Raw genomic sequence first — 62,188 nt, forward strand, 5'->3', positions numbered from 1 at the left:
ACTAATAAGCAACACGCGCTTCAGGTGTTGAAGAGGAGGTCGATAAGCGCCTCAAAAACAAACCTTTTTAAGTGATAACAATGAAAACCTTGCAGATCCGGTGTCCCTTACAACTCGGTTTAGGGGGGGAACCGAATCTGCAAGGAAAAATCTTTAATTTATTTTTCTTTAAGGGGCAATCAGAGGAGATGAGCGAGAGAGCAGCATAGGGTGCTCTGCCTCCATGTCGTCTCTGACGGAGCTGGACGAGGGTCTTTTCAGAGTATAATAAACAAACATTATGAAATATGAATTCAGCTTTTTGCTGTCAGCCATGAAAGCCAGTAAGATGTTCCCCATTCAGAGGATGTTGGGGCTCTCTGTGCTGGTGCCAAGAGGGGGTTTGAGGTTGGAACAAGGCCAAGCTGCCTCTAGTGATAAGATTCAGAGATATTAAAGACCCAATCCCTCTCCTTACAGCCCCTGTTGGAGTCAGGACAGGCTGGGAAGGTTTTGATGAAGGGGAAGAATCACACATTAACTTAAAGACATTGCAGAAAAAAAAGCTGTTACCAATGTAGATCCTGGACTTCCTGCCAAATGTGTAATGACTATAATTTGTTCTAATCTTGAGAAATTGGCAAAGGTATCGCAAATCAATTAGTTCACTGTTGAAATCACAAAGGACTGTAAATATCCTCCTTTACTGTACAAAGTAAATATTTACTGTGTTCTCTAGTCCCAGTTGGGATGAGTGGGATTAACATGTGTGATAAGAACAATCACAGAGGACGGCCCAACATTTAAAGCAGATTAAAACTGTCTGTGCAGACACTGTAGTACTCTACACAGCACAGGTGTCAGTGCTTTCTGCCATTACATGGTTCAATCAAAACATATACGTGGCTTTCAAACATTAATTCTCCATCTTTGTCCAACCTGAACAGACAATACAGAGGGATTGTCACGCTTTCGGTAGAAAAGGATCCAATCGCAGACAGAAGGCTTGGTTACAAGAACTTTCTCTGAGTTTATTCCCAGCAAGGCACAGGTATCATACAGGCACGATCCGACAGAGACTGAATGGGCACACTGAGCTTAAGAAGCCACAAACCAATCAACACACATTAGCAACAGGTGTGTTCACAAACTCAGGGGATATCAGCAAACCAAAGAAAAGCAGGAAGTAGCAGGGTGGAGTCGAAAGTACATTGCAATCCAAAACAAACAGAAAACACCACCAACTGACCTACAAAATGTAAATAAATAATAAAAAACACATGTTGCTGAAAAAACAGGAACTTAAATATCAGGATCCCTTACAGTACCCCCCCTCCTACGGACGCCTCCTGGCGTCATAACCGGGGAAACTGGATGTTTCTCTAGAAAGTCTTTAATGAGCGAACGGTCAAGAATGTCACGACCTGGAACCCAGCACCTCTCTTCTGGACCGTAGCCCTCCCAGTCCACAAGGAACTGGAGGCCGCGGCCCCGGCAACGAACATCTAAGAGCTGGTGAACAGTGAAGGTCTCTGAGCCATCAATGATTCGTGGTGGAGGAGGGGGCTTGGGGGCGGGGCAGAGCTGGCTCAAGACAAAGGGCTTAACCCTGAAAACATGGAAGGTGGGATGGATGCGGCGGAGGTTGGGGGGGAGCTTTAGACGGACAGCAGCGGGGCCAATAATTCTCTCAATGGGGTAAGGACCAATGAAGCGGGGTGCGAGTTTCCGAGACTCCACCCTGAGTGGAATGTCCCGGGTCGACAGCCAGACACGCTGTCCCACACGCTAGGGAGGAGCCTCAGAGCGACGGCGGTCTGCCTGACTCTTCATCTTGACCGAGGCACTCTGCAGAGCTGTCCGTGTGCTTCTCCATGTCTGCCGGGAACGGCGGACGAAGGCCTGGCCTGAAGGCACGCTGACCTCTACCTCCTGAGCAGGGAATCGGGGGGGCTGGTAGCCGAGACAGCATTCAAAAGGGGAGAGGCCTGAGGAGGCAGTTGGGAGGGAATTAATTGAATACTCAACCCAAGGTAGCTGGGAGCTCCAGGAGAACGGTCTCTCAGCTGCCATGCAACGCAAAGTTGCCTCAAGTTGTTGGTTTGCCCGCTCCGTCTGGCCATTGCTTTGAGGATTGTACCCTGAGGACAAACTGACAGAAGCACCAATGAGAGTGCAGAAGGCCTTCCAGAAGTGAGACGTGAACTGTGGGCCTCTGTCGGAAACTACATCCACAGGCAATCCATGGTACTTGAACACATGCAGCTTGACTAAGCTTGCAGTCTTCTTGCAGAGGGGATCTTGGGTAATGGAACAAGATGTACTGATTTGGAAAATCGATCAACAACTGTGAGAATAGTGGTGTTACCATCAGACGGTGGGAGGCCAGTAACGAAATCCAGAGCAATGTGAGACCACGGTCTCTTGGGGATGGGTAGGGGCTGCAACAGGCCGGAAGAGGGTTGCGTGGAGTTCTTACTCCGTGCACAGACAGAACAGGCTGAGACAAAGGCACGAACATCACCTCCAATGGTAGGCCACCAAAATCTCCGGCGGATGAAGGCTTGGGTGCGCCTAGCTCCAGGATGGCAGGAGAGCCGGGAAGAATGACCCAACTGCAAGACCTGGGAACGGAGGGGCACAGGGACAAACAGGCGGTTGACAGGGCACTGACTGGGAGCAGCATTGTCCGGGTGGGCGGAACGCACCAGAGACTCTATGTCCCACTGGACTGCCCCAACAATACGGTGACCAGGAAGGATATTCCTCGGTTCCTCTGGGCAACTTGAGGCAGGGAAGATGCGGGAGAGGGCATCTGGTTTGCCATTCTTTGATCCGGGACGGAAAGACAGGGTGAAGTTGAATCGGGAAAATAAAAGGCACCAGCGGGCTTGGCGGGAATTCAGACGTTTTGCTCTGCGAATGTATTCAAGGTTCTTATGGTCAGTCCAAACCAAAAAAGGAACACTAGACCCCTCTAGCCAATGGCGCCACTCCTCTAGAGCCAACTTAACAGCCAGCAATTCTCGATTGCCAACGTCATAGTTGTGCTCCGATGGAGTGAGTCGATGGGAGAAAAAGGCACAAGGGTGTACCTTCCAATCCTTGGCTGAACGCTGGGAAAGAATGGCTCCAACACCCACATCTGACGCGTCCACTTCCACGATGAACTGGCGGTTGGGGTCAGGCTGTGTCAGGATGGGGGCAGAGGTAAACCGCCTCTTGAGATCTTGAAAAGCTCTCTCCGCAGCAGGTGACCAGACAAACTGAACTGATGTCGAGGTAAGGGCAGTGAGAGGGGCAGCCAACCCGCTGTAGTTTCTGATAAACCGCAGATAGAAATTAGCAAATCCCAGAAAGCGTTGCATCTCACGGCGGGTTGTCGGTTGGGGCCAGTCAACGACTGCTCTCACCTTCTGTTAATCCATCTCAATGGCCCCGGCAGAGATAACAAACCCCAGGAAGGGGGAAACAGAGCTGCGGTGGAACTCACATTTCTCTGCCTTAACATAGAGTTGATTCTCCAGGAGGCACTGGAGAACCTGGCGGACATGACGAACATGGTCAGTAGGGGAGCGAGAAAAAATCAAAATGTCATCTATATAGACAAAAACAAACTTATTTAACATGTCTCTGAGGATGTCATTAACTAGTGCCTGGAAAGCAGCCGGGGCATTGGTGAGGCCAAATGGCATGACGAGGTACTCATAATGACCGGTTGGGGTATTGAACGCGGTCTTCCATTCATCCCCCTCGCGAATCCGAACCAGGTGGTAAGCACTCCGGAGGTCCAGTTTGGAGAATATTGTTGACCCATGGAGTAGCTCGAATGCGGACGATATGAGGGGAAGAGGGTACCGGTCCTTGACAGTGATGTCATTGAGACCACGATAATCAATACAGGGGCGAAGGGAGCCATCCTTCTTAGCTAACCCTTAGTCAATGACCCCTGAATATACTTCTCCATGGACCCATATTCAGGTCGGGAGAGGGAGTAGAGGCGGCCCCTGGGTGGTGCCTTACCCGGCAGGAGGTTGATACCACAATCATAGCGGCGATGAGGGGGAAGGGCAACGGCGCGGGATTTACTAAACACGGCCTTGAGGTCCATGTACACAGAGGGAATGGCAGACAAATCAGGGAATTCACCAGGGGAATCAACCACGGCAGGGACGGGGACATGAGCTTGGCAAAGGCAGAGTGACAAACAGGAAGGGCTCCAGCCCAGAACCTTGTTGCTGACCCGGTCAATGTGAGGGATATGTTTCCTCAACCAGGGACGACCAAGGACTAAGGGAGCATGAGGGGACTCAATAATGTGGAGCTGGATCTGTTCACGATGGTTGCCAGAAACTAGAAGAGACACAGGAGCAGACACATGGGTTATATCAGCAAGCTTCCTACCGTTCAATGCATTGGCCACTAGGGGTGAATCTAAAGGAAGAATCTGCAGTCCCAATTGAAAAGCTAGTCTAGTGTCAATAAAATTCTCATCAGCCCCAGAGTCAATGAGAACGGTGAGTGGTTGCTGCTGACCAGCCCACTCTATTGTAGCTGGAAGCAGGATCGAGGAGGACTTGAAAAGGGTAGAGCTCACCAGTACTCCTCGTTTCACTGATGAGCACCTCCTTTTGATGGACAAGAGACGGAGAAGTGGCCAGACTGACCACAATACAGGCACAAATTGCCATTGAGTCTCCGCTGCTTCGCTGTTGCTGTGAGGTGATAGCGGTTAATCTGCATTGGCTCTGGAGGTGTGGATGAGGTGGATGGCAGGGCTGGCCAGGCCAGATGAGGAGCTGCTCCTTCACCTGGTGCTCCACCAAGGCTTCTGGGAGATCTCCACTTGCGGCGCTGCTGCAGTCGGGAGTCAACGCGGATGGCCAGGTCAACCAGAGCATCCAAGCTGGCGGGGGGTTCCTGGGTAATCACTTCATCCGTTATGGTCTCTGAGAGACCATTGAGAAAAACGTCGAACTGAGCGTCTGTATTCCATCCACTAGAAGAAGCCAGAGTCCGGAAATCTATGGCATAGTCCGACACAGAGCGGTTTCCCTGGCGGATATGCAGCATCGCCCGTGCCGCCTCTCTGCCATGCTTGGAACGATCAAACACCTTCTTCATCTCTTCAGAGAATGTGGAGAAGAGGTTGCAGAAGGTCTCCCTGGCTGACCAGACAGCTGTGCCCCACTCTCTAGCTCGGCCGGACAACTGGGTAATGACATACACCACTCTTGCTTGGTCGGTAGGGAAAGCTGACGGTTGTAGTTGGAAGATTAGTTTGCATTGGGCTAAGAAAGAACGACAGGTACCTGGCTCCCCTGAATAGTGTTCGGGAGGGGGCAGACGGGGCTCTGAGAACTGAAGGGTTGGGCCGTGGTACGACGGGGTCCAGGGGAGCTGCTGCTGGAGGGGCCCTTGAGACTTGGAGTTGTTGAACCTGGGCTGCGAGCCTGCGAGATCAGTGAGCCCATTTGAGATGGCCGTTACTGTTCTCCAAATCTCCTCCAGTTGCTGCTGTTGTCTCCCCAGAGTGACACCATGGTGTTCGAGGACTGTCTTCCACTGACTGATTTCTGCTGGATCCATACTGGTCGGATCGTACTGTCAGGCTTTCGGTAGAAAAGGATCCAATCGCAGACAGAAGGCTTGGTTACAAGAACTTTCTCTGAGTTTATTCCCAGCAAGGCACAGAGGCCTGTTTCAGGTAGCTGGTTTAACATACTCTGAGTTTAATCCTGCGCTCTGAGTTGGTTGACTCAGAGTTCAGGGTTGAAAAGCAACTCTGGGTTTTCGGTTTCAGAACAGGCGATCAGCGTTGGCTTAATCAACTCGGAGTGTGTTCACGCTGGGTTGGGGGCGTGCCTGTTGACTATAAAGAGCCATCATCAATGGATCTCTGATAACATGATCAAACATGGACCAAAAGCGGAGATCCACTTACTTTTCCCCACGGAATTGGAAATTCTAATGAACGCGTATGCCGAGCAGTTACCCCTTTAAACAAAAAAAAAACAATACCGCCGCGGCAGCGAGAGCGCGAGAGATTGCTTGGCAGGAAATAGCTGAACAAGTCAATGCCTGTGTAAAATAAATTAGTAAAATAAAATAAGAGGATAGTTTAATATCTTCCACTCATTCAATATGTAAATTGTGTGTATGTGTGTGTGTCAATTTACGCAACCCCAAATTGCCCCAAGAGGACTTGGCAGCAAATGAAGATGAAGTACAAAAATATAGTTCAAAAATGTAAACTAATGTTTAATTGAAATCAAATCAATTGTGCTGTTTTGCCTGCTCTGCCTAATTTAAAAGCTATTTTCAACATGTGATGGGTCTATATTTAAGCAGTAAATGTACATTTCCCAGCCACCCCAACACTGCCAATAGTTAATAGGATTTAGATATATTAGAAGGCTACACCTAGGCAAAATGCATTACATATATATATATATGTCTTCAAAATAGCGATTACTGAATTTTAGGGTAACATTTTCCTCCATGTTAGCAAATCGAAAAAAAGCAGAGGCCCGGAAGACTGGAGGGGGTCCACCTCTGCAGCCCTCACAGAGGCTGAGGGGATGGCCCTCAGCGAACAGAGTATGCGTCCTGTGGCTGAGGGCATCCCTGGGGGGAGCTCCTCTGACCCCCCCACCCTCCAGGATAGAAATGCCTTTATAAGAGGTTGGTTATTCAAAATAATTAAATATGTACACGCAACACAGCACGTTACAAATTAGATGGGGCAATATTCTGGCTCAAGTAATAATTTCACTGTCTAATCATCTTCTTCCAGTTACTGATGGCGTCATCGCCCTAGGCTACTTGAACCAGATGCCCTCACCAACCTTCATGCAATTGTAACAATTCAAAAGATGCAAAAGGATGCTTTGGAGATCCAAATTTTGCAACATAAGTTAAAGGTGGGTGAGGTGGAAACTGGGATACTGTTCCCTGCTCTAAAAACATACCCAATATGAATGACTTTGTGCTTTCAGGAAATAAAGAAATCCTCATAAAAAGTAGATTGTCTTTATTAGAACATCGGGCTGTGGTGGGACAAGTTATTTTGTTGAACAGTTTACTCAAAGGGTTTTACTTCAGTGAACATTGCAGACGATTATGCTGAGCTGCGTGTAGAGAAGAACAGCATGTGGTTAAAAGCAGTACCAGGGACTTTTCTGCCTTGCATTCTTAAAATGAGTTTCTTGACTTGCAGCAGTTATAGGTCCGTGGTTAGTCAGCTACTCTGATAGTGGGAAAGCCACAACGTTAAAGTGACTGTAGTACAGAGCGGGTGGGATGCACGGGGCAGATCATTCTACTTATGCGTTAATTGCGTCAAAAAACTTAAACTTAAACTTCAAGCATGCCCCCGGTGCGTTTGACAGTTAACATGGGGGCTGAGAAGGTGGTCTAAATAAATGATGGATTGCGCTTAAAAACGATAGCGCTCGTGAAGAAAATTATCAGGAAAATAAAGTAGCCTATATCCAACCGGGGTCTTAATAATCGTTCCTCACGGAGATTCCTTCTGAGGATCGAAGCCTCTAAGTACACTGGCTCTCGTAGAAAAGGACATGCCATTTCTAACACTTACTTCTGTCGGAGAGCTGCCTTCAGCCTTATAGACAACAAACTCAGAGTAGGTCTAACCACCTCCCGAGCAGGTTAGACCCACGGCGTATGTTGCCCCAGCAACTAACTCTCGGTTGCGCTGAACCTGCTACCTGAAACGGAAAATCCAGAGTTTCCACTAACTCAGAGCGAACAAACTCGGGGTTGCCTCAAAACCAGCTACCTGAAACAGGCCTCAGGTATCATACAGGCACGATCCGACAGAGACTGAATGGGCACACTGAGCTTAAGTAGCCACAAACCAATCAACACACATTAGCAACAGGTGTGTTCACAAACTCAGGGGATATCAGCAAACCAAAGAAAAGCAGGAAGTAGCAGGGTGGAGTCGAAAGTACAGGTGCTGGTCAAATTATTAGAATATCATGAAAAAGTTGATTTATTTCAGTAATTATATTCAGAACGTGAAACTTACATATTATATCAATTCATTACACACAGAGTGATATATTTGAAATGTTTATTTCTTTTAATTTGGATGATTAGTACTGACAATTACTGAAAATCCCAAATTCAGTATCTCAGAAAATTAGAATATTAGTTACGACTAGTACAAAAAATGATTTTTTAGAAATGTGGGCCAACTGAAAAGTATGAACATGGAAAGTTTCAGCATGTATGGCAATCAATACTTAGTTGCAGCTCCTTTTGCCTGAATTGCTGCAGCAATACGGCGTGGCATGGAGTCGACCAGTCTGTTGCACTCCTCAGGTGTTATGAGAGCCCAGGTTGCTTTAATAGTGGCCTTCAGCTCTTCAGCATTGTTGGGTCTGGCATCTCGCATCTTCCGCTTCACAATACCCCATAGGTTTTCTATGGGGTTAAGGTAGGTGAGTTTGCAGGCCAATCAAGAAGAGGGATACCATGGTCCTTAAACCAGGTACTGGTAGATTTGGCACTGTGTGCAGGTGCCAAGTCATGTTGGAAAATGAAATCGTCACCTCCATAAAGTTGGTCCGCGGCAGGCAGCATAAAGTGTTCTAAAACTTCCTGGTAGACTGCTGCATTGACCCTGGACCTCAGGAAACACAGTGGACCAACAGCAGCAGATGACATGGCACCCCAGACCATTACTGACTGTGGAAATTTTACACTGGACTTCAGGCAACGTGGATTCTGTGCCTCTCCTGTCTTCCTCAAGACTCTGGGACCTTGATTTCCAAAGGAGATACAAAATTTACTTTCATCTGAAAACATAACTTTGGACCACTCAGCAGCAGTCCAGTCCATTTTGTCTTGAGCCCAGGCGAGACGCTTTTGACGTTGTCTCTTATTCAAGAGTGGCTTTACACGAGGAATGCGACAGCTGAAGCCCATATCTTGCATACGTCGGTGTGTGGTGCTTCTTGAAGCACTGACTCCAGCTACAGTCCACTCTTTGTGGATCTCCCCCACATTTTTGAATCGGTTTTGTTTGACAATCCTCTCCAGGGCGCGTTTATCCCTCTTGCTTGTACACTCTTTTCTACCACATCTTTTTCTTCCCTTCGCCTTTTCACCATATTCTAATTTTCTGAGATGTTGAATTTAGGGTTTTCATTGGTTGTCAGCTATAATCATCTTCTTTTTGGCAAAAAACACTTATAATGTATCAGTCTGTTTGGAATGAATGTATACATTCTACAGGTTTGACTTTCTAAATGGAATTAATGAAATAAATCAACTTTTTCATGATATTCTAATAATATGACCAGCACCTGTACATTGCAATCCAAAACAAACAGAAAACACCACCAACTGACCTACAAAATGTAAATAAATAATAAAAAACACATGTTGCTGAAAAAACAGGAACTTAAATATCAGGATCCCTTACAGGGATTGGTAAGGTTCATCCATCACTAACATTCAATACCTGCCTGATATTTCCATTTTAGATTATTGAGCTGCATGTTGAATTGCCTTTGGTTATGCTGGGTTGGCATGTGACATACTTTACCTGCGTGCAATTTTACCCGTCACTCAGATAAGAGATAAGAATACTCAGGGCTGTTGCGGACCCCCCAATGAGTTCAACATCTTATTTATTTTGCATGAAAAGCTATAATTAATTCATGCAGCAGTAGGCAAAACCTACGTTTCTTGGCCACAGTAGCATCTTGTTGAATCAGGGTCCGGCATATTAACTGTTAAACAGCCACTAGAAGAAGAGGTGGAGGGATATGGTCCAAGTACAAAGTCCTGGATCGGCATAGGGATTTTCAACGCTGTGTTGGTGTCTGTGGGTTAACATCCAAACAACCAAGGAGTATTAGTCAACTTACATGTTAATGTTACTGCTCCTGACCCCTAAGTGGTGCTTAAACAACTCCAAAAGATATGATGCCTTGAATCCACCCCTCTTATCAGATACTCCTACTCCTGAACCCGACCCTCTCCACCCTAATGACATTTAAAAAACAAACCAGCCATCCTTACTCTTACTCTAACCAGTTAAAACTCTAGAACGGAAGTTAACCATCCAAGATTAACGGAAGCATCTAAAACTCTTATTACCTTAATGGGTGAGGTCTGAGACGTCTGAAAGGGGGCCATCAAGTTTGAGCTGCACGCACCCTCAGGTGGAAATGCGGCAATAGTGAGTGAGGTCTGAGGTCTCGTAGTGACGGGAACACAAGGGAGGTCTGCAGTCTCATAGTGGCGTGGTGCCGCCGTTAAACGAGTCCCGGCTCCGGACCGTAGGCCACTACAGAACCAGGGGTCCTACTGCTCTCCTCAGAGCCGCCCAGTGGCCGGGCTGCTCCTTAATGACTCTGCTCCAGGGGAAAGAGGGAAGGCCGCGGCGACAGAGGCGGTCAGAAACATAAAAGATGTCCTCTCTATCATGCCAGGTGAGACTTTGAAAAACACAAACTGGGGGAAAGACCGTTAGGGTTAAGGACGTCCAAGTCAAAAGGCACTAGGTTTGATTCCCAATGTCTGCAGTGTATCTGTAGGCCTTTTCTCCTCTTCTTCAAATTAACTGTCAATTGCTTTGGATAAAAAGCTGCCTGTCTCTAATCCCCAAGTACCTAAACAAAAGGCTCTTTAGCAGCGGTGCAATACTAGAACCGGGGGTCGGGGGGATGGGAGATCTCTCTCTCTCTCTCTCTCTCTCTCTCTCTCTCTCTCTCTCTCTCTCTCTCTCTCTCTCTCTCTCTCTCTCTCTCTCTCTCTCTCTCTCTCTCTCTCTCTCTCTCTCTCTCTCTCTCTCTCTCTCTCTCTCTCTCTCTCTCTCTCTCTCTCTCTCTCTCTCTCTCTCTCTCTCTCTCTCTCTCTCTCTCTCTCTCTCTCTCTCTCTCTCTCTCTCTCTCTCTCTCTCTCTCTCTCTCTCTCAGACAGATCGACTCTCAGCAGTGCACTGAACTGAATCCTGTTCCAAAGGACTGACAGAGGGAGGGAGAGATGCCTATAGGTATCCTAGAGTGATGAAATAGCCCTTACCTGCTCATGAATGGATCTGAATTCTAATTGATGGATCCATCCATTCATACAGCCATGCAAATACACACACACACACACACACACACACACACACACACACACACACACACACACACACACACACACACACACACACACACACACACGCATCTCATATGCTAGCCCTCCACCATGATTGGTTAGGATCCACCTGCATGGTTGATAATCCATCTCTTCCCTTCCTCATCTCTTATCTAGATACATGCAGAGCCGAGCCCAGGGAGAGGCGCCTGCGACCTCATATTCTGCCCACATGGCAAATGATCTAGATTAGATGGTGGTTGCAAAGCCCTCAGTCATCAATCGATCGCGCCATTGATCCCCTAAGTCCCATGACCCAGTGGCTGCTCAGTATGCAACACACACATATATGTATGTGCAGGTTCTGTGAGCGTGCACGCACAGACACACACACACACACATAGCAACTTGTTCACATGCAGACCAAAACATTTACAGTTTTTTTCAATTGCTTGAACACTATAGACACATGCTTAGACCAAAGTAACACAACTTGAAGTTTTTGTTTCTATACCTTAAACACATGTAACCATTCCTTAAACAAAAGCGCTGCTTTGTACTTTAGTTGCAATTGTGCAACACACATGCTCCTTTCTGCAACACACTTGCTCCTGCACACTACACACTATTTCATACATAAGACACTTAATTCAAAAATGACATCTCATTGTACCATTGGGAAAACACATCTATTCAAAATCCTAAACACATTGGTTCATTGAAAATACTTACATACACACCAGAAAAAACTTTCTTCCGAAACTGACCACCAATCAGCCAGCTACAAAAAGGCCTCAGTTCAGCCATTTTGAGAACTTTGCCAGCATGGATGCACGAAGAGCAAGAGGCAGAGGTAGAGAAGGAAGAGGAGGATAGAGACATAGAGGTGGACGTGGTGGAAGAGCCCGTGCACGGAACATTATTTCCAATGACATAAAAGCAACTTTGGTCTTATGACAAATGTACTTATTGTAAGTCGCTTTGAATAAAAGCGTCTGCTAAATGCCCTAAATGTAAATGTAAATGGTGGACCATGTCATAAACCAAGGTCTGACTATAAGGGAAGCTGGGCAGAGAGTCCACCCTTATCTAAGCGTTTCACAGTTTCATCCATAATAAGGACATTTAGACTGGAAAACAGGTATGTCTTCAACTCTCTACTTTCTACTCTACTCAGACTGTATCTAGAGTATTTGCAGTACAGTACCATATCACATGTACTATTGCAGGGTGGCTAATGCTCCTTTTTGAACGAAAGTGGTCGTTTTGTGACATACTGTGATTACCTACATTGAGGTGTTTCAGTACTTTCTATGGTATATACAGTAAAGTACAGTATATACAGTACTGTAAAAAAGAAGCAAACCAATACAGCAACATTTCGTGGTTGCTTTTTTCTATAGAATGACTAGAAGACCTTCTGGGGGCGGAGACCAACGCCTGTTCACCCAACAGCAGGAACTTGCCATTGTGGACCTGGTCAGAGCAAACAATGCAATCCGTTTCAACCAGTTACAGCAACAAATACTTGCAGATAGAGAAGTATTCAATAACATAGAGCGAGAAAGCATTTCCACTATCAGACGCATCTTGGTAAAGCACCAAATTACCATGAAGCAATTGTAAAGGGTCCTATTTGAGAGGAACAGTGTCAGGGTCAAAGGACTTCGACGTGAATATGTACAGGTAAGTGTTACAGTCCTTTACATTTACAATACAGTTTTGGTGTCATCCAGTTACAGCTGAATATGTGCTATTGTATCAGTAGCACATAGATACATTCAGAGAAGAACCAGGTACCTGTTTGATGGGGTGGGGGTTCTTCTGTATGTGTAGTACTGTAGTTGAGTGTTTTGAGTAATGCCATCCAAAATATGTATTGCATGTATTTTGTTTTGTTACAGAACATCTTGGAGATGTATGGAGCTGCACAGCCTCATGAATTTATTTACATTGATGAGGCTGGATTCAACCTCAGCAAAACAAAACGATGGGGTCGTAACATAATTGGCCAAAGGGCAATTGTGCAAGTCCCGGGGTAGCGCGGGCGAAATATCTCATTGTGTGCTGCCATAAGCCTTCAAGGGCTATTGCACCATCAAGCAAAACTAGGTCCCTTCAATACCGAACATATAATAACATTTCTGGATGCACTTCACGATGCAGCTGTACAGGACAGACCAGAGCAGCCCATGTTTGTTGTTGTCTGGCATAATGTTAGTTTCCATCGGGCTGCTCTGGGCCCCGTTTCCCGAAAGCGTCGTTAGCCTAAGTGGATCGTGAAGTGCGTCGAAAGGGCATCGTAGAGTTTTCACCGCGTTTCCCGAAAGCATCGTGGGGAACGAACGTCTTGAAAACGCTCGTAGCTAACGAGTACTCCAGGGGTGCTCGTAGGTACTCGTAGGACTCTAATGCCCCTTTCACACCGCCGCAAAATCGGGGCCGGTTCCGGGCCAGTTCGGAGCTAGGGCCAGGGCTTTGGTTTCACACCGCCAAAGAACCGGCTCCGGCCCCTAAAAACCGGTTCAACTCTGGCCCCACTTTAGAGCTGGGCTAGAACTAGAACCGCTTTTACGCCGGGGGCAGGGGGCGGAGTTATCCGTACCTTCATAAACAGGAAGACCAACGAAGACCGGCATTTTTTAAAACACCGAAGTAAACAATGGACGTGAATCCGTGTATGGTTCTTTTTTGTTTTTTTCTGATTTTGTTTTAAATCGGAATATTCAAAGAACGAACCATACACGGATTGAATCGAAGACGAAATTGTTGTTGTTGTGTTTGAAACTGGCGCAAGGGTTCTTCTGCGCGCCTATTGTGTGGTGGTTCAACGCGTCAACGCGCCAACGCAGCTAGATGAGTCCATGTCCATGCAAGTGAACGGAGCGTTCCCTCTTCGTCATAACTATCAAACCAAACATCCTTCACATTCACCGAGCGAACATTATGAAAGTAAAATGCACATTTCTCGCTAAAAATGTTTCCATAAACGCATTTGATGGCGTAACTATGTTACTATTTCCACCCAGAATAAAGAAAGATGTCGGCCGTATGCTTCTGTCCAAGCTCACTAGCCGAGACGTTTGCAGTGACGTCATGACGTTGCTCACGCCGGCTCCATGGCTGGCTCTGGCCGGTGTGAAACCAACCGGTTCTTAACTGGGGTAAGGCTGGAACCAGTTTGGAACTGGCCCTAGCACCAGCCCGGAACTGGCTCTCGGTTCTTTTTGGTGTGAAAGCGGCATCAGAGAATCGTCAGCTATAGCCTCAGTGGCGACACCATCGGACATTCCGTCTATTGGATGCGTTTTAGTAAAACGCATTGCGCCTTTATGTTCTTAGTTTGGTAATTAATAAAGATTATTAATTAATTTATTAATAAAGATGTTAAAATGGCCAAAATAAAACGGGACAGTCCAGAAAATGTTTGCGCAGGCAGGGCACTCAAAATGTGTGAGAGAAAGTGGGGGGATTTGTGCAGACTGACATAGGCTACTCATAAAACGTAGCATAAAATAATGTAAAAAATAAAATACAATTAAAAAAATTAAAAATAAAGAAATGAAATAAATTATAAAAAACAAGCAAAGGAACAGGCAAAAGGCTGGGATATGGTGGGGATTGGTCACGTTGACGGGAATGTTTAGTGACATGTGGGAGGGTGGAGGGGGTTAAAAAAAAGTCTCAATCACTCTTCGACGCGCATGAAAACCAGCCGCGTAGTTATGAGGGAGGCCGTCCTCACACCGATCTTCCTCGTCGTCATCGTCCTCAGCGTCCTCCGGTTCAAGCAATGCCACCCCAGCCTTAGCTGCAATGTTGTGCAACATAGCCGTCACACATATCACGGCGCATGACTTGGCCGGCGAAAACTGGAGCCCTCCGCCTGACTTGTGAAGGCATCTAAAGCGCAACTTCCACCTCCCGATCGTGCGCTCAACGATGCACCGGGCCAGACGGTGGGCTTCGTTGTATTCCTCATCAATACATACCTTACCCTATTTCCGGAGGGGCTTTTATAGCCAATCAAATTATCAATCAAGGAAACCCTTATGCGGAATCAGATTAAGTCGGCTCTCTTTGCTGCGCAAAGCATGTTTCAGAAATCAGCCCATTAAGATAAATGTAGTTGTCACACAAGCTATTTTTAATTTTTTGTCATATGGAATTATTTCAGGGGGGAAAATGCCGTGAAACGCACAGTGCATTCAGGATTAGGACTGATATATGTCGGTTTAAGCCTAATCAATTGTGTTTTAATGTCTTTAGCATTCATATAATTGCAGTCTATTTTTTTCGTAGGCTACTCTGCTGTTGTCCTTGATGGGGATATATTTTAACCCTTTTTAACACAATTTTCCTGCGACATTCCTGCGTCTCCCCCTCCTACAGAGCCCATTTAAGCACCGTGTCAGTAGACAGTTACAATCCTACGACGTCGTGAGTGCAGCGAATGCGCGTTCACGTTAAGAGGAGTTTCGGGAAACGCTCCAAAGAAATTATCGATGGATCGCAAGATCCATCGGGAGAATGATCGTACGAGCGAAGATCCATCGTTATCGGGAAACGGGGCCCTGGTCCACAAGGGGTTCACCAACCATCATCAATTTGAAGTCCTATACTTGCCCCCTTACACACCATTTCTAAACCCCATAGAAGATTTCTTTTCGGCTTGGAGATGGCACGTATATGACCGCCAACCACATGCTTGCATGCCTCTTCTGCAGGCAATGGAACAGGCCTGCGGAGACATCGACTTAGGGTCAATCCATGGATGGATTCGGCACACAAGGCAATATTTTCCCCGATGCTTAGCGGGAGAAAACATTGCTTGTGATGTTGATGAGATCCTATGGCCAGACCCCGACAGACGGCAGTCTGTTAGTCTCTTAGTATTTGATATTTTGGTTGTGGTGAAAACGTGCCCTCTGTGGAAGTGAATAAAAACAGTGAACATGAAAGACTGCAATGTTTTACATAAAGTAGGCCAGTGTGTTGCTGCTGATCTGAAAGTGTATTAATATGATGCAAGTGTGTATCATTTTGTCATCAGATTGCGATTTTTACAAAGAATTGTTAGGTTTCGATAGCCGAGTTTCAATTTGACACAGATGTGAACTGTTTATTTCCCAGTGTTGTGTCTTATTTGCTTGTGTGTCGAGTTTTGACACAATGAGCCAAATTTTGCAAAAAGTGTTCAAGCAATTGAAAAAAAACTAAATATCCACACCACTCTGGTCAAACAGTCTACTAGAGTGTCAGTGGAATTCTCTCTGCATTAAAGGTGTTCTAGGTAGAATCGAAAAAATATTATTTGAGTGTTAGATGTTATTACCAACCTTCTGATTACTGAGTGAAATATGCGGTATCGTTTGAGTAGACTGTGGCTGATTCTGTTCGGGCTCATTGAGACTGCAGACTGTTATAGGCCTATAGTATTATTTACCTTCATATTAGTAGAGATCAGGCGTTTGATCATTTACAGCAACTGTTGATCTGCTTCAAATCCAGTTAGATAAAACCCAGAATAAAGGATCCACTGCTCATTGGGCTGGAGTCGTGTTTTGCCCCTTTGGTTTAGAGTTTATTAGAACAGAAAGGAGTGGATATCCAATTTGTCACAATACAAAGCCCTTAATGCCCACGCACCTTTGGAAGGATTGCAGTTTATGTCTCAGGTGATTTTCTCGCCTGAAACTGATGAAGAGGCGCTGAGGGCCCTTACCTTCTGCTCACCCAGCAGACCCAGATTAAAGCCTTCTACTGGGATCTCTCCACCAGCCTCATAACTTGGTACTTTAGTTTGGATTCATTGCTTTTGTTTGATTAACATAAATTCATGAGGAAATTAAGGATGCATAAATATATCCTTCGGTTTGATAAACACATAGCATCAGAGAGCATGTCTGGATGTCAGGAGCACCGTAGGGCTGAGTGGTAGAGCTCTGGCGCCACCAGGTGGCAGCAGACGGTATCGGAATCAGACTTCTAAATATTAAAAACTAAGATCCCATCGTATGCATGCTTAGTGGGAGAGATGAATGCTAGGCCGTGAATACTCACTAAAAAGAAGGCTATTGCTACACTACATTACCAACATCTTATCAAAAAAGATGTCCAGAAGAAATCCTGCAATATACACATTTTTTAATCCAGACAACAGCAGATGAATTTAAGGCTTTTAATAATGATCAACACATTTATGTACAAAGCAAGCAATGTCATACCCAAGTGACCAAAAAAAAAAAGAATCCTAAAATGTTTTTTGTCATTAAAATAGCTAAAGATTACATCAGGAACTCAACAGGTAAGCACTATAGGTACAGCATCACTAGTTTGACAAAAAAAAATATCTTCACAGATATCCATGACGGTTTAACAGCCCTGGGCTGGGCCGGGCAGGGGGTGACCGATGGACAATATACAAATGCATGGAATATTAAAAAGACGCGAGTGAGAAGAATGCGTCTCTGGATTTGGGTGGGGGGGGAAGTATTTGAACGAACAAGCTCAATTAAAGCCACACTCCCCATTGTTTGTCGGGTGTGAGCAGTTTTGTAAGTTACAAAACGGTTAATACTCGTACACTGGCAGCTCACGCACACGACAACGCTGAAGGTGTCCTGGGTTTTGGCGAATGACATTCAGAGACAAAGAGCGAGCACTCTGTCTATGGTTACACAAAGGGCTTTTCAGGATATCATCGGGCCATCTTTCTCTTTATCCAGCTCACACCAAAAGGTGTCGCCCAGCTCTGAAACACTCAAATAAAAATAAAACATCTCCTGCACTACCACCTTTAGCGGCAAGTTCGCCTCTGTACCATAGGACAAAGATCTCACTATTCTGAAGGTACAGGGAACAGATCATCAAATCAACTCACAAGCTCAATGATCCCTTGGTTATCTTAACACGCTATCATAGTGTCCCGACTCCCCACCCCCCACATCACTAACGCAAACCCCCAATTGATCGTGAAAAACCTGAGACGAGTCCACCTGACGGGAGTGATGGGGGGAGATGGGGGAGATGGGGGAGATAGGAGCGTTAATATGCACAAGGGGCCAGCACAAAACACCACGCTACCGGCATTCTGATTGTCCCAAAAAAAATGGATTCGTCCATTGGCCCAGGGGAATCTAATCGAGGAGACATGTTGTACTGCTACTTCATTTGTTTGAAGATGATCCTGTTTGTTTACTCTTCTGGATTTAAAAATATATGCATCACATTGGACAAAACCAAAGGATCTCAATTTAGGAATCACCAAATATGCCCCAACTAAAGGTATGCCTGTGAGGCAGACGTTTTGATTCAATGTACCTTTAATGGACATGGGAACAGTGGCTAAAACAAGGTTGACAATCAGTTCACAGGCCAGGAAACGTTTTGTGCTGCCAAGGAGTGCAGAATGTTGTGAAGTCATACAAATGAAATGTTTTGCACGTCAAACCATTGCATTAAGGTTGGATCTGTAGGCTTTAGTTGTATACCATGTAGGGGCTATGGGAGAGCAATCTTAATTTCAGTGGGCACAAGGGATCATAAAGGAAAGGCAAGTAGAAACATCAGGATAAAACGGGATCCAGGACAGAGCATTTGGATTAACGGTTTTGTATGAACCCACATTCTGTGCTTCAACCCATCCACATTCATGTCCTGCTAAGGGCAATAACCGTGTCATCTTAGTAACCGCGGGGAAGCGTGTCATGAAACAACTCATCTCACGCATGCCGCCAATCAAAACCATCAGTGATCTCAGGGCGTTAGGAGACAAGAGGCGTGGGCGGGCCCGGTACACAGCGAGACACAACGCAATTAACCAGAAGATTTTTATATTTTCTTTTACAAAAACAAGTAAAACATATTCGTAGGAGGAACTCATCTTTTACAAAAGCACTATCACCGCAAGGTGGGTGCTTCGCCAGCCTCCGTCATATAAACAGCGAGCCTGTGAGGAAGAGGAGGGGGGGGGGGGGAACCACTGCACGGTGAGTTGGTAAAGAGTCACCACTATGTACACTTATGCACACTCCCAGCTTTCACATTACAGTCAAACTACTGTGCGTGCACACACACCGGAATGTGTCCCCAGTGGGGTCACTGCAGCGTCTCCTCGCCGGTCCCTCGTGCACCGCACACACACGCACAAATAAACCAGGTGTGACTGCTGCTCCTCTACTGTTACCATGACAACTAGGGTGCTCTTGTCACTGATAGAGGAGGTGGAGTCGGGCGAACTGTGGGATAGGTTAGTCCTCAAGTCCAAACTATAAAACACAGAACATCCACTCCGGTCCATTAGAGGGAGCTCCGGCACCTGGGAAAGCACAACGGGGATATTTAAACTGCTGTGGTAAAACAATGACGCGAGTCTACAGATATTTTTCAGGTGTATACAGTTCGATAATAAACCAACTGAAAAACGAAATGCTGTTAGAGCTTCGATTACATTTTTTTGCTTGTAAAAGATAAGTGTTTATAAATCCACAAAAAAAATCCAAGTAAAAAGCTGAATGTACAAGACAGCAAATCAAACAAGAGAACTACTCTGATAGGCAGATAACATCCACTGACACAATTATAATATATGCCATTGTAATACATTATAAAAGACCCAAAATAATTTCTTTAAGGTGGTCATCTTACCGCGAGGACACACGATGCTCTAGCTCTCATCATCCGAGACGTGGGGTTTAGCGATGGCCATCTCCTCCTTGCTGTTGGCGATCATCTTGCACTTCTACAACACAATACAAATGCTGGTGAGCTGGTCAGCAATAAAAACGCTTGGGTGCATTCAAATCAAAATAACAGCAGGATGAGACTTCATTCTCAGCAAGCAAAGACACTCATAAGACCCTGCACTGGAGATCAACAACAAGCCCCCGACATCAACATCAAGACCTCGACCTCCGACACATCAACAGGGGTGTCTCTGGGAGGACCAGAGTCAGCTCACCTCGGTGAGCTCCTTGATGGTGTGTATGTTGGCCTGCTGGGTCACCTTCCTCTTCACCTCCTCGATGTGGCCCAGGTTGAGGGGGGGTGCGGGCGGCGCCAGGCAGGGCGGGGGCTTGTTGGTGATGGTAGGCAGCGGGGCCAGGGGGGGCATGGAGGCCAGTGCACCCATGTTGGACAGGGCCGCCGTCATGGTTGCCGCTGTCATGCTGGCCATGGCGGCGCTCATGGTCATATTGGACATGCTGCCCATGCCCATTGGCCCCATGTTGCCCATGCCCATTTGCCCCATGTTGCCCATGCCCATCCCCATGCCCATGGGCATGGGCAGGGGGAGGGGCAGGGAGAGCGGGGTGGGGGAGGGCGTGGGGAGCGGGAGCTGGAGGATGGCTTTGGGTCGCAGGCTCTCGGGGATGGGCACCCCAGCCTTGGCGCACATGGCAGCCGCGTTGGCCTTGGCGATCTCCAGCAGCTGGTCCTTATCTGGAGGGAGACGACCAGATGAGGATACAGGGCAGGACGTCATGTTTTGTTTTTTATTAACGGCCAAGGAAAATTTAATGCAATTACGAGTCTTTCATCTCAAAAGAGCCAATGTTAATTTTTCATAACTTTGACTGTTCATTTAATTCTACCAGGATCCCATTGTCACTGTTTATGGAACCAAACAATGTCGATACTCGATACGTGAATCTTCCTATAGACATCAGTTAGTTCAAATGAAGACACACCGCTATGAATGTATTGGGTTCTTCAAATGATCATAAAGTTTAAGAGGTGGTTTAAACATTGTGAAATGTTTCCATTAATCTGCACCGTAGCACTTGCGCTACTCAAGAGCATGTGGAGAAATGCACTATTGTAGAGGACGAGACGCCATACTAGAAATAAATCCGAACTTGGGTATATAACTTTAGCAACCCGTCTTCAGTAGGTAGAGCTTTTGATGAAGGAGGAGGAGAGCCAAAAGGTCGTTTGTAAGGAAGGTAATGTCGATTGCGGTAGAACACATAAGGACCACGTATGCAATAAATACCTTCTACAATTCTGCGATAAAGAGGCAAAACATTGTGCAACCACATCTGTTGGGATGCCTCCAAATGAAAACAATAGAAGTGTGAGTCTTGAGCCCTGCCGGGACAGTGACTACACATCCGTCCAGACTGGGACGCTTCTCTGGGTACCCTAGTTACAACACCACACCTTTTGAACTGGGTGAACCGAACAATAGACAGACCCCCGAGCCGATCTACAGAAATAACACCGCTCTACAGACAGAAGGCGTATTACCCAGGTCTGTGAGCCGCGGCGGGGTTTTGCTGCCGCTGCGGCGTGAGCGGGACCCGGAGCGACGCTGCTTGCGTAGGATGAGCACGGGGGAGTGGCTGGGCTCTCTCTTCCACCGGTCCCGCCGGTCGAAGGAGCGGCTACGGAATGCAGGCCGCCGGCCCCGCCCCCTGGAGCGTGAGCGGCGGCGGCGGCTCGGGGAGCGCGAGTGTGAGCGCTTCCGCCGTCCAGCCGAGCGGCTCTTGGATCGCTTGGGGGTCTTGGATCGCTTGCGGGCACGGCCGGCGGGGGAGCGGCTGCGCCTCTTGCGTGCAGGGGAGCGGGACTTGGATCGGCGGGTCCTGGCCCGGGACTTGGAGCGGGACTTCCGCCGGCGCGCAGCCGAGCGCGAGCGGCTGGCCCGCCGACGATGGGCGGGGCTCCGGGACTTGGAGCGGCGCTTTTTGCGCTCGGGCGGTGACGCCTTCTTCTTGACTGGAGACTTGGACCTGAAACGGGCAGCAGCGGGTCACTACATGGAACAATGCTTGGAATAAAATAAGCTTGCCTTTTACCATCTATAAGTGTGCGTATGCCATACGTAGGCCTGCCACAATAACAAATTTTTCTGGGCGATGAATTGCCCCAGAAGTTATTGCGATAAGCGATAATATTGCAATTTTTCAACTAATATAATGATAAAGTACACCCTTTCGAAGATCAATAAACTTTTATTTTTTAAGGAACACTGGAACTGGACGTCTGGAAGACATTTAAAATATCCAGAATAAATGAACAAATAACCAAAAACAATCTATTAACAAAAAATGCTCTTGAATAAAAACGAAACACCAAAAACAATAAATAAAATTGAAACACTAAATAAATAGGATGTAAACGCGATTGCGCTTCAAAAAATAATAAACAGGCGCCAGGGCTCCGCCTCCCACACAGACCATGCAACAAGTGACTGACACTGACGAGGGGGTTTACTCGTTGCGCCCAGTAATTATGAGCCGGAGCCCGATTTCAACCCGACCTTTGTTACTTAGTCTGCTTAATATATATAAATTAGAGCTGTCAAGCGATTAAAATATTTAATCGTGATTAATCGCATTAATGTCATAGTTAACTATTATTAATCGCGATTAATCGCAAATTATTTTTCTATGCTAAATATCCCTTGATTTTTTTGTCCCATAATTCTTCTCATTTTAATTCTCTTATCAACATGATGAAGTGCATCGGCTTGCCTTGTGCAAATGATTTTCTATTGATAACAACATTGGCATATACTGATCAAAACAGGACGATACAAAAAAAGAGCCTATAGTGCAAATAAACGACTGCTTTGAACAAATGTCATTTGAACATAGCAGTCAGGCTACTGCTTCTTTGTTTTGAGCCTAAAAAATTTTTTTTTATTTTTTTTATTTATTTTTTTTTTAATAAAAAAATTACGTTAATCGCGCGATAAAATTTTTAACGCCGTTAAATTTGGTTTGCGTTAACGCTGTTAATAACGCGTTTAACTGACAGCTCTAATATAAATATATATATATAATGCATGGAACGCCGGTCATCATTGGGAAAATAAGCCCCGACAGGGCGAACAGGCGACCGACGCGCCTCGGAGGTGCCTTGCTTTGCCCTGAAGGGGCTTATTTTCGATAATGACCGGAGACGTTCTAGACATTATCCCGCTTATTACAAGGCTACTTGCCAAGACGAAAAAATTACTTCACATGGTTTGTCTTTTTACAATTTATTCGTTAGCAGCATTCGTAGTGTTCTTCTCAGATTAGGCCAATAAAGCAATGATTTAAAAAAAAGAGTGAATGGAAATTATTGCGGCCGGCAAAAAATTATCGCTCATTTTAATTTATCGCGCAATTAATTGATTTATTGCATATCACGACAGGCCTATACGTCCTGCTGGAGGTCAGGATAACAGAGATCCTGACCTGCAGCAGGATGTGCAGAATGCTGTGGTGCATGTGAATGTGTGAGCTCGTTTGGGTTAGCTGTTGATTTGAATGATGGCGTCTGAGTGAGGGAGAGGCTTCCAATGGCAAAGTGTTTGAATTTCAAGCTGAAAAATTAGGTTCTCATCATCAATAATGCCAACTTCAATCTGAGGTGGCGGGGCCAAAGAAGAAAAGCCATGTGCACAAGACCCACCTGGACTGCTTCCTCCTGGACACCGACCTCCTCTTGGACACCGACCTCCTCTTGGACACCGACCTCCTCTTGGACACCGACCTCCTCTTGGACACCGACCTCCTCTTGGAGGACGAGCGCCTGGGGGAGGGCGACGTCTTCCTGTGGGGCGGGGCAGCGGGGGAGCGAGACGGGGAGTGCTGCTTCTTCTCCGTCCGGACGGGGGAGACGGAGCCCGAGGAGCTCCAGGGCTGCTTGGGCTTTAGAGGAGAAGCTGCCTTCTCAGCCCCTACCTCCTCCGCCTCCTCCTCCTCCCCTGTGGAGTCTCCAGAGGCCCCGGAGCCGGCGGGGCCCGCCGCGCACTCAGGAGAGGCAGAAGGGGAGCGGGAGCCGTCCCGCTCGGAAGGAGAGCGGGCCCCCTGGTGGTTGGGTGTGGGCCGGGGCGAGGAGCCGGCGGGCGCGGCGCTGGGGTCAGCGTTGGATAAGGGCAGGGGCTTCCAGGGGCCTACATGGACACAAATTAGCCGATTACCTTTAAAGACACGACTAAAAGCCAGTGAAAAATAGATAAACTCCATTCCCCCCTGCGTTTTCATGTTACGATTCATAAGAACCCCAGATACACAAAAGATGACGTCATCGTCCACCCACCAGGTGGGTAAAGTTCGATTCCCGTCTAATTTGTTTTTGTTTGATTTGTACTGTTTTTGTAGCTTTAAATACAGCCCCTTGGTAAATAGGATTACTAACTGCACATTCAAGTATATTCTGCTCAATCTACAAGGTTCAACAAATGCTGTTGATTTCATCATACTGTATGTATGTATTAGGGATGGGCAACAATCGTTGAATAGTCAGAGTCACGTAAAATATCGAATAATGAATGTGACTATCGTTATTTATTACACGGCTCTTCTTAATAAGCGGGATAATGTATAGAACGCAGCTGGTCATAAACATTATTCAAGTTCATTTTTTTTTTTTTTCGCAAAATCACGCAAACCGCTAAACTGCCTTTTCGCAACTCCTCCCACATTTCTTGCACAATCGTCACCAAACTTTGCGCACAACATCTTCAGACGCACACCAAAAAAGAAATCCGAAAACTGTTTGGATCCGACCGTCGACGACGAAACGGTAGCGTTTTGAATATTTGTTGCTTAGCTAAGTTTTAAGTCGAAAATCAAAAATCCAGAAAAAAAAAAAAATTAGACATCGGATCGAGTCCAAATTTTAGACACATGTTAGTGCTACCCTTAATTAAAAAAAATCTGAAAAATACACCCTAAGGGGGCGCAATAAACGACAAAATTGTATATCTTCTAATTGGCCAAAGGAATGTTCTTCAAACTCATGGGAGACCATCAAGGGGCAAACCCGAGTATATATAGAAAATATCGCCAAGAATTATTAATGTGGGCGGGAGTTATTTGGAAAAGTAAAATTCTCTTCGGAAAGTTACGCCACAAGTCGGTGCCAAAAACGACGACATTGTACATCTCCTAATTGGCCAATGGAATGTTCTGAAAACGCTTTGGGCTATAACTCCCACATCGAACCTCCCACAGTCATAAACGTTATACGCACAGATTCAATGGAGTCAGCTGCATCTTTTGGCATAGGCACGCCCATTTGCGTCTGCGTTTTTTTGCAAAATCGCGAAAACAGCTAAACTGACATTTCCCTACTCCTCCCACATTTCTTGCCCAATTGACACCAAACTTTGCACACGACATCTTCAGACGCACACAACAAGAAATCAGCAAAACCATTTTGATCCGACCATCGTTGACAAAACGGTATTGTTTTGAATATATGCTTCGCGTTGCAAATCAGTAAAAACTATTTTGATCCAACATTCGACGACGTAGCGGTAGCGGAAAATGCGTTTGGGGCCGAAACTCCCACACCAAACCTCTCAGTCAAAACCTTCATATCCACAGGTTCACGGTAGCGTTTTGAACACATGCTTCGCGTTGTTCTGGCGAAATGCACATTTCTTGGACCCCTGCATAACTGCTTGCAGTTCTAGTTAAAATTGAAAAGGTTATGAACAATTACCGATATTTCCATATGCTAAAGACGTGTCTAGTTCACCGTCATGCAGGCTGTGTTCAGTAAAATAAATAAATAAATAGCGATCTGTTTTCGGCGCATGTAGGCCTATCTACTTAAGCTCACGTTGAAATAATTTTGATGTTGATAGCGCAGTTGTTGAAATAAACAAATTGATTTCATACAAATCATAAAAGCCTCTTCCTGTGTCATTGTGTGTGCGTGTATCCGAGGTGCGCGTGTGCGGGGGGTTCTTGATTGACAGATTTCCGAATATTATTTGAATACAGACTTGATGCGCATGATCCGCCAACCCTTCTTTTTTTGGTGCAGTTCTGTAGCAGAAACAGCGCCAAATATAGGCCTGGAATATGTAGCACAGCGTTTCTACAGCTAGAAGCATTTTTGCAATGAGTCAATCATTACGGAGAAATTCTGCCACGCTGTCAAGGAAAACGTGGAGGGGGGGAAAGATAATTTTTCGCAGGTGTGGGCAGAGCAAAAAAAAAAAGGAATGTGTTGTCTAAAGCCTAGAAGAACCTAAAGGACGGTGTGTGGTCTAAAGCTATTAAGAACCTAAAGGAAGGTGTGTGGTCTAAAGCTATGAAGAACCTAAAGGAAGGTGTGTGGTCTAAAGCTATGAAGAACCTAAAAGAAGGTGTGTGGTCTAAAGCAATGAAGAACCTAAAGGCAGGTGGGTGGTCTAAAGCAATGAAGAACCTAAAGGCAGACGGGTGGTCTAAAGCTGTACCTGCTGCGGGCGCGGCGTCTGCAGCTCCTTCAGTGTCCTCTGCCGTCTCTGCCTTGGACGGCGAGGGGGAGGGCTCCCTGTCCTGCCCTGGGGAGGCGCTCCCAGACGCCCTCTCACTGGAGCCAGACCGAGAGCGGTTCGGGGCAGGCGAGGCGGACTTAGACAGCGACCTCCTCAAGCTCTTACTGGGGGACTTGGACTGCCTCCCGGCAGGGGCCGGTGTGTGGGACTTTGACCTGTATCGCCTTGACAACGAGCGCGACTTGGAGCGCTTCAAGGACCTGGGCGGCGAGCGGTTCCTCTTGCTGGGGGAGTTCGATCGCCTCCGGGCCCCAGGGGACCTAGACTTGGAACGCCGGCGGGAAGGCGGTGTTCGGGACTTACTCTTTTTCCGGGGACTCCGGGACTTGGTGCGGCGCTTGCGTCTGAGCACCACGACGGAGCGTGAGCGTGTGCGCCTCGAACGCCTCGTGGACCTTGAGCGGGAACGCCGCGTCCGAGAGGGCGGTGGCAGCGGAGACCTCCGCCGCCGGGTCTCGGGTGAGCGGCTCCCGGAGCGCCTGCCGCCCCCCCGCCTCACCGGGGTGCGGGACCGCCTAGCGGGCCGCCGGGTCCGGCCCACCGAACGAGAGTGCGAGCGGCGGCCGACGGCGGTACGCCGAGGAGACCGCGTCCTGGAGCGGCGGGCAGCGGACCTGGACTTGGACCGCCGGTTTCTACGCGGGGAAGGGGACCGACGCAGCCCGCGTTTAGGAGAGAGCTTCCTCCTCGGGGGGCTCGGGCGCCGCCGCTTGGGTGACGCCGACAACGTCCTCCTCCTTCGCTTGGGAGAAGCGGATAACGACTGGCGCTTGGACCTCTTGGGGGACTTGGCCTTCTTCTTTCTCTTGGGGGACAGGGAGCGCGACGTGGAGCGGGACAGCTTCCTGTCTCTCTTCGGGGAGCCGGTGTGGCGGAGCGGTCTTTTGGGAGACAGAGAAGCAGACTTCCTCTCAGACTTGGGGGAGTGGGAGGTGGAGCGCGAGCGCTCCCTGGTCTGTGGCGGTGAGACGGACCCGTTGGCCTCCGATGAGGACCTCGATCTCGTTTGGGAGCGCTCTTTAGAATCCTTGTCTGTGGCGGCTGGAGCCCTTGTCTGCTGGCGCCTTGGGCTGGGCGTGGAAGACCGACTGTGACTCGACCCGGAGCGTTTGATCCCAGGGGCACGCTGGGGGGACGCGGACGGGGACCTGGAGCCCTCCCGCTCTGCCCCCGGGGCCCTTTGGTTCACGTTGACCTCATCTTTTAGAGCAGGGTCGTCTTGTGACGCTGTGCCTTCCTGTTTAGGTATGATGTCGGGGAGCGCGTGGCTGAAACTGCCATCACCGTGGTTCCCCTCGATTCTGACGTCAACCCCAGCCGGGTGGGCTTGGTCCTGGCCAGCAGAGGGCGACATCACCTGCACCGAACCGTTGGTGCTGCCGTTCTTCCCTGTGGAGGAGAAAACGTTGTTCTCCGTGCTCTCGTCCTGCTTGGCGTGAGGCGCTTCGAGTTTCTCTGCCCCTCGCTTGCCCTTGGGCAGCAGCTTGGACACGGCCTCGGGCGCATCGCGCGGCCCCTTGCCTTCGTCCGGCTCCGAGTCAGAGCCCGACGCGGAGCTGCTCTCAGACGCCGAGTGGGACGGGGATCTGCGGTCCTGCTTCTCGTCCTTCTTCTTCTTCTTTTTCTTCTTTTTGGAAGCGTGCTTTTTGTGCTTTTTGGTCTTTGCGTCTACCTCCGATTCTGTGACAGAATGGAAGTGGGTGAGGAGAGTACAGATGATTAAGGTCACAAGGAAACTCTTCCTAGACCGTCTGCTGGGGGAGCACCGGTCATTCCTTACCTGTGATGCCGTCTTTTTTGCTGCCCTCCTTTGGCCCGACTTGATCTGCAGCCCCCGTGGTAGATGCTAGTCTGGCACTGTCCATTAAAATCAGAAAAACAAAATATAAATTGTAATTATTGACCTCTGCGATTAGTTTGGAATCTGTGAATATTTTTACCAAAGAGAATCCCATTTTAAAGATCCCATATCATGCTTTTTAGGGTTAAAAATTGCATTTGGGGGTACTACTAGAATAGGGTTTCATGCCCGTTTGTTAAATATTCAGCGTTTCCGCTAGAATAAATTGGTGGCGGTCATGTGACCTGGAAGGGTTAATTTTAACGTTTTTAGATCAAGCCCGACCCGACCCCTTGCACGTTCTGTCCGAGCCCGGCCCGACACATTAACTGTAATTATGAGCCCGAGCCCGATTTCAGCCTGACATTTTTTTTTAATACATGTGTAACTTTGTACACATTTGTTACTTAGGCCTACTATGCAAAATATATATGCAAGGAATAATGTATAGAACGGCGGTCATTATCGAGAAAATAAGCCCAGACAGAAGGGGGCTCATTTATTTTCGATAATGATCAACGACATTCTATACATTATCCTGCTTATTACACGGCTACTTGCCAAAACAAAATATAACTTCACATGGTGTGTCTTTTTACAATTTATTCGTTACCAGCATTCGTAGTGTTGATCAGCAGTGAAATAGTCCGCCAAAGACGTTGACGTCGCTTAACAACCAAAGACGCTCGGGTTGACAAACTACCGGACTACTTACTACCCATTAGTGGTGCAACGGTTCACGGGTTACCCGTGATCCATACGGATCAACCCTCACGGTTCAGGATGCAAGTGATCCACGCATCGGCTAATAAAAAAAAAAGTTGTGCGTTCACTTGATCAGCGCATGTTTAAAGGACAATTCCGGTATTAAAAACAAGTATCGTAGCGAAATACAGTTTCTGTTGCGTTTTATTTGGTGATCCCCAAATCCAATTGAACCGGAAACCGGAAGCGGACATGTTTATGTTTGGTTGTAGTCTTTTCGCTCGGTTCTCCGTATCAACAGTAGGGCTAGAATCGAGCGAAAAGACTACAACCAATCCCCCTTGCAATGAGCAATGAGTCTTCCACCGGAAATCAATGGATTTACAAAATGCCAAATAAAACACGACAGAAACTGTATTTCGCTACCATACTTGATGAAAAATAAGAAGATGAGGATGACTGCATTGCCTTGGGAGAGTTTGGACTCTAAACACTCCCCAGGCAATGCAGAAGTTGTAAATCAAGGGTTAGGGATTATCTACTATCCATGTTAAAACGAAGGAATAATGCCTCAGACTGCAATTTTTTTAAATATTGACTATGCTTAAAGGAATCAGGATTATTACCTAATTTTTCACTTTATTTTGTTTTTACACATTTTAAGATTTTATTTAAATGCACATTTGTCTTGTTATCTTTTTTGTTGTTGATCCGAAAATGATCCGAAAATGATCCGACCCGTGACTCAAAAGAGTTTTGTGATCCGTTGCACCCCTACTACCCATGAAAGTGAACGGAGCGTTCCACGGCATTGAGAAGACCCGCGTAATAAAGACCTATAATATTTCTGTTTATGGCATAGACTTCTCTTCAGATTAGGTCAATAAAGCAAAGATTTAAAATAAACCACAAACGCTCGATCGAAGGCCCGGCCCGACCCAGCTCGAGGATAGTGGTGGGAAATATCGTCCCGACCCGGCCCACGTCAATCAAAACCCTCATTGTTTGACATGAATTGGCTAAACAAATGAAACAGTAGCATATTTAAACACAATTCAAATTGTGCAGAGAGAATTATTTCCATTGGCCATTCTGAGTGGAGACATTTAGAATTTTCGGTCCTCCTAATTTTTTTCCGGTCTATGACTAATTACCGGGCAACGGAAACTCTGAAATATACCCCTTATTATTCTCACTAGGGCTGCAACAACGAATCGATAAAATCGATTACTAAATGCGTTGGCAACGAATTTGGTTGTTGATTTGTTGTGTCGCGCGATTAATAAGCTACTCCTAGGCGCAGCACTTACAGCCAGCCGCCGACAGGTTGGTTCACGGTTCATGCACGCCCACAGCGAGCTATAGTGTGAGCGACCACAGCTTGTATTTTGGTAATATCTTAAAACTGGACTGTAGGCCTACATAAAAGTGTTGCACCTTCACTGTCTTTGGGTTAAAAAAAACTCCTTCAACTCAGTATCCTTCTAGTGCAACCGAAAACTGCCAGCTGCTGCTGCTGCAGACGTGCAGACGGACTGGGAGTCGGCACCGCGTGCATCAACAGTCATTCAAAGCAGCAGTAGTAATCACACAACCGGACGGTGTAGAAAGTCCCATCAGTTAAAAATATTAATGCAGTTATTAAATCCATGTTAAAAAGCAGGATATAGAGCTAGTTAGCTTAAAAAAAATGTGTCAAATGTGATGTGTTCAGGCCGGCTCAGTAATGATTGATGCGTTCAAATGCAACAGAAAAAAAATATAAGAGATTTTGGTGAAAACTTGTTTTCCCAGTAATATAAAATAGATAGTAAAGATAGAATTATGACCCGTTTAATGTCCTATCTTGAACTATCATCATCTTATCAGCAACTAAAGCAATATTACAAGTTCTATTTCAAGGAGTCTCGAAAATGGTATCAATAGGTTCGACCGGTTAACCATGGACATCCCTTGTATACATATAAAATTATATCATACATTGTATGTTTTTTTTTTGTGTTATCCCAGTTATGTTTTTTTATTTTTTTTATTATTTAAATTTACTTTTAATAGTTCCGGGACGTTGGAGCAATATCCTGGTGTTTTTACACTTCAGTCTGCACTGTGAATTTGAAATAATATTCAGTTTTTGAATAAAGATGCGGCAATTCCAAATGTTTTTTTTTTAACCGATTCATCGAAAAAATAATCTACAGATTTATCGATTATTAAAATAATCGTTAGTTGCAGCCCTAATTCTCACCGTTCATCACTGCAAAACCAATTTCAGCATCTTTCAAAAACGCTTTAAGGCCCCCCGCCCAAGTAGCCCAGTCTGCTGTGATTGGTCGGCACGCCCACTCTGTTACGATTGGTCAAACACCTTGCGCGAGCGTCTGCCAATTCACACCCCCGAGAAGTTGTAAACATGGCCTCTGCCCTTCAGCAGCGCCCACTGCACAGTATTAAATACACACTTAGACTTTCCCATTATAACATGTATATTAGAGCCCGACCGATATATCGGCAGGCCGATATTAGGCATTTATCAAATTATTCGGTATTGGCATTTATAATGGCCGATAAATGAATATATATTAAAAAAAAAGTTTGTCCACCAGGGGGCGCTCTAACGCCCCAAACCCTCTGATTCAGCCAGAGTTAGGCAGAGTGACGGAGACCATCGGTGTTGTTCATGTGTGCAAGTGTGTTCATGGTAAGTTGGCAACTGTCACGAGACATACATTGCTTGAATAACAATTAAAAGAACATCCCCATCAATTCTCTAAAGTCGATAAGCATGACTTAATTCATGACTACCATGTCCAGTTTTGCTGTTAACGTAATAGCTGAGAGTGAAAAGGATTTAAAGGATAACTACAAATAACCAATGTTAGGGAAATCTGTTTGTTTTGTTGCGCGTTTCTGGATTCTTTTTTTAATATATATATATCGTTCGATATATCGGCATATCGGATTTTTCAATCACAAAATATTCGTATCGGTCTTAAAAATCCTATATCGTTCGGGCTCTAATGTATATATACATCAAACAGTCTAAAGCAAAGGGAAAAGCCGAAAAAGCATGCCATCACCCCATTAAGAAAGTCTCCTGTATCCAACCGAAGATATCCGAATGGTCCTCACCTGGCTCTGGTGTTCCTCACCGCCCTCTGGGAGGGGGGCTGCTCCGCCTCAGATTCTGCACCAGATTCAGAGCTGCTCTCCTTGTCTCCTTTCCGGCGCCGCTTCTTCTTCTTGCTCTTGTGTTTCCTGTGCTTCTTGTTCTTCTTGTGAGGGGTGTCAACGCCCTCTTCCTTGGCGTTGAGGTCATCCCTCTCCGTGGCCTCGTCCTCACCTGCTCGCAGGGTCCCAGGCCGAGGGTTAGATATGCAAACATTCACCACACAGCATATACAATACAACTACGATTTATTTATTTTTTTGGTGTTTCTCCCAGGTTCTCTCTGCATTTTGCATTTACATTATGCTTGTTGCCGACAGCAACGGCATGTTGCTACGGCAACACGACTACTGATCTCACAAAAAATACAAGCGCATTGGCCGAAGGAGTGTTAAGATCAACTGAGACATATTGGAAGTATCACTAGAATAGTCAGATGTAGAAGGAACAACTCAAAACCCATAGATGTGCATACATTTCAATGCTGTGTAATGTAACCTAGTCTCTGTTCCCTAGCCTTAGAGGCACAGGAACAGAGACTAATAGTCGGCATGAAAATGAAAGCACTCTAGAGTCCGTCTGTGTGCGTGCGCAAGCCATCCCTCTGACAGATTGTCACTCGGGCAGCCTATTTACGTTTCTCAACACATTCCTCTTAATTGCAACCATAGTGGTGAACTACATTCATAGACTTATAATTAACACCATCTGATTTATGTGCGATTCATCTCAATAGTCTATGCTACAAGCCAGTGTTTACTGGCCCTGCGGTACGTGAATATAGGGTACGACTAACACATTACTCGACCTCATTGCTGGTTACCACTGTTTGTTTCGTATTATTCCTTACTTTATTATTATGTTGTGCCAAGTTGGCACAACATAATAACGTTTGTGCCAAGTTGTTTCATATCTGACAACACGCGGTACTACACGTGGAATAGTGGACCACAGCACAGAGCCAAAATCAATCGCTCTGACCCCGAACAGACTAGCTGTAGCATTGTCTGTTTTGACCTGGCCTCTTTCCCTAATCTTCAATGACTGGAATGGTAACCTTATGATTGAGTACAGTACACATGTTGCATAATGTACACACAGGCGAACGCACACATGCAAGATGAGTTATAAATATAAACCTTCGAAAGTGTCCTCACCCACAACTCTTCCTGGTCCATGTTCATAACCCAAGAAATTAGCTTTTTAGGTATTCAATAACTATATGAAATCATGGCTCAACACCGACTGCTTTCCTGCGAGCACTGCTCTTTAGTTGAACATTTGAAGGCCCAATCCAACAAGTAGAGCCACAACTAAATTAAATGCACACAAGTCAAACTAGAGGGATTAATACGTTTTTCAGTCTTACAATATAGAAGTGTCACATCTAATTAAGTGATAAACAATAAATGGTTGGTGTGCGCTCCGGCTCCAGGGTTTAACACTGACCGACTCACAGTGGCACGGGACCAATGCTTAATCAGCTGCCGCTAATTTTAAAGAGCCAGTCAACCCAAAATCTTTATTTTTTTTATTAAAACATGGTAATTAGTCTTATATTGTCAAAGTACATATCCTCCATGCTTGTTGTGTTGTGGGAGGGCGGGAATGAAGCGTCTTTGCACACGGCACGTTCGGAAAGACAGTGGGAGGGGGAGGAGTCTTCCACTTATGCCATGTTCCAGCTTTATTCACTTTAACTAAGTAGTATCCACATTGAATATTTCACTTGCACAACAATCTTTCTATTGGCACCAAGCTGACACATTTTATAGCCCTTGCAGTTTTGGAGATACACACTAGGGATGGGCGTGAGGAATCGATTACTCGAGTACTCCTCGTTGCAAATGAACTCGGTTGGTGGACAGGCAAACTCGAGTTTGCATACACACAAACAAAGTTTTCTGAAGCAAATTAATCAATTTTCTGTCGGCGCCACTAACGCATGGCGTGGGCACAAAGCAAATGAAATGTATCCATTTCTGTGTGGCGCGTTCCGTGCCGTGAGCAGGCACGCCAGAATTCAAAAAGTTAAGAGGGGGCGGTTAAAGCAAAGCGCAGCGAAGAATTGAAATACTTTAAAGAAATAGGAGATCATGAGGTGAAATGTAAAATATGCCAAGCGAAATCTAGCTACCCGAAAGTACTATGCGGCACATGCTCCTGAAACACAACGGTGAGTTCGGGAAAGCAGACCCGCAGCAACAAAGTGTTGGCTATTTTCACCGCCGCAAGACGCAGCTTTATTTTCTTTATATGTATCATATGATATTATTTAGATATAGAGCCCCAGGACTGTAACGCAAGTGTTGTACACTTCCTTGTTATTTTGATAACCGTTCTGCTTTTGGTGTTATGGCGCATAACACGTCGGACACTCGTCTCTGGTATTTCTACAACGAGACTCGTATTTGGGGTTATCTCAGCCAAGGTTGAGAATGAATTGGGGGGAAGGAACTTTGGCTTTGACTCCCTCAAGAACATGAACCACGACATGGAGGAGAAAGGGATCGTTGGCGGCGAATGTCTCCCGCTTGAGCCCCGCTGAGGGACCACCGCCGGAGGCGGAGGTGCCTAAGCGCTGCCCGGCAACGATCCCTTTCTCCTCCATGTCGCGGTTCAGTCAACTTCACATTGATGAGGACGTTGAAGAACCAGGAACGTCGGAGAACTCAACGCGGTCCTTTGAGATTCATAATGTCGGCTCACACAGCCTTTGGCCGTGATAATATATATTATATGATATGATATAGATATCTATGTAGGCTATATGATAATATTTAGATATAGAGCTCCAGGACTCCCGTGTGTTCTAGAATATTTACAGAACACGGCTAAAGGCTGTGTGCGCCTCGCCATTGCGATACATCCACTGTAAACAGAGCGCATGGTCCCGTGGCTGCAAGCTGCTCAGGGCCACACCCTCACCCTCCTCCTTGACCCGCCTCGCTCCTCCTCATTTGCATTATAGCTACAGACACCAAAACAGCGCATTTGGGGGAAGCTCAATGTGCGACTGGCTCGGCGTGGCTGTAACTCTGCACCACGGCTGAATTTCGGGAACGTCTTTGAATACTGTGTTAGTTGCCCACTAATACCTACAGGGGTTGACACTAATGTTTCAAAAGCACTTGCCCATCGGGCAAGTACAGGTCAGGTTCAACTTGCCCGAATGTGATGTTCACTTGCCCAAATTATAATCAGAATCGTGACCAGGCCTCTTTTTGCAAGGCACGCGGCCTGGTTTTGGGGGGGTTCAGAAAAATCATCCTAGCTCAGACTGAAGCTGAATGTTAGCTTCAGCACATGTGTTTAAAAAATAACAAACTTCTCATTGTTTACTTATTTATTGACCGGTCACATCGTGACATGAAGTGATTTCAGTCCACCGTTGCAACCTATTAAAGCTATCGCTCGTTATATGTAGACCTGCATGATTTCATGCAAATGTACTTAACTCAATGTCAGAGGTAGTAGCAAAGATGTGTCTTTTTTAACTTTCACGTTTCTTGTAGCTCTAACTGAATAATCACAATCGCGTTTCTAGTAGTGTTGTCAGTCACGACACTGGATTTTCTAACTTTGACACTATACCTGTAAAAATATCGATATTCTATACCATTTTCGATATCAGGGGAAACGTTTTTTTCAGGAAAGAACATGCCCAAAGTAAATAGCGTATGTCTCCACAACTGCAAGGGCGATAATGTCATCTTTGTGCCAAAAGAAAGATGGTTGTGCAAGTGAAATATTCAATGGGGACGATACTTGGTTAAAGTGAATAAAGCCATGGAACACGGCATAAGTGGAAGATAACATTTCCACCATCAGTTTGTCGTTATCATTTGGGAGCGATGTCTTACTATGAGACACAAATAAGGTAGATATCTTACAATTTTGACACTTGACACCTCTATTTAAATTTCAGGGCCAAAATATTCGAATGCACCAAGCCAAACACTCGCAAATAAAGATATGGCCACTAGTTTGCGCTGAAGAATATGTTTTCTGATTGAAGGCAATTTACCTATTTCCTAAGAAACCTTCTTATTCATTGATTGAAAATACCATGTTTAGTTGCAAAATTTGGCCCAGACACTGGGTTATCCGTTTATGGTGGTTTTATTCAACCAGAATCATCTTTGTGGACAAAAATCACAAAGGTAATACTTTATTTTTGGTTGTTAAAAGAAAAGGGGACGTTTCTTCTTAAGTTGTTATTTGCGAGTTTTAGTCACAGAATGATATGGTTTGGACTGTTGGAATAAGTGGAGGCTCAGCTTTCATGTAATGTATAGTTTGTGAGGGTCCAATTTCGTGAAAAAGATCGCTATTGCTGTGCATGTGCACAGTTATGAAACCCAAAACCGTGTTCTTGCATATGACTTAAATTGTTAATTTGCCTCAATCCAAAGTACTTCCCAACTGCACTCCTCCATCACTACTCCATTTTCCTTCTACCTAAACCGTTCGCGGAGGCGCTGCACTTGCGATGCTAGCTTGGTTGGCTAACCTTTAGCCAACACCTTCGAATCACGGCCAGAGAACGCACTGCGGGTGACAGAAGGCGGGGCTATATTCGCACTGAAGCGATGCGTGTCTGTTAACTCGCTTTCCGAGAGAAGAGAAGACGGCACGCTGATCAATTGCAAATTATATTTTGTGTTATTTTGCGGCAAAAAAGGTTGTTCACCAGTTTCTAAAGACATTTGAATAAATAGCCTTTATATTAACATCCACCTAAAATCCACATGCCCGTTCGGGTAACCAGAAATCAATCTCAACTTGCCCAAACATGACTTTTGGTTGCCCCGGGCAAGCGGGCAACCGTTAATGTCGAGGCCTGACCGACGTTGCTGTGATGCACAAATACCTCCGTGCTAACTTGGCATGGCGTGGGACAAATTTCCACAATCCAGGGGCTCAGAAAGTTCTTTATTTGTGCTTCGATGCTAACCTCGCCTTGAGTGGTAGGCTTATAGTGCTCCCCAAGAAGTCATTTTTTAAATCATAATGGTCCCACACCAGACTTCGCCGGGGCCTCGTCCGCTTCATGATTACATCGCCGTGTTCCAATAGCCATACTTACTAGTCTAAGTTTGAGTACGTAGGGGTTTCCAATTCAGATCGGGCGAAATTAAGTGTACTGAAAACGGTGAAATCGCGAAGTGTGTGGCGATGTTCACTTTTCATACTCAACGGCAGCTACCTTAGCTACGTAGCGGAAGAGGGCGGAGCCAGGCTGAGCCAAAGTCGGCGCATTAATAGTCATTTCGTAGTTTTTATAGCTTTTTATAGCTGCTAGGCGTAAAGAGTTCACCGCTCAAAGCGGGATGTTATTGCGGGGGAGGAGCCGCAAATTTAAATATTGCCCCCGTGTGGTAAAATGATTAATTGCACACTGCATTAGTTTAATCGATGGAAAATGTACGTAATCGACGAAATTCTTAACGATCAATTAGTCGCTCGTCGATTAATCATGCCCATCCCTAATCTCTACGTTCACTTTGTATGGGATCTTGTCGCCCCGTCGCGTTTGGTGTGAACGCACGGTTAGGAGCTAGGGATGGGCAAAATTATTCTTTTCCGGGAACTTCTTCAGTTCACTAACGATTTGTTTGTTTCATTCGTTCGTTTTGATTCGTTCGTTACGTCAGATTACGTCATTTGACAGGGAATCTCACAGGTGTCTGCGCCCCCCCCCCTGCGAGACAGCCCTGAGTAGGGCTGGGCGATTTTTTCGGTTTAATCGATTCATTTGCATTTTTTCTTTCCTACGGTTTGTGAAATGGCTGAACCGAAAATTCGCGATTTAAAAACAGTTCTAGACTCTTCCGATTTGTTTTGCTGAATAGACTCCGTAGTAGCCTCCTCTCTCACTTTCCAGAACGCGCGCAAAACCTAGCCTACTGCAATCACATTCACCTCGCCCCCGACAGACTTGGGGGAGAGCCGGGTCGATTGAAACACTTTTCAGTTAAACGTCTTTTGCAAAGATGACGTTATGTATACAAATAATTTGTGATCAACAACTCACATGTGTGTTCTCTTAGTTACAAGCAGTGGTGTAGTCTACGTGATACGCAGGTATACGCTGTATACCCACTAGGAACGCACCAGGATTTGCGTATACCCACTTAAAAATGTGCACGGATACGTATCAATCGTCTTGTGACAGATCTTTCACTTCTGTGTTTATTTTTCGGAAATATCGGTTGGGTATAACTGCGAATAAAATACTTTAAGCAGGGGAACTTATCTCCTACATTCACCATTCATAAAATTCCCGCTGCGCGCTCGCGCTCTGCCCTGTCTCTTTTACGAAGCGCGAAGCTGCCCCTGCATCTCTGCACGTTAGTTGGCGGGCCGAGCCCCTCCTTCTCGCGTGTATGTGCGTGCGTGCGTGCGTGTGTGTCCAGTCCTCCCATATTAATGTGTAAACCACATAATAAGTAGTCAACAGAAGACAATGTTTTAATCCCACTTTATATCTCCTTGTTACTTTTAGATGAGAACCCCTGGCCAGCCTTTCAGACAGGGTGTCAGGCTAGGGAATTTAAAAACAGGCATCCTTGGTTAGAGTGGAGGGAAAAAAGTTATAGTTATAGGTAAATGTCAGCCAACATACAGTTGGTATACACAATTGAAATTCATAATGTTAATCACTATGCAAATGAGTATAGCTAATTCACGGTCATTTTTAAGGTGCAGTAATTTCACACTTTTACACAATTCAATTACTGTATGGTATGTTAGATAACAACAGTAAGAGCTCAAATTAGAGCAATTGAAAGAGTGAAACATTAGTCTCCTGTCATCTCCTTCTCATGCACTGGTTAGCCATGGATGTAAACAGTTCATTCAATTATTTTGAGTAGATTTTGTCCTTGTTTAGCATGTGCTATTGCTACTATAGATATACAAAGGACAACTTGTCATTTTTGTGTTCTATTTGTTCATACTGTTATTAAAACTGATAAACCTACTCAGCTTTCCATGATTGTTGATAATTGTTATACTCTTAAATCAGCGGGTTGTAGACCCCTGCGTTGGTGAGTGTGGTGCGACACCCCATAAGCGCCACACACGTACATGGGTTTCAATGGAATGTGTTTAGAGAAAAACAGAAAAAAAAAAAATCGAGGTTTAAATCGAAAATCGTCCATTAGTTAGAAAAAAATCGAGATTTTATTTTTAGGCCAAATCGCCCAGCCCTAGCCCTGAGCATAATTTAAGCGACTTCTAGGGTCTACCCCCCGTGAAAATTGACAAGATATACTATATAGTATAACCAAACGTCCCACCAATATTTATACCACTTGCTTACTCTCTATATGTCATTCATGGTTTTATATTTATAATTTTATTTTACTTTACATTTAATTCTTCATTATTAAGGCATTACAGAACTTTCATGGTCATAAATAAAAAATACGAACTGCAGTTTAATTTCTTTGTTTGTTCTTGAATTGACGTAGAATGGAGCAAAGACTCCTGGGATTGGGAAATGCTTTATCCAATAAACAGATGGAGGTCAAGTCTATTTTCGGAAATGTAGGGGGATATATGAGTGGCCCAACGTCGAATGGTATGACCCAAGATGCGTCAGACAGAAAGCGCGCAAATTCGACGGTACCACCTTGTCATTTGTTTACCCAGGTGCCATTGCAACACCATTGCTACCTCTCATTGGCTGAATCTTTGAGAACGTTGTAGACTCAATCAATATAAGTCGCGGGAAGACGAAGCTCTGTTCGTTAGTATATTTTATTTACGTGACCATATTTTTGTTTTATGTTAAAAGAAAAGAATCAAAGAACTAGTTCTTGTTTTGGGGAACCAGTTCTTGTCGTTCACGTTCGGGATTCGTTCGTTGTGAACGAATCGGTCGCGACCGACTCATCCCTATTAGGAAGTCATTCGAAACATTGCCCCGGCTCATTTAACCTCTTAAGACCCATTCGCCCACCGGTGGGCGATTTGTGTTTGTTGACCACATGTTCCCACTACGCAGCGACATAACCCGCTTCAACTTTCATCATTACAGACATTCTATACATCGTTAGAAAGGGTAGAATCTCCACAATTTATTCATCCGGTTTTTTTTTTTCATAAATCATGAGCACAAAACCATAAATATTGATATTAACCAGCATGGTAAACCGGAAATGCCAATAAAACAGAGAGACTCCCTACCTTTGAAGCAATCCGAGAACCGTAATATGTGTCCATTCCTCAATTATTTATATTCCAAATGTCCGTGAGAATCCACTGATCAAAAGCATCCACATGGTTTTTCATAAAATTATTCCAGCTTGTGAATATTGTCGTGTAAAGTCCATTTGTTTACCATCTCCAAACTTTGTTCGTCAACTAACATCCAGCTTTTCAATGCCGCATGGATATTTTCTCTACCTCCAGTATGGAGTTGTTGGGTATGCTTGTTTTCATCACTTTGCTGGCTACAAAATGAAAGTGTCCCCGTCTTTTTCTGTTCAGTTTTCACCCCGGTACAGCCCGTGAAGTAGATGGAGCGCTCCCAGTTCGAAGGGCCAATGGGCTTTGTTTACTTTGTTACGCGGCTTTAGTATAGGGACAGCGTATTGGCTATTGATATATCAGTCACTTGGGCTTCTAGCCAATGAGTTTACCTTTCCAACGCTACCAGGCGTGTCCAGGTGTGATACGTATGAGCCGAGATATACAGCTGCGTCATCACGGCAGACAACTCGCTTTGCGCATGACAGAGCCTCCAGCGGACCAGGACGCACGCCGCACACATTGATCACATTGATTTCGCCGTTTACAATGGCGAAATCAACGAAGAAAACGAAATATTACACACATGAAGAAGCCCTCGCTTTGATTTTGGCTTCATCCGAGGACAGCGAAGACAGCCAATATGATTCTGAGATAGAGGAGATGTTCAAGCAACAATTGGACGAAGTCTTAGATCGGTGAGTGACGCCATCTATGTGTATTTTTGTGTGTGGGTTTTTATGCTTACAGTGAACAATGCAGTATAGTTATATAGTATACATTATATATATATAAATGATATAAATGAAATGTTTATTTGTTTTCTATGTAAATAACACCCCATTGAATTGCATTTATATATTTCTTCATTATATTTGGTGACATTTGTGCATTGCATTGTGTTTGTAGGTCAATGTCTGAGGACAGTGATGCGGATTGGGAGCCGCAAAGCCAGACAGGCAGACCCCCGGCCCCCACTCCTACTGAAGGTGGTCGTGAGAGATCCGGTAGTGTCTCATCACATGACAATATCTCAATATGGCCATATCAAATGAATGTGTGAAAAAATTATGTTTTGAATCATGGAGAAAGGTTTTATAGTCACCAAAATGCTTCAGTAATGTTTCCAGTGTCACAGAAGTGAGTAAATGCATTTGGCACAATTTGGCCATTTTTGGAGACATTTTGGAGAGGTTTGGGCCGCCAGTGACCACACACCATAAAAACTCCATTAACTCCCAAAGCTTTAGGCCTAGAACTCCAAATTTTTTTCCAGGTGTAGTTGGCATGATGTAGAAGGTATTTGGCATATTGCCATATGCCTTACATAAAGCACATCCTAGTTATTGTAGTTCAAATATGACCCATTATTTTCGAAGACAAAAAAATTGCTTTAGAGCCATGTCTGAACTGATGTCATTTAGGTTGTGTGTATGACACATGCCAAATAAACATATCTACAGAAACTAGAGCTTGTCAGCTTTCAAATGAAGTATCATACATCCATCTAGGACTTAGGGTTACTGTGTTATAAGCTTTTCCATTTGGGTATGTGTTTAGGCGAAAAAAACCAAAATACTGCCGGACCTTAACAGGTTAAGAAAATGACAGTTCCGAAGAGACGCCGCTTGTTTAGTTTGGAGGAGACGGAAAAACAGTGTGAAGAATAGTTTTTTTCACTTCACACAAAAAGGTCTTGGAATGAGATTGCTAACTGTAGTCTTATAGCTATTAGTCTACTGTCCATAATAATTTAGAGATCATATTCTCCGCCGCTCACATGCGGGAATAAAAAGACTTGAGGAGAAATTAAACAGTGGGCTAGAGACGCGGTGTCATAATGTTAGCGTCCACTGACTTTTATAACGTTACGTTAGGTCTTCAGTTCAGATAAACAACTTACTTTAACGTTACCACACACACACACACACACAACAAACACACACACACTTTATGACTGGGGACAGGTCACCCAAAACGGGGACGTCTGGTCACCCTCCTCCACATCCACTCTCCCTGTCTAAACTGTGTGTTCACACCAAACCCGACGGGGCGACAGGATCCCATACAAAGTTAACGTATAGACGTATAGAGAATTTTTCGCACAACACTTTCGCCGTGCACAGGCGAGCGGGTTCACGAGGATTTGTGGCGCAACAAATTCGCTCGAGCTGAAATATTTGAACTTCGACGCGAATTTCGCGTGACGACAGCCAATCAGCATTCAACAGCGTGGCCACTGAGTCACATGTATAACGTAACAGCCAATCAGCGTTCAACCGTCAAACTCAGTGCAGTTCAGTCCGGGGTGAACTGCAGCATGGAGGATAAAGTGAATGTAACTGTTTGCGACTCCCGGAGCTCTATATATAATACAATACTATATAATATTTGTATATATAATATCACGGCCAAAAGCTCTGTGCGCCTCCGGGTGGCCGTAGCGCGGAGAGCTCTTATAGGGATTGGGCTTCTCGGCGTTGCTATGTTTCCGGTCTTGTGTGTTCCAACGGTTTATTAGGTAGGCCTATCTAATAAATCTGTCTATTCAATAGGGCCCGACCGATATCGATTTTTGAGTGCCGATGCCGACGCCTTTCAGAGAAAAATTACGATTACGATTTAATCGGCCGATTAAAAACAAAACCAAAAAAAAGCATATAAAACATAGTTTTTGATACCTTAAATATACTTTAAACACTTTTGACGAATATGTGAATTGAATGCAGAACCTTTGAGTGTTTTAGAATACATTTACAGTAAAAATTGAGTGTAATGTAAAATGTAAAATAAATAACTAACTCCCAATGTGCTGCGCTCATGAGCAGTGACTAACACGTGCGTGCTGAGCAGTATGGTCTCACCGTTAGAGTCTACAGTATAACAAATTGCGCTTAGTATCCTGCAATGGGGTCGCACTTTAGGTCCCATGGCCTGGGACCTAAAGAAAAACAGGCACAACATGCTCAAACAACGCGTCTTGTGTACATTGATGAGGTGAGCGCGCAGCTGCCTGAGCGAGCGTGCTTTCATGTTGTACGGTAAAATTCAATCTCCTCTTTTTACTCCAGCTAAATTTGTTAGTTAGCAAGGCGAGTAGGAGCGCAATCTGCAGGATACTAAGCGCAATTACATTTCTTCGTCTTTTTGGCAGATGTTGATTATTTTCAAAAAGGCTATAATCGGCCGATTAAATCGGTAGGCCGATGAATCGGTCGGCCCTACTATTCAATACTTCATTCACTGCCTCTTCTGTGGTCATTACAATATTATGAATATACTGTCCCTCCCTCTTCCACAAAAGGTAAAGACATGCAATGGTGGTTACTTGTTGTGGCGCGACAAATTCGACAAAACTTGCACAGCGACAGATTATGATGTGTGGCGCGATAAAACTTCGGCGACAACGCGTAGGGGCGAAAAATTTCGCGTTTGGTGAGAACACACAGCACACGCATTACACAGGAATATCTGGACCACGGCCAATCAGAGGGCCGTTATCTCTGATTGGTTTACACCATGATATGGGCCTATATGTGGGTCTGTTGTTGAAGGTTGACCCACAGGGAGACTGTCAAGAGTCGCAGAGGTTTTTTCTTTTTGAACAGCTGGTTGCACCGGTGCAACCTCTGATTTTTTTTAGTCGCACCATTGAGAAATTAGGTCGCATGTGCGACCAAATAGGTTGCACTTTAGAGCCCTGCACTCCACAGTCCACACTAACCGACAAGCACCAAGATTGATCCGTTAACGTTGATAGGCATCATCCAATCGGTCATCATCCCTCATGCAATGCACTTTTCTAATGTTTCATTAAGTGATAAAGCAGACACATTTCAGAGCCAGGTTGCACAGGCCCCCCCTCGATTATGGATTGTGGTGTGAGACGTAGAATGTATCAGCTGCAGGGCTCACTCACCTGAGGGAATGTCCACTGCACATTCCATTATGCCAGATGCTTGGAACCAATTGACTGGAGAGCTGCGCTCTGCTGGTTCCCTCTGAAACAACAACCTGAATTTCAATATTCATTATATGTTAACCAAGTCAGTGTAACCTTTATTATATACAGTCTATGTTAAGTCAGTTTAACCTGTATTACATACAATCTGTCAAGTAAGTTTAACCAGTATTATACACAAGTATGTTAAGTCATTTTAACCTGTAGTATAAACAGTACGGGTGTAACGATTCATGCGATGCGTCGATCAATCGATTGTCAGTCCTACCGATTCAACTAAATCGATCCGCTAAAATAAATGGAATGAATCGCTTTGGCTTCACCAATAATCGATATGAATGCTTTAAATCGTATGAATCGATTATGATTAATGTTTTAAGACTTGGTTTACGCGTTTATTTTGTGAAGTGCAGCTCGGTAATCCGTAACTCTGTCATCAGCTAGTCAGCTTGCAAGGAAGTCCCACGAGAGTTGTTTTTCTCCCTCACCCTCTACTGGTGCATTTCAAACATGGCAGAGAGCGGCAGCGAGATTGTTAATGCACCAGCAAACTTGGAATCCAAAGTGTGGAAGCATTTTGGCTTCGCAAAGAATAATGGTAAAATTGACAAGGGGTGTCACATTATTGCATGTTTATTTCACGGATATAGAATTTTGGTTCAAAGTTACTGAAATGAATCGTGGTTTACAGAATCGAATCGTTAAAAAAAAAAATTGTCCTTGAATCGAATCGCCAACTACTAAATCGTTAATCGAATCGTCTGAAGACAAAGATTCACACCCCTAATAAACAGTCTATGTTAAGTCGCTTTAAGCTGTATTATGTACAGTCTATGTTAAGTCACTTTAACCTGTAGTATACACAGTCTATGTTAAGTCACTTTAACCTGTAGTATACACACAGTCTATGTTAAGTCACTTTAACCTGTAGTATACACAGTCTTTGTAACTGAGTATAACCTGTATCATACCGTCCTATATAGGGATGGAATTTATGGATCCAAATTCTGTTATTTTAAAGGCCCACTATGCAACATTCTTAGCCAAAATTACATTAATTATGCAGGTTGAGAGTTATTCTGATGGTTCTACAACAATTTCTGGGTCGTTTGGTGGGTGTTTCATTGCCCCTTATCGCTTCTCCAAGGAAGAAGCGAAAATGCAACTTGCTCTGTTCGGACCGACACCATCCGGATGTGACGCAGCGGAAGCATCCAAACGCGCCTCGAAAATGTAGTCAGATTGTAGTTTCGAAAATGCTTTACGGCATCGACTGATAAGGGACCCAAGCGGCGACTGTCGGTGCTATCGTTATGTATGATGGCCAACACTCTTACACTGATCGTTCTGTTCAACCAAAGATAAAACAATTATAATCTAGGATATAAATTCTCCCGTCAATTATAAAAAAGGATGGATTTGTTTATTGCAATTCAAATACACCATTTTAAAAATGTATAACCTTGTCTACACTTTATGAACATCTACTTCGGACCTGGCTCCACGCATTAGCCGGCTTCTTTGAAAACAAATGCACATGGCTAACGTAGAAGTGCATGGGAAAGGGTTACGACAGTGTTGTAAAATATCTACTACGAAGCTGTAGGGGGCGCTATGTAGAGAAAAGTGTGTGCGCAAACCAAGAAAACAGCAAAGAAATGGCCGATCCTGCATAGTGGGCCTTTAAATGGTACCGACCAAATTATGTCGGTACTAGCGAGTACTATTCAAATTAAATCCATCGGAGTGGGTATGCTTCAATATACATGAGGGAAAGCACTTGTTCACATTACCAAAAAAGTGTTTTCTAATGTTTTTCAATAAAGGACCATTTGTTGAAGTAGGTGGGATATAGTTTTAGTTTTTTATTTATACAGTGGTATCGATTTGGTTGTCAAGAACCATTGAACTTCAGTTTTATTGGTATTTACTAATACATTTCTTGTATTGTCACATGGCTAGTCATTAACAACAATTACTGAGTGAACAAACTCATAGCAGTCCAAACCTTCAACTAGACATGGGGGAATCTGTCTGACCATTGCATTTACAATCTGGGATAGATTTATGTTTGATCAAAGTGGGAACCGTTGTCGATAGCGTTCAACAAAAACATCTAAATAGAGTCACCAAGCAATACATGAATCACCAATAATAATAATACATCAAGATATGTGCTGTTGAGATCTACTCATTTCAGACAGGTCTACACGTTATTAGTTTGCCTGCAGCGACAACAAGTCTGTCCTGCTGCTGTGTTTCATTTGATTCATGTAATAATAATAATACATATAACCTTGTTAACTTTTCTAAAAGTTTTAATTTAAAAGAGGCCTTTGCCTCAATTATCCTTGTTCCAAGAAATATTGTGTCTTCTTCCCAATTAAAATGGTGTCTTGTTAATAAGCATTTTCATTGACACAAGAGCAGTTTAAATGTTTGCATCGTCGAACATTGGATTTAAGCCTAAACCATGAAAAAAAACATGCACAACTAAACGAGTAGTTGTCAATGCTTACACATTGATCAATAGCACATTTTTGTGCTTCACTAAAAATGCACACGGTTTGGTCAGGTCGTTGGGCATCGAGGCCAGTTTGGAGACTAAATCTACACTCATTGGTTGGCCTTAGACCAAATATAAGGCATCCAGAAAATAATTTCAAATACACAACGAGATCAATGGAAAAACAGTTGGCACCTAAAGTTATATCAGTTGTTTTATAAATACTACGTAGACCATTTCTCTCACGATTCATAAAGAGTTGGAGAGGGTTTTCCCTGGAACTTTAATTATTTGCCAAACAAAACATAACATGAGCCGAAGCCGGGAAATACCGGACATCATTAACACAAAACATCGGAAACAAAACAGCAAATCCAACCATTTCGCCAGGTCCTTAACGTTACTGAACAGAGTGCTTATCCGGTCTCCTCCGGTTACGGAGCACCTGAACGGATAGCCACACGGCGGCGGATAGCACATACTAGCTCTTGTTGTAATGGCACATCAATCTAACGCATTCTGCATTTCACAAACACTGTTAGGTTACGGAACAAATACAGTTATCCTGACCTACAAACACACCATCGACATGAGCACACAGAGGACAGATGGCGACGTGACGGCTAACTATGTAGCGGCTAACCATCTAACAGTTAACTGTAACAGCTAACCATGTAGCGGCTAACACGCTGGCTGAGGACCCGAGCTAGGCCTGTGAACTATAAAACACTTCACCGTCCCTTGACGTCCAGCCTACGTTACACCGCCAGCCACACAAGGTGGCGTTAATTACCCTTGATGATGGCTAAAAGATTCGCCATTGTTGAGGCGAGATTGCTGCCCATTCATTAGTTGTTTAAACGTGAGCCGCTCGTGAAGCGGGTTAACAAAGCGAGGCACGCGCGGAGACACGCCGCGGATAGGTGGCTAGCCCACCGACTAGGTGGCTGATCCGCAGGGCTCTTACCGTATTACGGCTGATCCCGCAGTCTAAACATACACCCGACACATGGTCGGACACGGAGAGATTCAAATTGTAAACTTACCCAGGTTACGCTGAGTTACTGCCGTCCGAGAGGAAGTGGGACTACCACTAATCCAGAAAACCGTTGTGTATGCTAATCGTTAACGTTAGCACACCACCAGATCCGCCATGACAGTAGTGCGCCTCCCAGAATGCATCATGGCGCGGTTTGAATATAGCGTCAGCGTCTCCTTAGTAACTCCACAGAAACACAACCTCAACTCATTAGCTACTTGCTTATATTAGGATTATTAAAGCCAAAAAACACACGTAAACTCCGACCCTTGAACCAGAAGACTGCTATGCTGCTTTCATTAACGAGGTTAAAATAGGAAGGAAACGGCAGGTGGCTACATCTGTGATGTTCACATCATGGTCACACTTATTAAAGTTACACAATTAATACGTATAGGTTGATATGGAAGTGAACATTTGATAGATATACATATAAGAGCCATACGTATTCAAGGTCTAGTTTGCCTATTTGGAGTTACTTTTTTGTATTATATATGATTATTATTAAGATTGCTTAATAGCACGGACCCATAAGGCTTCCGTATAGTCATGACGTCAGAAGTAGTGACGCGGGAAAACACAGAGCTAGAATCCTGCGGAGCGACACAGTTTTCTTTCCGAGAAGTGCACTCATCATGTCCATTTCTATGTGGCTTATTGGACCAGTCGGCCTTCACGACAGATATGTCAACGTTAGAATTTAGAATTCGTACTCAAATGAATTACCCTAATAATTTATTTACCCCAAACAGTTAATATATTTCTGGAGGCCTACCAATTTATTACAGTACATAACCAATTGGTTGAACTTACTTCTAGACAAAACAAACACATAAATATATAATCAATTCATTATTAAAATAATCATTATTATCTGGATTTTCACAATCCATTTCGACTAGTTTGGGCTCTTTTTTGTCGACATCGACTTCTCGGCGACCGTCTCAAGAGTCTGGCTGTTTTTTTTTAACTGGTTTGTTCATACTGATCGGACTCAAGTCGACCCTGTAGCGGACTGGTGAATTAATCTCACGTCTCATCCTGTAGCATTGATCTCAGTAGTATGGAGAGGCGAAGGTTTACTCTCCACCTGGAGGACTCTGCACCGGTCAGTACCGCTCCTCCAACCCGGTGGTGCCAATCTCTGCTCGCTATCTAATCGTGCCAGTGGTATAAAATACATGCATACATTGGCAGAACAAGGGTCTATCGAATCATGCAACCTTTTTTGTTTGGTAGCGTATTTGATCTGTCGACCAATTGCTTCTATCAAACGATGCTCCCACTACAGAATATAACACCCTCACTCACTCCATGTTCACTAAGAATATGGGAAGCATATATTGATACTGTATTAAAACGTCTTTATTGGAGATTTCAGGGGTAAATTATGTGTATTTCACACCACGGATCAATATTGTCGGCATGCGCAGAACCACTAGGTAGGTAGGACGATTTGATAGGTAGCACAGATTGGCAGAACACCGGCTCACCTGCTCGCACGTAAACATTGGAACAACTCAAGAGAAATACTTTACTCTGTTTACATGATCATACATTCCAGAATACAAGTGCTTTATCCCATATATGTTATGTATTCCACTTTAGATCAAGCCTCCGCCTCAGAGCTCGACCCAGGGAACGGCGGACCCTGCCCGCCCTGCAGAGGGCCAGACCGACGTGTCAAATACAAACCAGGATGAAAGTACTGCGATGCTGAGCAGCCTTGAATTAGCACCCTCCACCTCTGTGGACCGTGCAGCCCTGCAGCATGAACTCCATCAAAGCATTCTTTGTGTGGACAACAATGTACCAAGTGAGCACATGGACTTGACTGGGACTGATCAACCCCAGGGAGCTGACCAGAGGACAGAGCCAGTTTCAGTGATGGCTCCTAAACCAGTGGGATCTGGTGGTAGTATTATTGTCAGTCCCCGGCAGGTAAGCTATAGACCATGGACTGGCTCCCTCTTCCCTGTGATATTCACCCCGGACTTGCTAAGCTAACTTAACTCGTGTTTTTAATGGCTTTATTCTAAATGTATTGTTGTCCCAAATGTTTTTCTACCATGTCTCATCACAGAGGGGAAACCCCATTCTGAAGTTTGTCAGGAGTGTGCCTTGGGAGTTTGGAGAAATTACCCCCGATTATGTGCTGGGACAGACGACGTGTGCTCTTTTCCTGAGGTCTCACACTGTGTGTGTGTGTGTGTGTGTGTGTGTGTGTGTGTGTGTGTGTGTGTGTGTGTGTGTGTGTATGTGTGTGTGTGTGTGTGTGTGTGGCCACACATTTTTCTAATCTCACAGTTTGCTTCTCTTGTTTTATTTACATGACTGGTTGGGATGACCTTTGGATTTAGTTTGCGGTACCATAGTCTCAACCCAGATTATATTCACGACCGCCTCAAACTGCTCGGACAGACCTTTACTCTACGAGTGTTGCTCGTTCAAGTCGATGTGGTAAGTAAAAAAATAAATTGCAATCAAGTCGTACAATTGTTGAAGTCATGTTTGCCCCCGTAGAGGCAATTTTAACACAGTTTACCCTCAAAGGGAGAGGATTGATCCTTCTAGTAGATTAAGTTAGAAAACGTTGTTGTCCGTCAGAAAAGTAGATAGTAGGATGGGATTGGGCTCCAATCAAAAAGGAGTGAAACATTGTTGATATTGTTTTCGAGAAAAAAAACAAATGTGCAATATGGAGATCAGATCATTATTTTACTGTTTTATGCAGAAGGATCCTCATTCACTGAAGGAGCTGGCTCGCATGTGCATCCTGGCTGACTGCACCCTCATCCTGGCATGGAGGTAAGCAAAGTCTGCAAAATAATCTTTGTTGGGAAATTCTAGTTAAGTTAATTCTAGTTAAACTATGCATGAGCATGGGAGAAGTGTAGCATGCGTTTACTTTTAAATACACTGCCAGGGTTAGTGGATGGGTTCCCACTGGGGCAACCCATGCTAAGCCTGCAAGCACTCTGTATCAATGTGCATGCTACAACACGCCACCTAGCAACCCGCTGCCCCACGCCATCTGGTTTTCACTGGGCTCCTCCAGACAAAGGACGCTCGGGTGGTGAGTTGAAGTATAATGTTACATGGCCTGGTGCTCAATGTTGCCATGCAGGAGATCTCTTCCTGAGTGAGTGTGGATGGGAGAGACCAGGTTCATTTTAAATACACAATGGGAGAAGTGAACATCTTTGGTATCGGTACAACAAAGAAGTCAGTTGATTTGCCTTAGTATCAGACTTCGTGGCTGCAGTGGAATTGCAAAATGCAAACTATCTTATCACCTTTCAATTAGAGAGAGGAAGGGAGATATCTCTAGGTCCAAGGTGAATGTTTACAAATCCCTTTCAATTGACTAGTAATTATATAAACCGTGTTTATATAATTTGATATTATAGCTCAGATTGATTTAAATCCAGTGATCCTCTTCTTGCGCCTCTTGTGTGGCAGTCCAGAGGAGGCCGGGCGTTACTTGGAGACATACAAGTCCTACGAGAAGAAACCAGCGGACCTCCTGAAGGAGCATGTGGAGAAAGACTACCTGTCCAAGGTATAATAATAATAATAATTTATTGAATTTATATAGCGCTTTTCTAGACACTCAAAGACCCTTTACAGTGAAGGGGGGGACCTCACTCACCACCACCAGTGTGTAGCACCCACTAGGGTGATGCACATCAGCCAATCTGCGCCAGAACGCTCACCACACAACAGGGGGTGGAGTTGGAGAGTGACGGAATTGTTGAGGATGATTAGGGGGCCAGATTGAATGAGGCTGGTTGGGCAGTTTTAGCCAGGACACCGGGGAAACCCCTACTCATTGCGATAAATGCTTTGGGATCTTTTAAGACCTCAGTGAGTCAGGACCTCGGTTTTTACGTCTCCTCCGAAGGACGACTAGACTAGTGTCAACAAAGATTGTTTGGAAGGTCCTCTTCAGTTTGTCTCTAATCGAGAGTACCGTTTTAGTTGACCTTCCTTATCTCATGAGATCCCATTCTGTGTCCCTGCTCTCCATCTGCCTGGCCTCCAGCCTATTAAGATAGAACTAATCAGCAATGAGCGCCAGTCTTTCAACAGCGCCTGAGAACAGAGAAGAAATCAAAACAGTTTTATCCAAAATGCACTGAACTAAAACAACCTCCCCCTAGTGCTGATGGCACCTTTCACACTTAGGAGAGGCTTTGAAGTGACTCGAGGAGACATTGATCTGCAGAGCCAATCAGAATCTGCGGATGGTCTTGCGAGGCTCGTACCGCAAAGATAATTTCCCATTATTTCATACTGTAAAATCCTTGACCTTTTGATTGCTTATCCGACCCAAAGTACGAGTCCTGCGGTTGTTCCTACCTTTTCTACTATGTCTCTGTAGGTGACTGACTGCCTGACCACGGTGAGGTCCATCAACAAGACGGACTCCATCACTCTACTGTCTGCCTTCTCTGTCGGTATTATTGAACTAGCTGGAACAAGTCATGCTTTGTATTAGGGGTGTGACCGTGTACACGGGTAACCGGTTAGTAAATCATAACCGTTTAGGAAAAATCAGTAAACGAAAACCGAATAATAATTTTATCAAAAATAACACATAGGCTACTATTTATTTAGCGATTAATAAAGCTACAAATGTTCCACTTGGACAATATTAAGGAGCTAATAAATGCATGCGATAAATGTTAGGTAACTGAACACCGGGCATAGGCTACGTCATGTAACGTGGCCACTGAGTCACATGTGTAACGTAACAGCCAATCAGCGTTCAACCGTCAAACTCAGTGCAGTGCAGTCCGGGGTGAACTGCAGCTTGGAGGAGAAAGTGAATAGGCTATATAATATAATATTTGTATATATAATATCACGGCCAAAAGCTCTGTGTGCCTCCGGATGGCCGTAGCGCGGGGAGCTCTCATAGGGATTGGGCTTCTCGGGGTTTGTTTACCGGCGTTGCTATGTTTCCGGTCTTGTGTGTTCCAACTGTTCCAAATGTGTACAAAGTTACACATGTAGTATGAAACCGGGCTCGGGCTCATAATTACAGTTAATGTGTCGGGCCGGGCTCAGACAGAACGTGCACGGGCTCGGGCCGCCAGTTCGGGCTTGATTTTCTGGACCCGATCTAAACTCTACTCTCCATTGGTCGTATAGCGAGACTGCGGTCCACTTAAAAAAATCAATAAAAAAAAAACGGTTAACCGTGTACACGAAAAAAAAGGGGTCGTGTAACCGTTTACAATTATTTGTAACCGTTCACACCCCTACTTTGTATCAATGTGGAACTGCTGTTCCTATGTTGTCTTAAACCAATGTTTCTGTCCCCTGCCCAGTCTGTAAAAGGGATCATCAATGCTTCGAAAGAAGACTTGGTGCTCTGTCCAGGACTGGGACCACAGAAAGTGAGTGGAGAAAGTATATCAATGCGTCATTCCCATGAGTCAATATAGGAGCAGGATAGATGTGAGCTCCATGGATGTTGTGTGTCTGCAGGCAAAGCGCCTCCATGATGTTCTCCACCAGCCGTTCCTGAAGTCCAAGAGGAAGGAGGGCTGAACCCAAGGGCCGTGCCCCATAAAGACGAAGACGACACACCTCACCCAAACACTCACAAACAGGCATCTTAAAGTCCCAATGTGGAAGAGGGAGCCCCTCCCAGTTAGTAGGCGGCAGACTTTCACAATTCAAAACATGAAATGCGTATTGTGTCCACTAACCGGCTGTTCACAAAGAAGGAGGGAGTAAGCATAGCTCGGCGGGCAGGGAGCGGGAGCACCGTATGGGGGGCCACAGTAAGGGTCTTTAGATAAAGAGAGAGGGACGGGCTGGATAGCCTTTCTTATTTGCAGAATATATCATTGGCGGGGTGTACTATGATTTATAACATTGTTGAAATCTAGCGATTTAGGATTGACTACAGATATGTCCACATCATGTCAAGCTAGTTGAAATATTCTGTATTACAACATTAAGGATGGGAATTTGGGAACCAGAATTGTTTGTGCTGATCTGATTTTAATGGAGGGTTAGAAGAAGGGTTAGGGTTAGGATATCGGCATTGTTATTGTATGCAATAAAGGTTGTCAACTGTACTGATAGAAATTGTGTGATTAGAACATATCTTTGCATTCGTGGGCAAAGACAATTTATTGGTCGGTGTTGTTTTGCTGTTACAATATAATACTTTTTTTTTTATAAAATACCAGCATTGCTATGAAATTAGCTAATCAAGCAAGCCATGTCAGCCCCATTTGAATTAATGTTTACGTCTGTTCAAATAATTGTATGATATTAAAGGATAACTGAAGTTAAAAACTGATTGCTTATTAGTTCTGCTCAAGGGTGGCTAGTGTGTCGACATTGGGGTTTTGAACCCGGAACGAACGAGACAAACAGCCTTACATCGACAACGCTGCCGGGATGGGATGGGATGAATAAATTACATCATGTCTTACTCATCCTCCTCATCTTCAAAGCCGCTTATCCGGGCCGGGTCGCAGGGGCAGTAGCTCCAGCAGGGGGTCCAATACTTCACTTTCCCGGGCCACATAAACCAGCTCTAGTGGGGGAATCCCCGAGGTCTCCTCCCCACTGGTCGTGCCTGGAACACCTCCCTAAGGAGGCACCAAGTGGGCATTCTAACCAGATGAACCAGCTCAACTGACTCCTTTCTAAGCAGAGGAGCAGCGGCTCTACTCCCAAGTTCCCCCGGATGGCTGAGCTTCTCACCCTATGGAGACGCCAGCCAACCTTCTGAGGAATCCCATTTTGGCCCATATCTTACAGATTCTATTTAATTACACAGTCCTACATGTTGGATCAGCAAACAATCATTGTATAGGATGCAGAAGTGTTAATTCATCACACAAATTTAAGACTGGTAGATTTAGGATTAAATTAAATAGAATAGACTAGTTTCTAACTCCTTTGACGTTCAAGACAGTTTTATGCTCATGGATGAAGAAACAAAGGCTTGGAAAGGCCGAGGCCTGCATGTGTTTTTTCTTGTATTCATTGTTTTACATTTTTATTGCAATCACAGCAATATGTATTGAAAATAAGCACATGCAACAATTCATTCATGGTACAAAATACCATTTTAATTTAACAAGGATTTTAGGTGTCAGGTTAAAAAGTGCCAGTTAAGTGCTATTAACTGCTATTTCTAATTGGAAATATTGACTTAAAAATAATTTCACTGTATCCGCATTGCTAACATAATAGGCGGCGTGTCAGTCAATCTATTCATCATGTAGTAATGAAATGCAATACATTTGTTTGAAATACTATATGTTTCTTTAACACAAATAACAAAAACTAGCAGAAGAAAGAAGGTGTGTTCTATTAGGGAATCTACCCCCCCCATGTAGATGATTCTATCCAGACACTTGGCTGGAAGACATAAAATGAAATCTTGGGGGCCTTCTTATGAGAGTATCTGGCTATGTTCTTCTGAATCACATGTTGACGTTCATCTAATGGGTACGTCTAAAAATTATCTATGTTTACCATGAGGACCCAAGACATGACCATGACCTCAGCCTCATGTGGTCGGTTGGGGAAGCCATTAGCTGTGCTTCACAAGGTCACGGCTCCATCTTAACCCTGGCCCTGGTTCTGGAGCGAGTGGTGACCTCCGAGGAGATGGCCCCACTTGGCGACGGCGGAGGAGGGGGAGGCGGTCGGGACAGTGGGACAAACAAGGGAGCTTTGACCACTTTCTCTTTAACCTCCTCGCTCCCACCTTTGACCTTCTTATGCCTCAAGTGTTTATCACAGTGGCTGACAAAGGTATCCATCTTGACAAAGGTTTTGTTACACACCTTGCAGTGGTAGGGTCGCTGGCCCTTTTTGAGGCGCACGTACAGCCGTATATAAGAGGAGCGCACAAAGGTACGACAGCAGACCCCGCAGTTCAGGCACTCGGGGGGCGGGTCCAGCGGGGTGTGGCGCTGCCGGGCCGTGGGAATGGACCCATGCGGGGGCGCTGCCGGCTCGGGGGACTCCTGCGCTCTATGGCACAGCAGGTTGGACAGGGAGCGGAAGGCATCCCCACACCTGTCACACTTGTAAGGGCGTTCCCCCGTGTGCAGGCGAACGTGCGCCATCAGCCCAGCCTTCTGAGAGAAGGCTTTGCTGCAGTAGGAGCATGAGTACGGCTTCTCCCCCGTGTGGAGCCGCTGGTGGGTCTTGAGGTGCGAGGCCCGGCCAAAGCTCTTCCCACACACCGGGCACTTAAAGGGCCGATCCCCGCTGTGGATCATTTTGTGAGCCACCAGGTGGGAGGACTGATGGAAGGACTTGCCGCAGGTCCCGCATTTGAACTTCCTCCCCTTGCTGTGAGAAGCGAGGTGAACAGTCAAGTGGGTCAGGGAAATGAAGGTCTTGTCACAGTCAGGGCAGCTGTGAGGGTCCGGGCGGAGGCGCCTCTGGGGGCGGCGTCCCGGGGGGGATCGGAGACAGGACGGGCATCTGGAGGGGTCGTCGGTTCTGTGCCGTCCTCGCCCGGCTGGAGTGGTGGAGGGGGCCAACGGGGTCTGCTCCTTCCGTAGTCTGAATTTACATCCACATTCTGAACAACGTCCAGCGTCTTTGTCGTCGACTTTACCCAGCATCGTGCAATCTGCAACCATAAGGATGAGGATAGTGGCGGCTTTACTCTATGGACACATCACGTCTCTATCCGCATCACCATGAAATGAATCGAAACGTCAACCATGCAGTGAACTCTCCGCATTGGGTCAGAATGTGAGATCTGGCGTAAAGCTCCACATCAGCAGGACATAAAAGTACATATTACGCATGAATGGTAAGGCTGGAGAACACAATATGTAGACCGCTGTCAACGCCCCCCACCCCCCCCATCCCTATTGACAACAAAATCCAAGAGGAACCCCGAGCATCAGACATCTGATACCCGGGACACAGAGAAGAACGACCACAGCACCGTCTAGTGAGGTGGAGGAGGAACGACCACAGCATCATCTAGTGGAGGAGGAAAGACCACAGCACCATCTAGTGGAGGAGGAACGACCACAGCACCATCTAGTGGAGGAGGAACGACCACAGCGTCATCTAGTGGAGGAGGAACGACCACAGCGTCATCTAGTGGAGGAGGAACGACCCCAGCATCCTCTAGTGAGGTGGAGGAGGAACGACCACAGCATCCTCTCTAGGACTAGGAGGCCCAGGAGGACTAGGGGTCCTAGGAGGACCAGGAGGACTAGAGGGCCTAGGAGGACTAGGAAGACCAGGAGGACTAAGGGGGACTAGGCAGCATCATCTAGCAAGGTGGAGGAGGAACGACCACAGCCTCATCTAGTGGAGGAGGAACGACCACAGCACCATCTAGTGGAGGAGGAACAACCACAGCGTCATCTAGTGGAGGAGGAACGACCACAGCGTCATCTAGTGGAGGAGGAACGACCCCAGCATCCTCTAGTGAGGTGGAGGAGGAACGACCACAGTATCCTCTCTAGGACTAGGAGGCCCAGGAGGACTAGGGGTCCTAGGAGGACCAGGAGGACTAGAGGGCCTAGGAGGACTAGGAAGACCAGGAGGACTAAGGGGGACTAGGCAGCATCATCTAGCAAGGTGGAGGAGGAACGACCACAGCCTCATCTAGGTAGGTGGTGAACGACTCTGCGGTCCTGACATCGGCAGGGAGCTTGCAGTGGTGGAACAAGCTCCCTCTGATGTCTGGACCACAGAGTCGCGAGTCACAAGCTTCCGCAAAAGATTCAAGACTCACTTGTTCAGAGTATACCTAGACCAGGGGTCGGCAACCCGCGGAACGGGGGCCTCATGCGGCCCTTTGGCACCGACCTTATGGCCCTTTTGCCATAATTCGAAATTAACGTTTATGGGATTACATTTCCTATGATTGTTGTAGGCCAAAGTCAACCATACATCCTCAATTTTCTAAAAATATATTGCTTGTATATGGCATGAAAAATGTTTTTTCAGCATAAGTTGTGCATCACAAGTCTATCCTGGCACCTATTTTCTGAGCGGTTAGCTTGCTAAAACCGCCTAGCTATGGATCCAAAGGCAAAACATATAGAAGCTGAAAACAACATCATACAGCCCTGATATTCAGAAGCTCTGCAATGAAATTCAGAAACAAAAATCCCATGAAACTCGAAGACAAAGGTAGGGGGTGTTTGATTTTCTCATTCATTATAGGAGGTTGTAAGGTTTAATATTGATTTTTCCTCATGCAGGCCGCAAGTCAATGCAACAAGACTCATAATTATTTTTTTGAAATGTTTACCAGTGTTGTTATTTTCAATGATGCAATGATATTCATCTCAATTGCACAAACATGGACTGAAACTGAAGAACTAGGCCTGCTCAATTTCAACTTAAAAAACAGATTTCACCTCCCTCATTTCTTGTTAGATGTACCATCCACTCAAATGCTTGTTTTGTGGCCTATGTTTTATTGCAATTGCATCTATTCATTGCATACATCCAATTGTTGTATATGCCTATACAGGCTATTTAATTGCTAAAGTAGCTATATAGCCAATTACAACAAATATGCGGCCCCATACAGCTACCCCACTTCTAACCAAAAAATGGCCCTTTACAAAGATAAGGTTGCCGACTCCTGACCTAGACTCTGCATAACCACCCCTGCCCACCCCTCCAACTGATTGTATTTTGTACGTCCTGAGACTTAATGTATGCACCTATTGTACTGTAAGTTGTATTTAGTTATAATAGGCCTACTCAGTTGTGTAACCAGATCATTAGTGCTTGGCACTTCGTTCTATGAATATCCTTAATGTACCAACAGCGATATAATGTTTCTCTTTCTTCTGACAAATGTCAGAAGAAATTGTAAGTCGCTTTGGATAAAAGCGTCTGCTAATTGCCCTGAATGTAAGGCTGCATCCCATTTCTACCCCTTACTGCGGGGGAATAGAGAGACTAGAGGGACTAGGAGGGCAAGAGGGACTAGGAGGACTAGAGGGACCAGGAGGACTAGAGGGACTAGAGGGACGAGGAGGACTAGGGGGATCAAGAGGACCAGGGGGACTAAGAGGATTAGGGGGACCAGGGGGACTAAGGGGGACTAAGAGGAGTAGGGGGACTAGGAGGACAAGAGGGACTAGGTGGAGGACTATAGGAGGACTAGGGGGAGTAGGAGGACTATGTGGACCAGTAGGAATAGGAGGACCAAAAAAATATCCTTGTGTCGATATCAGAGCCGGACAGTAACGGAGTACATTTACTTGAGTACAGTACTTAAGTACAATTTTGAGGGATCTGTACTTTACTCGAGTATCATTTTTTGGGAGTACTCATGACTTTACTCAAGTACATTTGAGAGGCAAATATTGTACTCTTTACTCCGTTACATTTCTATCCATAACCGTGAGTACCCGTTACTCCTTCTGAAAAATAAAAAATAAAAGGAGAAAAGAAAAATCACGGAAACCCTCAATTTGTTGTTTCCCTCTCAAACGTGATTCCCTCTCAAACTGATTAGGACAGCCTTCAGCCTATCAGCAATCACCTTTGCTTTCCGCCAAAGCCAACTCCATGGTCAGAATTGGATGAGAGACGATTGTTGATTTGATTGATAAAAAAACGGAGAAACTCACACATACATAGAATTGTTAGCTGAATTTTCTTTTCTGATATTGCATATTTATGTAAGCTGAGCAATTGTTTTTATGTTCTTGAGTATACTGTTATACTTTATACAACGGGGGACCTAATTCCAGCGATCTGATTGGTTCCCAACTGTTGTATAATGAGCATATACATAACTGCTATGACGCCCGATCATTTTGTGAAAGTTTGCATATCACTCCGCGCCTGGAAGTAGAAACAGTTGCAAAGTAAAACATGTGTTGGATGATGGAGAGGGTGTAAATGTTGTTACTCCGGAAGTGAGCAAGGCGATGGAGAGACTAACGAAAGCTTAAGCACACGGCGAGTGAACTGCTCCATAGGATAAATTGCTGGCGAACCGCTCTATCGGAGCCTTCTCTCGGAGGGACGCTAAAGTGTGTTGCATAGCGACCGTCGATGCATAGCGGCAGCCAGGAGGGACTACTTTTTGGTAGTCTTTAACAAAACGGCTACTTTGACTTTCTTGGTTTCTTTTTAAATGTAGTGTGTCTATGACTTTCGTTTCGCCATAACAGTAACCGTTGTATAAAAGCAATAGATCACTTCAGTCAGTGGCATGTGCTCATTATACCACTGTGAAGGGGGTCGCCGGCCCTCCGCTGCGCGTCGGGGCCGGACAACGCCCCTTAACAGTGGTATAATGAGCACATACCACAGCCTGGCGTGATCTATTGCTTAAGTATACTATTGTGCTATTGCCATGGTAAAAAGATGAAAATTACTTGATTTTACTTTCAATTCCTTTTACATTCTCCAAGGTGTTAACATTTTTCATAACTCCATGTAGGACTTTTCTATACATAAATGTAAGCACTGTGGCAGTAGTAATGCAATATTTAGAAAACATACTCTTGTACTCTTGATACTCAAGTACTTTTAAAAACAAGTACTTCAGTACTTTTACTTAAGTAGACATCTGACTGTAGTACTTTTACTTGTACTTGAGTAAAATTTAGCAAGGGGTATCTGTACTTTTACTCAAGTAAGGAAGCTGTGTACTCTGTCCGCCTCTGGTCGATATATATATATTTGTACAAACAACAAAGTCCGCCAATCCAAACAAATCAAACATATAATACGACAATATAAGTGCATACCCAGACAGCAAGCAAATATTGAAGAAACCTTGATGGTTGAAATTTCAATGCAAAATAAATGTTGAATCACCATTACCGTATCGATGAAACCTGATGTTATCAATGTTGATGGCAGCAACATTGGAACAACATTGATCTATTGTTATCTTTATGATTGAATGAATAAGCATTGATATTTGGGTTACCGGGCGATATTGCCAATGTGTTGAAAAGTCATTGATTTAGAGTTGACTGGGAAACGACCGTTGTTGAAAAGCCATCGACATATAGTTGACCGGGAAATATGGTTGAAAATGCATCGATATATAGTTGACCGGGAAATATGATTGAAAATGCATAGATATATAGTTGACCGGGAAATATGATTGAAAATCTATCAATTTTTGGTTGAGATCATCGGGTGGTAGACCAACGTACTTCACCGGACACATCCAATTTCTGGACCCTTGACCCATACGATCAGGTAAGCTTGCTTACGTAATGTTCGATATGAATGAATTGTGCCAAATCAAATACTGTTACTCGTTAACATGGTGGTAACCCACGCAGTACTGCAGTCATTGAAATAGATTTTGTTAAATCAATGTCAAAATCTGCCAAAGTTAATGTAACTTCGTGCTGATGGCTATCGTCGTTAGCTTCCAACAGGTTACAATAAGTTAGCAAAACCTCAGAGTCCAGTTTGTTTTTGTGGCAGCTAGCTCGAAATTCATATCTGTACCATTATAACAATTGCTAAGTAGGCAGCAGATACATGGATGCAGTGGCGAACTTAGCCCTTTGGGGGCTCCAGGCGAACAGTCATTTGGGGGCCCCTGCATCTACCGGTCTAATGGATCGCATAATATATGGCATAATGAGATACTCCATACAAGGGATGAACAAAAGTCACTATCCTTCTTTCATGCAAATGTTAATTATCTATTTAAAAATTGAGAATAACATACAAAACAATAAGATTCGTTATGTTGACACATTACACTGACTGTTAACCTTATGTCATCATTTACCTGAGGGTTTCCAGTAGGTCACAGCAGCTATCTGCTGTGACCTACTGGAAAACACTACGGGAATTCTACTGATAGCTGCTTCCAGCTATCAGTATTTTTCCTGTGCTCTTCAGACCTTTCATGGTTGATTAGATGCATTGCAAGGTTATTCCAGTCTTTAAATCCTTCCTCACTCAGTTGTTTTTGTTTTCCAAAAAGGCAACAAAAAAAGCAAAAAACACGGTCTGCACTTTCACTGTAGACTAACCAAGACCTGTTCAACCTCTCACCATTTTTCATTACTAGCCTATGTGATAGTATGCTTTTGTGAATCTGCGGCCCTTGGGCCAGAGTGCTGGGTCATCCACAAGAATATGTGTCTCGCAGTCATTGTTATCGTTATTGTCATAAATTTCAATAACCGAAGTGGAAGAAGGAGAGTGAGTAATATTCACTACCAGTTGTGCATCATCTCCGTCAGTTTGTTGACACACGTCATTAGCATCGCTGCTGGCTGAGCCAGAGCCACTTGGAATGAAAGGAACAGTAACGTGACAGCAAACTACGTTGACGGCTGCTCTTGATCCTCCGACGGTCCCGCTG

At 45.0% G+C, this 62,188-nt stretch overlaps 3 protein-coding genes across 5 annotated transcripts; 1 reads left to right on the forward strand and 2 right to left on the reverse strand.

Annotated features, from left to right (window-relative positions):
- Window positions 1-17,267: 17,267 nt before the first annotated feature.
- Window positions 17,268-48,136, reverse strand: sona (SON DNA and RNA binding protein a). Of its 2 annotated transcripts, none has more exons than XM_030343236.1 (10): window positions 47,858-48,136; window positions 44,264-44,345; window positions 32,049-32,259; window positions 28,155-28,231; window positions 26,294-28,054; window positions 23,509-23,992; window positions 21,352-21,836; window positions 20,063-20,544; window positions 19,750-19,843; window positions 17,268-19,420 (listed from the first exon to the last, which is right to left on the reverse strand). In XM_030343236.1, exons 2-9 carry the CDS (start codon window positions 44,289-44,291, stop codon window positions 19,769-19,771), a joined length of 3,603 nt encoding a protein of 1,200 aa, XP_030199096.1. In that variant the 5' UTR covers window positions 44,292-44,345; window positions 47,858-48,136; the 3' UTR covers window positions 17,268-19,420; window positions 19,750-19,768. The 2 variants fall into 2 exon arrangements, with proteins under 2 accessions (XP_030199096.1, XP_030199097.1); XM_030343237.1 differs by having other exon boundaries at window positions 44,264-44,358.
- Window positions 48,137-48,445: 309 nt separating this feature from the next.
- Window positions 48,446-54,168, forward strand: ercc1 (excision repair cross-complementation group 1). Of its 2 annotated transcripts, none has more exons than XM_030343971.1 (9): window positions 48,446-48,958; window positions 49,459-49,791; window positions 49,934-50,037; window positions 50,211-50,310; window positions 50,585-50,658; window positions 51,313-51,412; window positions 52,235-52,310; window positions 53,187-53,255; window positions 53,347-54,168. In XM_030343971.1, exons 1-9 carry the CDS (start codon window positions 48,914-48,916, stop codon window positions 53,361-53,363), a joined length of 918 nt encoding a protein of 305 aa, XP_030199831.1. In that variant the 5' UTR covers window positions 48,446-48,913; the 3' UTR covers window positions 53,364-54,168. The 2 variants fall into 2 exon arrangements, with proteins under 2 accessions (XP_030199831.1, XP_030199830.1); XM_030343970.1 differs by having other exon boundaries at window positions 48,449-48,958; window positions 52,235-52,306.
- A 679-nt stretch (window positions 54,169-54,847) lies between these two features.
- On the reverse strand, window positions 54,848-56,737 carry LOC115533634 (zinc finger protein 664). Its single transcript, XM_030344226.1, has one exon. The coding sequence runs from the start codon at window positions 56,484-56,486 to the stop codon at window positions 55,440-55,442; it is 1,047 nt and encodes a 348-aa protein (XP_030200086.1). The 5' UTR covers window positions 56,487-56,737; the 3' UTR covers window positions 54,848-55,439.
- Between the last annotated feature and the right edge of the window lie 5,451 nt (window positions 56,738-62,188).

This window comes from Gadus morhua, chromosome 20 (assembly GCF_902167405.1).
Source record: "Gadus morhua chromosome 20, gadMor3.0, whole genome shotgun sequence".
In the NCBI taxonomy this organism is placed as follows: domain Eukaryota; kingdom Metazoa; phylum Chordata; class Actinopteri; order Gadiformes; family Gadidae; genus Gadus; species Gadus morhua.

Coding starts and splice junctions, on each gene's coding strand:
- sona (XM_030343236.1), bottom strand. CDS start 44,291: ATGGAATGTGCAGTGGACATTCCCTCAG. Junction 28,055..28,154: donor CAAAAAAGACGGCATCACAG/GTAAGGAATGAC, acceptor ATTCTGTCACAG/AATCGGAGGTAGACGCAAAG. Junction 23,993..26,293: donor AGACGCCGCGCCCGCAGCAG/GTACAGCTTTAG, acceptor GTGTCCATGTAG/GCCCCTGGAAGCCCCTGCCC.
- ercc1 (XM_030343970.1), top strand. CDS start 48,914: ATGGAGAGGCGAAGGTTTACTCTCCACCTGGAGGACTCTGCACCG. Junction 50,311..50,584: donor TGCTCGTTCAAGTCGATGTG/GTAAGTAAAAAA, acceptor TGTTTTATGCAG/AAGGATCCTCATTCACTGAA. Junction 53,256..53,346: donor CAGGACTGGGACCACAGAAA/GTGAGTGGAGAA, acceptor GTGTGTCTGCAG/GCAAAGCGCCTCCATGATGT.
- LOC115533634 (XM_030344226.1), bottom strand. CDS start 56,486: ATGGTTGCAGATTGCACGATGCTGGGTAAAGTCGACGACAAAGACGCT.